Genomic DNA, 72089 nt, shown 5'->3' on the forward strand with positions numbered 1-72089 from the left:
TAGACTTGTTGGGAGGCTAGCAGTGAGACCTGTCTCCCCTGTGAGCTCTTTGTGGAACAAACAGAAGTCCAAACACCAGCCTTGAGAAAAACCCAGGCTATACTGCAGTCCTACAATTCTCTTTCTAGAAAACTGCTGTGATTAAGGATTTCACTGCCCATGTGCTTTCCCCATGAGGGCACAGTGCCCCTTTTAAGGCCCTCCTCTTCTGTGCTCAAAGTTTAGGTGCTCACCAAGGCAAATGGTGATGGCTTCTGGGAGTCATGACCCTGACATTTGAAGTCAGAGCATTTTTAGTGCCACAAAATATGCCCAACATAAAGAGGCTGTCATACTTAATCTCTTAAAAACAAAATCCAAAATCATACATTTGGAATGAGATTTAAGAAAATCAAGGAATCTACAGGGGTTCAAGCTTTGCAATACCAAATAAACACAAAATGCTACCATAGCTGGTCTGTTAATGTCTTCATCTAACCACAGCACAGTTTTTAAATTTGTGGTGTTGATAAGCAAGTGGCATGAGGTTAAGGGGATACCATATACTGGGTGCATTGTGTTGACCCCTACAAAAGCAATTTACCTGAAGCCCTACCCAGCTTAGGTCAATGGGCTCTGTTATATTCCTCAGCAAACAACCTGTTATCTGTAGGAGGAATGCAGCCCTAAAATGCTGATAAGAAGAACACAAGTTACCCTGTATGTGTGTGTAGGGAGGGGTGGTGGTGGCGCTTTTATGACCCTTACACAGAACAGATCCCCAAACTCAGGGAGATATGATAATTAGAACTGGTCAGCATGGTCCAAAGTGACCCTGAGTTGCCTTGGACCTTAATTGTGCACAGTGGAGACTTAAAAGTGTGCTGTCATCCTGCTATCAGTCAAAAGGACAAGGGGTGAATCTAGGAAAATTCCTGAGGACCCAAAAAGACTGGAGGGCAAGAGGAGTGTGTCTTTCTTCTCTCTGAGAAGAGTCACTCTCTTCTTTGAGAGAGTCCTCTTTTCCCTTTTCTTATCCCTTCTGAAAAACTCATGTCTGCTACTCTGAATGACATGTCTGAAATCTTCCTGGCATGATCACAAGAACTAGTGAGAAAGGATCCCTGTGGCTGCCTCAGAATCTATTGTAGATTCTTTTCCTCTTTAGGCAACATAACTTCAGACTGTTTTTGTTTCCTATGTTTCATTTTAGATAGCTTTCTTTTAGATGTTTTCCCCTAAATTTTGTCAAGAAAAATAAATGTAGGGAGTGACAAGGACAGGACCTAGGGAGATGACTGGATTAGAGCATAAAGCAAGAGATGCATTGTGGTTTTGGAAAGCCTGAACTGTTAAATAAAGTGGGGTTTTATGTGTCTCTCTTGTGTCTTCTTATGCTCCATCAGCAGCTGTGTGCTGTGGGGCTCTTTGGCCCAGCATCTTTTGCTCTAATGCAAAAATCTGCTACATGGGGTTTGCGGGGGCTGAGGTTTGGGTAAGAGATTCCCTTCTCATTGCAGCTGCAGGAGCATAGCTGTGTGTTGTGTGGGAGTCCTGGTGAGAGAGTGGCCTCAGGAATGCACCAGGACAACCTGTCCTCAGGTGTGACACTTTCCTGGGATGTTGCTGGCATGTCCCTGTCTGAGAAAGTGTCTTTGTTAGGCTAATTTTGTGTCTTATTTATTTTAAAAGAAAAATTAAATTATTCATAAACTTTATAAGGTTAACTAAAACCATTGGAACTCAGCTCATAACTGATCAAATCCCCAGCCTAGTCCGAAACTGGTCAGCATGGTTCAAAATGACCTTGAAGTTTCCTAGATTCACCCCTTGTCCTTTTGTTTTTTTTTTTTAATTTTTTATTGTTGGTTGTTCAAAACATTACATAGTTCTTGATATATCATATTTCACAATTTGATTCAAGTGGGTTATGAGCTCCCATTTTTACCCCATATACAGATTGCAGAATCACATCAGTTACACATCCATTGATTTACATATTGCCATACTAGTGTCTGTTGTATTCTGCTGCCTTTCCTATCCTCTACTATCCCCCCTCCCCTCCCCTCCCCTCCCCTCCCCTCTTCTCTCTCTGCTCCCTCTACTGACATTCGTTTGTCCCCCTTATATTATTTTTCCCCTTCCCCTCACTTCCTCTTGTATGTACTTTTGTATAACTCTGAGGGTCTCCTTCCATTTCCATGCATTTTCCCTTCTCTCTCCCTTTCCCTCCCACCTCTCATCCCTGTTTAATGTTAATCTTCTTCTCCTGCTCTTCGACCCTACTCTGTTCTTAGTTACTCTCCTTATATCAAAGAAGACATTTGGCATTTGTTTTTTAGGGATTGGCTAGCTTCACTTAGTATAATCTGCTCTAATGCCATCCATTTCCCTGTAAATTCTATGATTTTGTCATTTTTTAATGCAGAGTAATACTCCATTGTGTATAAATGCCACATTTTTTTTATCCATTCATCCATTGAAGGGCATCTAGGTTGGTTCCACAGTCTAGCTATTGTGAATTGTGCTGCTATGAACATCGATGTAGCAGTGTCCCTGTAGCATGCTCTTTTTAGGTCTTTAGGGAATAGACCGAGAAGGGGAATAGCTGGGTCAAATGGTGGCTCCATTCCCAGCTTTCCAAGAAATCTCCATACTGCTTTCCAAATTGGCTGCACCAATTTGCAGTCCCACCAGCAATGTACAAGTGTACCCTTTTCCCCACATCCTCGCCAGCACTTGTTGTTGTTTGACTTCATAATGGCTGCCAATCTAACTGGAGTGAGATGGTATCTTAGGGTGGTTTTGATTTGCATTTCTCTGACTGCTAGAGATGGTGAGCATTTTTTCATGTACTTGTTGATTGATTGTATGTCCTCCTCTGAGAAGTGTCTGTTCAGGTCCTTGGCCCATTTGTTGATTGGGTTGTTTGTTCTCTTATTGTCTAATTTTTTGAGTTCTTTGTATACTCTGGATATTAGGGCTCTATCTGAAGTGTGAGGAGTAAAGATTTGTTCCCAGGATGTAGGCTCTCTATTTACCTTTCTTATTGTATCTTTTGCTGAGAAAAAACTTTTTAGTTTGAGTAAGTCCCATTTGTTGATTCTAGTTATTAACTTTTGTGCTATGGGTGTCCTATTGAGGAATTTGGAGCCCGACCCCACAGTATGTAGATCGTAGCCAACTTTTTCTTCTATCAGACGGCGTGTCTCTGATTTGATATCAAGCTCCTTGATCCATTTTGAATTCACTTTTGTGCATGGCGAGAGAAAGGGATTCAGTTTCATTTTGTTGCATATGGATTTCCAGTTTTCCCAGCACCATTTGTTGAAGATGCTATCCTTCCTCCATTGCATGCTTTTAGCCCCTTTATCAAATATAAGGTAGTTGTAGTTTTGTGGATTGGTTTCTGTGTCCTCTATTCTGTACCATTGGTCCACCCGCCTGTTTTGGTACCAGTACCATGCTGTTTTTGTTACTATTGCTCTGTAGTATAGTTTGAAGTCTGGTATCGCTATACCGCCTGATTCACACTTCCTGCTTAGCATTGTTTTTGCTATTCTGGGTCTTTTGTTTCTCCATATGAATTTCATGATTGCTTTCTCTATTTCTACAAGAAATGCCGTTGGGATTTTGATTGGCATTGCATTAAACCTATAGAGAACTTTTGGTAATATCGCCATTTTGATGATGTTAGTTCTGCCTATCCATGAACAGGGTATATTTTTCCATCTTCTAAGATCTTCTTCTATTTCTCTCTTTAGGGTTCTGTAGTTTTCATTGTATAAGTCTTTCACCTCTTTTGTTAGGTTGATTCCCAAGTATTTTATTTTTTTTGAAGATATTGTGAATGGAGTGGTTGTCCTCATTTCCATTTCAGAGGATTTGTCGCTGATATACAGGAATGCCTTTGATTTATGCGTGTTGATTTTATATCCTGCCACTTTGCTGAATTCATTTATTAGCTCTAATAGTTTCTTTGTAGACCCTTTTGGGTCTGCTAGGTATAGAATCATGTCATCTGCAAATAGTGATAATTTAAGTTCTTCTTTTCCTATTTTTATGCCTTTAATTTCTTTCGTCTGTCTAATTGCTCTGGCCAGTGTTTCGAGAACTATGTTGAACAGAAGTGGTGAGAGAGGGCATCCCTGTCTTGTTCCAGATTTTAGAGGGAATGCCTTCAATTTTTCTCCATTCAGAATGATGCTAGCCTGAGGCTTAGCATAGATTGCTTTTACAATATTGAGGTATGTTCCTGTTATCCCTAGTTTTTCTAGAGTTTTGAACATAAAGGGATGCTGTACTTTGTCGAATGCTTTTTCCGCATCTATCGAGATGATCATATGATTCTTATTTTTAAGTCTATTGATGTGGTGAATAACATTTATTGATTTCCGTATATTGAACCAGCCTTGCATCCCAGGGATGAATCCTACTTGATCATGGTGCACAATTTTTTTGATAAGTTTTTGTATCCGAGTGGCCAGAATTTTATTGAGGATTTTTGCATCTAGGTTCATTAGAGATATTGGTCTGTAGTTTTCTTTCTTTGAAGTGTCTTTGTCTGGTTTAGGTATCAGGGTGATGTTGGCCTCGTAGAATGAATTTGGAAGTTCTCCCTCTTTTTCTATTTCCCGAAGTAGCTTGAAAAGTATTGGTATTAGTTCCTCTTTAAAGGTTTTGTAAAACTCTGCTGTATACCCATCTGGTCCTGGGCTTTTCTTAGTTGGTAGTCTTTTGATGGTTTCTTCTATTTCCTCAATTGATATTGGTCTGTTTAGGTTGTCTATATCCTCCTGACTCAATCTGGGCAGATCATATGACTTAAGAAATTTATCTATGCCTTCACTATCTTCTAATTTATTGGAGTATAAGGATTCAAAATAATTTTTGATTATCTTCTGTATTTCTGAAGTGTCTGTTGTGATATTGCCTCTTTCATCCCGTATGTTAGTAATTTGAGTTCTCTCTCTTCTTCTCTTCGCTAGCATGGCTAAGGGTCTGTCGATTTTGTTTATTTTTTCAAAGAACCAACTTTTAGTTTTGTCAATTTTTTCAATTGTTTCTTTTGTTTCGATTTCATTAATTTCAGCTCTGATTTTAATTATTTCTTGCCTTCTACTTCTTTTGCTGTTGTTTTGCTCTTCTTTTTCTAGGATTTTGAGATGAAGTATGAGATCATTTATTTCTTGGTTTTTTCTTTTTTTAAGGAATGAACTCCAAGCAATGAATTTTCCTCTTAGAACTGCTTTCAATGTGTCCCATAGATTCCAATATGTTGTGTCAGTGTTTTCATTAATCTCTAAGAATTTTTTAATTTCCTCCTTGATGTCTTCTATAACCCATTGATCATTCAGTAACCTATTGTTCATTCTCCAAGTGATGTATTCTTTTTCCTTCCTTCTTTTATCGTTGATTTTCAGTTCCATTCCATTATGATCAGATAGGATGCATGGTATTATCTCTACTCCTTTGTATTGTCTAAGAGTTTCCCTGTGACATAATATATGATCTATTTTTGAGAAGGATCCATGTGCTGCTGAGAAAAAAGTGTAACTGCTTGATGTTGGGTGGTATACTCTATATATGTCAATTAAGTCTAGGTTATTAATTGTGTTATTGAGTTCTATAGTTTCCTTATTCAACTTTTGTTTGGAAGATCTGTCCAGTGGTGATAGAGGTGTGTTGAAGTCTCCCATGATTATTGTATGGTGGTCTATTAGACTCTTGAACTTGAGAAGAGTTTGTTTGATGAACATAGCTGCACCATTGTTTGGGGCATATATATTTATGATTGTTATGTCTTGTTGGTGTATGGTTCCCTTGAGCAGTATGTAGTATCCCTCTTTATCCCTTTTGATTGACTTTGGCTTGAAATCTATTTTATTTGATATGAGTATGGATACTCCTGCTTGTTTCCGAAGTCCATATGAGTGATATGATTTTTCCCAACCTTTCACCTTCAGCCTATGTATGTCTTTTCCTATCAAATGCGTCTCCTGTAGGCAGCATATTGTTGGGTCTTGTTTTGTGACCCATTCTACTAGCCTGTGTCTCTTGATTGGTGAGTTTAAGCCATTAACATTTAGGGTTATTATTGAGATATGGGTTGTTCTTCCAGCCATATTTGTTTATTTATGTTACTAAACATGGTTTGTTTTCCTCTTTGATTATTTTCCCCCATTTAGTGTCCTACCTCCCACTGTTGGTTTTCATTGTTATTTTCCATTTCCTCTTCCTGTAATGTTTTGCCAAGGATGTTTTGAAGAGATGGTTTTCTAGCTGCAAATTCTTTTAACTTTTGTTTATCGTGGAAGGTTTTAATTTCATCTTCCATCCTGAAGCTTAATTTCGCTGGAAACACAATTCTTGGTTGGAACCCATTTTCTTTCAGTGTTTGAAATATGTTATTCCAGGATCTTCTAGCTTTCAGAGTCTGTGTTGAAAGATCAGCTGTTATCCTGATTGGCTTACCCCTAAATGTGATCTGCTTCCTTTCTCTTGTAGCTTTTAAAATTCTCTCCTTATTCTGTATGTTGGGCATCTTCATTATAATGTGTCTAGGTGTGGGTCTCTTATGATTTTGCACATTCGGCGTCCTGTAGGCTTCTAGGATTTGGGGTTCTGTCTCATTCTTCAAGTCTGGGAAGTTTTCTCGTATTATTTCATTGAATAGATTGCTCAATCCTTTTGTTTGAAACTCTGTCCCTTCCTGTATCCCAATGACTCTTAAATTTGGTCTCTTGATGTTATCCCATATTTCTTGGATGTTCTGCTCATGGTTTCTTAACAGTCTTGCTGAGCTGTCTATGTTCTTTTCAAGTTGAAATACTTTATCTTCATTGTCTGATGTTCTGTCTTCTAAGTGTTCTACTCTGCTGGTAGTATTCTCAATTGAGTTTTTAAGTTGGCTTATTGCTTCCTGCATTTCTAGGATTTCTGTTTGTTTGTTTTTTATAACCTCTATTTCCCTGTGTAGTTGATCTTTTGCTTCTTGGATTTGTTTATGTAATTCATTGTTGAAGTGATCTTTCATTGTCTGATTTTGCTGTCTGATGTCTTCCTTGAGACTCCAGATCATCTGAAGCATGTATATCCTGAATTCTTTATCTGACATTCCATCTGCTGCAGCTATTACCTCTTCTAACGTTGAGTTGACCTGCATTGCTTCTGGTCCTTTCTTTCCTTGTCTCTTCATACTGTTCGCGTTCCTTTCTACTTAGTGAAACTGTTGTGCTATTGAATTTTCCCCCTATATATTTATATTGGTCTTGTATAGTTGCAAAGTCTCCCTCGCAGGCGCGGGCGGCGGCTCTGTCCCTCTGCGGGCCGCTAGGCTTGTTCTGTGGGTGGTCACAGTTCTGTCTACTTTGCAGGTGCAGGCAGCGGCATTGCCCCTCTGCAGGCCTCTGGGGCTGTACTGCCAGTGGGTCGCAGGTCCGCCTACCTTGCAGGTGCGGGGGGGGGGCGGCTCTACCCTTCCTCAGGCCACTGGGCCTGTTCTGTCTCTCGGTTGCAGGTCTGGCCTGTTCTGATGGTGGTCACAGTTCCACCTACCTGGCAGGCGCGGGGGGTGGGGGGCGGCTCTGCCCCCCAGCAGGCCCCTGGGCCTGCTCTGTGTGTGGTCACAGTTCCCTCTACCTTGCCGGTGCAGGGGGAGGGGGCGGCTCTGCCTCTCAGCAGGCCGCTGCTCCTCTTCTGCAGGTGGGTCGCAGGCCCGCCTACCTTGCAGGAGTGATTGGAAGCTCTGTCCCGCCACGGGCCACTGGGCCTTTTCTGTCCGTGGTCACAGTTCCACCTACCTGGCAGGCGCGGGGGGTGGGGGGTGGCTCTGCCCCTCAGCAGGCCGCTGGGCCTTTTCTGTCCGTGGTCACAGTTCCCTCTACCTTGCCGGTGCAGGGGGAGGGGGCGGCTCTGCCTCTCAGCAGGCCGCTGCTCCTCTTCTGCCGGTGGGTCGCAGGCCCGCCTACCTTGCAGGAGTGATTGGAAGCTCTGTCCCACCGCGGGCCACTGGGCCTTTTCTGTCGGTGGTCACCTGGCAGGGGCGGGGGATGGGGGTGGCTCTGCCCCTCAGCAGGCCGCTGGGCCTGCTCCACCCCTTGTCCTTTTGACTTATAGCAGGATGACAGCATACTTTTAAGTCTCCACTGTGCACAAATGTTGCTTGAGCAATGAAGATGTAGGACACACTACACATCTTCATGCGTGTGGATGTGATTAATTTCCAGAGAATGTAAAAGTTAGGAGATTACCAATACTGAATACTTTTGCTCTCCAGATGTAGATGCTTTGCATACGTTCTTTGGTTTGATCCTTCTATCACCCTTGTGAGGTTGGACTCATTGCCCCATTCACTGATGAGGAAGCTAAGGAACCCAGGTCTCAGGGACCCAAGTTAATAAGTAATAAAAGAGAATTCAGGCTTAGTTCTACCAGATCCCACAATCTATGTTCTGTTTTATTATTATTATTATCATCCCACACCATAATCTACATTCAGTCACATAATGGATTTATGAATCAATATTTACAAATGCAGAGGAAGGAATTGGTGAAAGTGTGGGTGAATGATAATAAGCAAAGACATATCCCTGAGACATCTATGTGCCATGTACTCCAGAACTGTGCATGAGTTTAATTATACTAAGAACCCTATGAAGTATTTCTTATTATTTCAATTTAGAGATTAGTAAGCTGAGGCTCATGGAGGTTATCTAGTAGGTGATTGAATTAGGACTTGACCTTAGTGCTATTTGACCCCAGAACATGATCTCCTCTTATCAGCCTCCCTAGAGGTGGATAGCTCTGCCCCTTATGAATGACTTAGCTAGATGTTAGGCTTTCCAGGCCCTAATTTCTCAACTGTGAAATGATAGATGCTCTACCTATATCAGAGCACATGGAAAGCATCACGAGATAAAAGTATGTGAAAGGGCTTTGAAGAGTTAATAAGTTATTAAGGACACAGCAGTGATTATAAGAATATTAGCGTGAGGAATTACTAATGTTTGGCAAGACCTTAAAAGAGCCACAGACAAGCCATGTCCTGCAGCTGGTTATACGGAGTTGGAGAGAGATTATTCACTAATTCCCCAGGAAAGAAATTTCTCTAGTTTTCCCAGATTTAAGTGAAGCAATGGTATAGAAGAGGAAATTTTATAACTTGTGGCCTGTAAGCCACAGTCATTTTTTTATAATGGATTCTTGGACCCAATTTATGGTTTTATATCTTGGGCTTATATTACCTGTAAACATTGACACCAAGAATCTATAACAGATCCTTGTAAGAAAGATACCTACCAAAATCTGTAATCATTAGATTATTTGCTGTATTTAAACTATTGAAATGAAGTCCACTAATAAATTTGGGAATTAATTAAAGCAGAAAATGATTAAACCCTTTTCATTATACTCAGGATTACAGAAGAAGTTATTTCAGAGGTTAATACATGAAATTAGCGAGAGACTTAGATGCTTAGGTAATACATTATGTATGGTCATCCGAAAACATCCTACAGAGTCAGTTATGATTTGTATGTAGCTGTCAAATTAAATGACTGATATTCAGCAGGACCACAAATCATGTTATTTAATGTTCTCAGGATGAGAAGAAATTAGAATATCAGTAGAATTTTCTCTCACACCATGTAACAGCAGATGTTTGAGAATTAATAAGAGCACTTATTTTACCTGGGGATTTGAAAAGCATGGTTGAAATCATAAGGTCACAAGACAGCTACTTAAAGCAGATATTACTAATAACAGTGAAAACAACAATTTTTACTGAACGTTTATTATCTGACACACATTATACTAAGAATTTTTCACATTAATTTTATATTTTAATTTTATAATGTTCTTAAAAAATAATAGTGAGCAGATACCATTATGAGTTACTTCATATGAATGGTGAAACTGACTAAAAGATGTGAATTAATTTGCTCAAGGATACAACCAATAGCTGGGAAGTGGGTCCAGATCCCAGTGACTGGAGACTGGGAGCTACCCAGTCTTTCCTTTTTCTCCTGCCCTTCTTATTTCTAAAGAAGTAGCTATGATTTGGAGGAGGTACAGGAGACACATTTCTTCTTGTGACTGAAATGAAAGCAGTGGGAAAGCTGGTACAGAAAAATGGATTGCAACAAATTAAATGTCAGCTGAGTGAAATTCTCACTCTTAAACCAGGGTCACACTGCTCCCTCCCTTCTCTTTTTTTCCTTTTTTGGTGGTGCTGGGGATTGAACCCAGGGCTTGTGCATGCGAGGTAAGTACTCTACCAACTGAGCAATATCTCCATCCCTCCCTCAGTTTTTATTAAGGAGAAGTTTAAACAATTGGGACAATTTTCCAGGAAATTTAAGGACTAAAGAAAAGAGGTCACACCTTCTGAGAGCCCCAACTCAAAGTAAGGATCCCCATTCAGTTTGCAGAATCAGCTCAGCTTCCCTTTGTGCCCATCAGCAGTTACTTGGCTAAGAGCCCAGGAGTAAGGTCCTCTGAGGGAACGTTCCTGGCAGCTGTGCAACCCAAACACCTTGGCATGTAATACTATAGATTTTCAAAGGCTTTAAAGTGACTCACCTCTCCCAGGACATTCATAGTGCTGTTTTCCACAATCATGGGGATTTCTGGTTTAGCTTAAAAGCAAATAAAACACAGTTAGTGGCACTGAATGAAATCCTACCTGGCCACCAGTGTGTGTATGTGTGTGTTGCGAGAAAGATTTGTCATCCATGAAACAATTATTAAACACCTACTGTGTGGCTGGCAAGATACTAGTGTCTAGGAAATAGACACATTATTTACATTTTTATGAAAAATATAGAAATTAGAATACACTGAGATAAGTGCAATGATTGAGAACATGTAGAACTTGAAGAAAACTTTTAAGAAAATCTTCATTTTTTTTTTTTTTTTGGTGCTGGGAATTGAACCCAAGGCTTCGTGAATGTGAGGCAAGCATTCTACCAACTGAGTTATATCCCCAGCTCCTAAGAAAAGCTTCTAACCCAGCCTTGGTGGTTAAGAGTTTTTTGGAAGATGCACCTTGTAACTGATACTTGAGTGATGATCAGTGTTGGATCACGTGAGACTGGGAATGTGCAGGAGTGGAAGCATAGCCAGTGGGGGAGAGAGAAGAATTCTACAAGTCCAAAGGCCAAGGGGTAAAGGGTAGAATATCATTTTCAGGACCACGAAGGGAGCCAGAAAAGCACTTGATACTTGTTTTGTTGCTTGGCACTAGGACATATCTGACATTAGTTAGTGATTCTTCTGTCCTGCTAGGTTGTAAGGGGCTCAAAGCCAGAGCATTTTATCTGTCTCTTCATCTCCAGTACTTTGCACCCAGCACAGAGTAGACACTTTTTTAACATCAGGTTTAACTGAAGTGACTTCAAGTAAGTTCTTCAGTCTAGCAGACAGAGCTTTCTGTGAACCTAAGACCCTAAGACCTGCTACCTCAGATGCTGTGGGCTTGGCTTTTACCTGCACACACTTGGCTCTTGCTGGTCACACCTATGACTCTCTGCCTAAGGATTCATTGGGATTGTGAGAGCACACTCAGTACAACAAAAGGGAAAATTGGAAGGAAGGAGTGAGTGGTGATAGCAGATGGGAAGTTGGTGGATAAATACCTCAATTTTCTTGCTCTCATGTGAGATAATCATTGTATTCATGCTATTGCCCAGAGTTCCCAGTGAGACCTGGCCTACTAAATCCACAATGGTAACTGGCTGAATCATGCATCATGCACATTTTATTATTTTACTTTTCTTCCTAGATTCACTTCCTTATGCCTCCTATTTCCCAACATGACCTCTCAAATAAATTAATTTATTTCAAATCCTGTCTCCATGTTTTCTTTCATGGGAACCCACACCAAGACACACCCTTAAACTCTCTTGGAAGGGAAGATATTTCTGACCTCTTGCCAGCAGAGAAAAAACATGTAGAATGAATGGCCTGAAAAAGAACAATTACTAAAAGATGCAGGGGATTCTCTCTGAGGTGCAGGAAATGAAGTTTTCAGCTAAGAAGTGGGCAAGAGCCAACTTGTGATGATGGAAAGTGACTCTCGGCCAAGGGACTTCAAGCAAAGGGGGAAGGAAAGGAGTTGGCCAGCTTCTGGCCTTTGGTCCATTGAGAATGCAAAGTTGGAAGATGAGGCACCATTTGGGAAGAAGAAATGAGTAATTTAGGGCATGATGAATGGGTGGCGATACATTAAGTATTTATTTCAAGGTTTTCATGTTTTGTGTTTAGCTTATTCAATATGGGGAATCACCAAAGGATGTAGAGTAGGTTTTCAATAAGATTTATGATATAACTCTGGGCTTGGATTACTATAATACATATGCAAAGGATACCCACAAATAGATCAAAGGCTGGATAAGACTGTCCATACACAGCCTAGCCAGCCGACTTACTAAATGGAAATCCATTAAGCAGGAAAGATGCTCATATTTCTAAGCATCTTCTGACAGCAGTTCAAAGAAGAAGCAAGAGAAAAGTAGAGACAGAAAAAGTGGAACCAGATAGGGTGATAGAGTAAGATGTTAAGGAATGAAACTATTCAAGACCAACATGAAAGTATTTTAACGCAACAAAGAGATATAGTACACGGTTTAAATGTTGACAAGGTAATTAGAATATGTTACGGTACAAAAAAAAAAAATATTTGTTAAATGGGGACACAGCTTGCCTAACTTAAAATTGGTGTTCTTCTCACATCCTGGATGGCTGCCTTCATTGTCTTGCCAACAGTCAGGCCAGATGAGGCTGTTTCGTGTTTGTGCTAAAGCAGTCACACCCTGGTATGTGAACAAATAGTGAGAATGATAGATAAGAGAGATGAGCAGTTTGTCTCCAACTCTTCCCTGGGCACTGCTTAGGCTTCTTAAGGAGGCTGATCATGAGGTGGTAGCTGCCTTGCCCACCCAGGTGGAAACCTGGGGAGAGAGGGAAGGGAGCGGCAGGAGGAAAGAGAGGGAACTTCTTTAAGCCAGGAATTTAATCAAACTAAATAAGTCTTGGCTGCTGCTGCTCCCATCTTTGCAGACTGTTTTGTGCTTTCTTCAAAAATGCTCTTTTCTTTTTGGTATCCCATAATAATATGGTAAGATTCTAAATAAAAACAAGTGTATGCAGAGAACTGAGCAATAGTCTAATAGTCAATGCCCTTCGGTTTTATAAACTCATTTTCTCTTTGTTTACTTCATGTTTGAAAACAACTAATTGTCCATCCACATCACTGCTTTTCTTGCTGTCTTTCTTTAAGAATGACTTTTTAAACAAACACAGGATTGGGTGGGGCTGGGGTTGTAGCTCAGTGGTAGAGTGCTTGCCTAGCCTGAGTGAGGCACTGGGTTGGATTCTCAGCACCACATATAAATAAATAAATAAATAAACAAACAAACAAAGGTTATCAATGGATAACTAAAAAATATTTTTTAAAAAACCACAGGTCTTGATTACAAAACTGAAAAAATATACAGAGCCAAGTGCCTCTGTTTTTTTAATATTTCCTTGCAGCACAGGACAAATTAGAATGTTCACATTTTTCTGTTAAAACTGCACCCTGCAGAGTCTCTGCATTTTGAGTGAGGCCACAGTAGATTTCATAGCTCAGCTGTCTTCTCCTGAGAACTCAGGGTCAGAGAGCTAAGCCTGAAGGATCATTTACTGGAAGCACTGACCCTGGCAGGATGGGGTGGGGAATGCTCCTGCTGAGTTTGTCCAGAGCTTTGTTTAGTACCTTCTTTTTCTCATGGTGGCCTTATCTGCAGCAAGCAACTGGGATAATTAGACAACTAAGCAATTGGAGATGTCCAGTATCCTTAGGAAACATTAAGATGTTAAATCAGGTATTAATCAGCAGAAAACTGACCCATATATGGTTTTCTGTATTTTATTCTATTCACTGAATACTTATTTTTTAGCCTTCTTACCCTTGTTCCCACCCCCAGCAAGAATGGTAAAGATCAAGGCAAACAGAGCTTCAGAGGTCACCCCTGGAATGGCTGCAATCCAACATAAGAGGGAACTTCCTATTTAGGGGAAGAGTGATGCAGGGTGGCAGCGAGTAGTCCAGACAGCACAAACCCTTACCAAAAACCTTGACTGTGGTGGAACTCCTCAAGATTTTGCCAGGCCTGAGTCGAACTTGGCAAGAGAACTTCTGACCATCGTCATGGATTTGGACCGGGGAGAGGCAGAGTCTGTGGTCAGCACAGAGCTTCACTCTGTCTTTAAAAGACGTGGAACTGCTGATGTGGTGATCTTGGATGAGAGTTTCCTGAGCTCCATTACCTTCCTGGTGAGAAAAAAGATTACCAGTTATTGTGTTGGCTCCAAATTAGGGGTTTCACAAGAATTAATTAATTTATTTGCTGTAAAATAGATAGGAAAAAATGAAGAATTAAAAATGTCAGGTATTTAATAGGTTATAAGAGAAAATACTATTACACTTAACTTTCAATTGAAACTACTGTCGCCCTCTCCTAACATGAATTGAGACTGCTTTTCTAGTGAGAACTTCCCCTTCACAACCTTCCATAAACTGCACAGATTTGAGGAGGTAAAAAGAGGGAGCTCATAACAGATTCTAATTCTCATTTATGAAGCTTGGAAATATTAATGCAAAAATGTGCTGTGATGACTCTTATCAGTTTTGCTTATTAAGTCAAACATGAATTGGGTGATTACAATCACCCTCTCTTTCCAAAGTTCCTTTAGGAAAGGCATCATTTAACTTAGATCCAGGACTAGAACCAGAAAAAGAGAAAAAACAGGGCACAGAATTAAGGAGGAACTCACTTGCAAGACCCTGAGACCAGGACCAGTGAGGGGTACCTCCTTAAATTCATTCTTTAGCCACTCTTCACTTATTTTCCTCATCCCAGTCATGGTCCTAGTCCAGTTGCCCTTATTTCTCTACTTGTGCTAGCTTTGAAGAGGATACAGGAAGAGCGGCTATATAGATAGGAGAGGTCAGAGTCTTTTTGGAGTACTTGATTCCTCTATTCCATATCCTGTCTTGGGTCTGTGAAGAAAAACTCCCATTACGGTTTCCCTACACAGAATTTCTTTGAACAAGCTTCCAGGGGTATCACAGGTTTGGCCAATGTCAGTAAATGGGCCTACTAACTGTCCTGTCTCTTGAGGGGAACAAGGAGAGAGGAAGGATTAAGTGCTCAGACCTCATTAGTGTAATTCAGCCTCCTCAAGCAGCTTTGAAATCTCTGAAGCACAAGCTCCTTCTCCAGAGATTCTAATTCAATTTGCATGGTCTCAGGCTGGGGCATATTTTTAGGATGCTCAGGGGAGTTCGGGCTGAGAACCACTGGCCTAACTCTAAACAACACATGAATCCTAGTTAACAGGGGAAATGGAAGGAGGAAAAATGGAGAAAGGTCAATAGGAATGCATTTGATGGGGAAATGCTGCAAAGATCTCTGACTTGGAACCTCTAGTTTAAAAATGATATAGAAACTGGGTGTGGTGGTCTGTGCCTGTAGTTCCAGCTACTTGTAAGTCTGAGGCAGGAGGGTCACCTGAGCAAAAGAGGCCCTGTTCAGATTTTTAAAAAAGGAGGGAGGGAGCGAGGGAGGGAGGGAGGGAGAGAGAGAGAGAGAGAAGAAATAATGTAAGCCAAATGAGCGAGTAAATTAAAGAATGGGCAGACATCTTAGTTTTTATGTGGGTCCAGAATATATCTAGTAGAACCTCTTATATAAGATAGTTCTTTAGCTGAATTTGGCTAGGGTCTTTTATCAACCTTGCATTGCCTGCAAAGACTCACACCCTGCTAAAGCCCACCCCTAAAGCAAATGCGCATACCTTTGGATCTACATAAAGAAGGTCCTACAAGACTGTGCTGCTGTCTTTCTAATGAAGAAAGCCACCAGAAGATCAAAGGGAGCAAGAGTGTAGCCCTGCCAACAAAGGAGAACAAAGGTATTTCCTTCCGCATGACTGATCTGGAGCCAATAGTTAAGGAAGCCGGCTCCCTCTGCAGGCCTTCAGCTTGAGACACGTTTTTACAACCTATCTATGCATAGGACCAGTTTTGTAAGGATTTTAGTTTAAAATGTTCTTGGTTATTTAATATATGACTTGTCATTTGAAACATTTCTGTCTGTCACTCTGTTGGAGGAAGAAGGGTTGTGACAGGCTGAGGTTGAAGACCGGTGAGAGAAACTATTTTTGCCTTTATTATGTAGCAGGGTGTTTATTATGTTCCAGTGATTTAATTTATAGAGAAGATATGAAAAGTAAATAAAACCCAACATATCCAAAGGTTTTGTTTCCTATTGTTCCCCCCTCCCCACCCCCAACCGGGAAGCTGACTGTTGCAGAGAAAGAATTTGTTCCTTCACTGGAAAAGATGGAGTTCAGTTGCAAAGAGCATTCTGTAACCTACAACATAAGGAAATCCTGAGAGATTCTAAAATTTTTAGATATAAAGGGACCATGACAAGAACCTGCATGTGAGTGGCCACCTTCACATAGTGAATAGGAGGAGGAGTGGAAAAAAATACTGAGGCAAATAATGAAATGCATAAAGCTGGGAAACAAAGAAATAATACTACTATGCTATGACCACTGCTAAAATTTTATATTCTCATTAGTTAGAGCTTGAATTTATTTAGTACTTACTGTGTCTAGGCACCATGCAAAGCTTTTCCCTAATTTTATTTGTACTTTTTAAATAACCTGGAATAAATTGAGGTTATGTAACTTAATTAAATAACACATAGGTTACTTAAGTCATAGAATTTCAAAGCAGGGATGCTTAGAACCAGGGACAAATAAGCTTCAAAGAAACATGTATTAGTAAAATCTAAATCATAAAAATAATTTAAAAAACAACCTTTTCTATCTAGAAGGAGAAATTTTTAAAAAAAATTCCAGAAAACCAGACTCCTTTATATAAGTTGTAGATTATAGGAGTGGGGTGGTTTGCTGATTGAAAGAGGGCTTCTTTAATCACCTTTGGTGTTAGGCATCACATAGCATCCCTCAACCTCTTCCTGATAATGTTCTCAGGTAACCTGGTCTGTAGGAAACAGGCTGGTAGGGCTCCTAGTAGGGAGTCTTTACATCTACCTGTTTTTTTCTTTTCTTTTTCCATTCTTCAAGGAAAATTTTTCCCACTTAAAAAAATATTAATAAATATTTCTAAAAATTTATGGGTTTATCCCTTGGCAGATCTTTACATTTTAGGTGGTGATACAGATTTCACTCGTTAATGCACAGAATACACCTATTCTAGTCCTGCCACTTAATAGATCATAAATAATACAAGCTCACTGCTCTCTAGTTTCACCTGTGATCAATTATGATTTCATGAACATGCAGCCCAGGTCTGGCTATATGGAGGAATTTTGGAGAGTCAGTGCTATGGTTTGAATGCTCATGCCAAAAGTTAATCCCCAATGCACTAGTGTTAAGAGGTGACTCCTAATGAAAGGTAAGGAGGTCTCTGTCCTCACAAATGAGTTATTGTTGCTACATCAAGGGCTTGCAGTGGGCTGCGGGTGTAGTTCAGTAGTAGAAAGCTTACCTATCAGGCAAAAGCATTTTGGTTTGACCACCAAAACTGCAGGATGGGGAGAAGGAAAAAGAAAAGGGCTTGAGGGAGAAGGTTCTCTGTCTTCTACTCTTCTGCCATGTGAGGATGCAATTTTCTTCTTTCCAGGAGAATGCAGCCATTCAAGGTGCCATCTTGGAAACAGAGACCAGTTCCTAACCAATGGCACTTTTAGACATCCTAGTCTTCAGAACTCTGAGAGGATAAATTCTGGTTCTTTATAAATTAACCTATCTCGGGTTTTCTGTTATAATTGAAGAAAAAAATTAAGACAATCGTAAAGTCCTGCATTGCTCAATCTGTTATCCTACCACTGTCAACTCTTATACACCTGTCATTGGGGGACATGATGGCCATGAAGACCCAGATACCATAGGCAGATGGGAAAATACTATTCCTTGATCAATCTACATACAGCAAGATCTCAAAACAAATAAGCGTGACTTTAAAAATTTTTGATATTTATTCAGCATGAATTTTCCCTGATTTTTCATTTAAAAACATTACATTAAAATATTTATCTTGATTAACTAGGTTAAAATTTTAATTATTTATTTTAAAAATATACTTTTAGTGATCCCTTAAATTTTGGCATCAAAGTTGAATGCCTAAATCTAGTCCTTAGGTTATACAATGAGTAAGTGGTGAGCCAGGGCTTAAAGACAACTATTCCCCTCCAAAAGTCATGCTTTTAATGACTTTGATATATAAGGCCTCACAAAAGTGTAGAGCGAATTCTTTGCCTTTTCTGCTTGTAGTGAGAAGATGAATAAATTCACAAGAAACAGACAACAAAAATCATGACCCAAAGAAGGGGAATGAATACATGTTATGGTTTAGACATTAAGGGTCCCCCAAAAGCTCATGTGTGAGACAACAGATAGGTTTAGAGGTGAAATGATTAAGTTATAACAGCCTTAACCCAATCTGTTCATTAATCTCCTAATGGGGATTAACCAGGTGGTGACTATAGGCAGGTAGGGTGTGGCTGGAGGAGATGGATCATTGAGGGGCATTACTTGGGAGTATATATTTATGAGCTGAGCTTAGTCTCTCTCTTGGCTTCCTGGCACCATATCCCCAGCTACTTTTCTCCTCCACATCATTCTGCCATGATGTTCTGCCTCACCTAAAGCCCCAAAGAATGGAGCTGGCTATCTATGGATTGAAACCTCTGAAACTGTGAGACCCCAAATAAACTTTATTTCCTCTAATTGTTCTTGTCACAGTATTTTAGTCACAGCACCAAAAAAGCTGACTAAAACAACACATAACTAAATTATGTACAGGAATTTGAAAAAATAATTAGCACAACGAGGACGGGTAAGTGTCATATTGAGTCATGGAAAGCTGCTATTACATGTTTCTTAAAGATCTGACAAATCCTAAAATCATTCACTGAGGCTTTTCAAATTTTGTTCTAGGATCAGAATTTTTAGTCCAGAAGTGGATGTTGGTACTATTTAATTTGGTGATGCTATCTGGTCTCGGGGCTGGCCTGAGCTGCCTGGAGCCAGCTCCCTGTTGGAGCCAGCTGTGTTGACCACAGCATATGGCAGGCTCTGGGTGCTCAGAGCTCACTCCATAACTGCTGTTAAGACTCCATTGATTGCTGCTTCTTTATCTCCAATCTCTTTCCTATCTTCACATTTCCTCCATTTATTGCCCATCCTGTCAGTGCTGACAAAAGGCTGCCTGCAAAATTCTCCACGTCTATTTTCCAGAGCACCAGAAAGATATTTTTTAATCATCTTATTGGTTGTTAACACTTTGTAGTTTGGCTGCCGCACTGTATTTTGGTTGTGGCAAAGACAAACAGGGTCAGCTGCCATCAGCTAATGAGTTTTGTTTTGTTTCTGAATAGCGAAGCTTCCCATAGCATGAGAAACCATTGTCTATAATTTCATTTTGCTTTTTGTTTAATTAAAAATAACACAAATATTAAAGAGGAACATGATGAAAAGATGCATTTGCAGTTAAAATTATAAATATATGTAAGCATCTAGGATTTAGTTATGTGCCTTTATTGCTAATATTGAACTCATTGGATTTCAAACAACCTGTCTTTCTTTTCATGATTTCAAAGAAATTTCAAGATTTCAAAGAAATACACTGACTTTGGGTACACATATGCCCTCAACACCTTCCCCATGTGTACCACCAACCTGTTGGTAACAGGTCCCAGGATTTTGGGTCAGTATATGCCTATCTTTTGCCACTCAACTGTTCTTTAATTATCCAGCTCAAACATGACCTTTTCTAACAAGATTTCACAGGTTCTTCTAGGCAGAATCAAACTCTCTTCCCCCGATACAGATATGTTTTACATTTTATTAAAAGTGTGTGTCATGGTAGAGAATATGTCCAATATAATTTTGTTATCCCTGAAGGATCTAACATTCAAAGTAGGTTCACATATGTTTACTGGATTAAATTAAAATTTATACTGTGGGAAATCAGGATGACAGTTTGGAATGAAAATGGAATATTATAGTGTATTAAGAAACTCTGAGAATCAGCCTGAAGAATTTCCCTTGTGCCCAGTACAGAAAGTGGGAAAGATATCTACCAACTGCAACCCATCTAAACATGCATATTCTATATTTTCTTATAGATCACCCCACCATTCACATAGGTCCCCAGTTTCCACTGAAGCCTCACCCTTTTGGGTTTAATCAAGTAACTAAAGCATCCCATGATAGTTTAGTGTTAGATACACTATGATGCCTGTTTATTTCAGTGTAGTCACCATCCTGAAATTTTAGCTTTCCAAAATGCAAAGAAGTTGCTCCATTTAGCACAGACCTAGCAGGGGATCAGGTACATATAGCAAATAGGTTTTCTTAATGATGTTGAGAATTCGAATACTAACTTGTCCCATGAGGGTCATAATTGAGTTAATTAGATTTTATAAAATTCAATGTGCAAGAAGACACAACTCTTTTCTTCTAGTGACCTACATAATTTGAATTTGTAGAATTGTCCCAGGATTTAACAAAGCATGTGCGGACAGCTTCCCAGAGCAATACTGTGTTCAGAGCAGCAGATTTCTGCCCTCCTGACCTCATCTTCATCATTTCTACTTTTGACCCTTAATTCAAAGCCATATTCTTTTGTTTATAAGAACCATTGGCTTATCAATATGATCATTATTTCTAGTTTAGGAAGAGATCAAAGATCTAAAGTATGGATTAGAGGGACTATTTGTGCTCTCAGAAGACATACAACAGTTATGACACAAGAGCTGCAGGTTTTCCCTAATATAAGGACACTGGGTGTTTTCATATCAGACTTGCTAAATCCCACAATCATCCACAGTTGGGGCACTGATGTCAATCAGAGGAGCAAATAGATTCTGACATTTAAAAAGGGAATGCACAGTAGGAATTTAATCAGCACATTAGCCGGCCCAATGTTTTCTTTGAAAAAAAAAAAGTTTCTTTCAAAAAGCCTCTTCTAGTTGTCTATGCAGTCTTTAAAGCGACAGCGTGTTTAGGATTCACCTACTCACTATGTGACGTTCTGTGCACTTTCTCTGGCCCTCATTTATTCTAAATGTCCTGACAGGATTCAAAGATAATGTCTATATAGTCTTATCAATGATCTAGTTTTTGATACTGAATGACTTGCCACTGATTAACGAACCAAATAGCATGAATTCTATCCATTTAATATGAGGACAATGAATACAGCTGTAGGGAAAGAGGACTGATAGTTATGTCTTGTATATTTGTTAGGCACCTTTGCTCTGGGCACTAGATGTCAAGGATTTTTGAAGTGAGCCATGCAGCTTTCACCCTGGAGAAACTGAGTCACAGGAAAGTGACAGGCTGATAGAAGCCATTGTGTTTGCTTTAGGAAAACAGGCTACACATCCATGAGATATGTCCAGAACCCTACAGTTCAACTTACTGGCCAGCAAAAATCTCTATGGTACAATTTAAACAGACCCCATTGAGAGCAAATTTGTGATAATTAGGTGAGGAATGTTTTGCTGTACTGGTGGAAAATATTAATAATGTAAGCAAGGTACAAACAATGAATTTCCATTACTATCATGTTCGGTGTAGCAGGTGTCTATCCTCATGAGATCATCTCCACCTTTAATCTTTTCCTAACAACTGCATGGTGACATGTTTATAAAGAACAATTCACTGCTACTGATGATAAGGCATAAAGTCTGGGTAGCCTCACCTTTAGGAAATCAAATCCTGTAAAGTAGAAAACTTGGTTTTTGACAGATGACAAAGGTATTATAAATTTTAGGATTTTATGGGAAAATTATTTTAGAATATATTTTTATTGTCAGATTACTGACTATCCAAACTATTTGGATAGGGCAAACTATTGGTAGTTAGTACTTTGAGATCTTTGTGCTGAACAAGTTCATTAATTTGGATTTAGTAGGTCTTTAGAGAAATCTTTTTATACAGAGGGCCTTGTTTCCAAGGAAGTTCACAAAAATGTAGGTAACTTGTACTGTGAATAATCAACCATGTGAATCATAGTATTTTTCAAAAACTGTGCCAGCTTCTACTGTCATGGGAACCTATGTGTTTTATAGAATTTTTAAATTATGTTTTCATTTTGATGATGATCTAAAAAATTAATGTTAAGTCAGTAAACTTTAATAAAGCTTATCATTCTGTATCATCTAAATGAATATCTCATTATATGATTCTTTTCTTTTCTTCCTTTTTGTTTTTTTTGGTATCAGAGATTGAATCCAAGGGTGCTTAACCACTAAACCACATCGCCACCCCTTTTTTATTTTTTGAGGCAGGATCTCACTAGATTGCTTACAGCCTCACTAAGTTGCTGAGGCTGGCTTTTAACTCACCTTCCTGTTGCCTCAGCCTTCTGAGCTTCAGGGATCATAGATAGGTGTGTGCCACCTTATCCAGCATTATATGAGTCTTGATATCATGGTTTATGTCATCTTTATAAGTGTGTTTTTTCCTTGTTATTTGATTAGCAGTTGCATATTGGTTAATAACTGGCTACTAACCAAGTATTGGTTGTATTAATTTGGTTAGCTTAAAGTTAGAATGGCTGATTATTTCATATTTATTACTATCATCATGCTGATTTTGTTTACTTATTTTGAGATAAAACTATGATAATTTCCATTTGAAACTAGAATTTTAGTTTCAAAATTGCATTGTAATTTTTAAAACAAAATGTCATGGTGTTGCAGAATAATATTGCAAACTAGTGATAAAATAACAAAAGCAGACAAAATGTATAAACAGCACATTCATGGGAAGGGTCAGGACCAATTGAATTATGGATCTTTAAGGATAAATATCTGTATACAGGAATTTTATAATATTTCAAGTAGAGAAAAATAGTGGGAGAATTTAGACATCACACAGGATATAATAAGCACCCTAACAAATAACTAACCATGACTACCAATATGATAACTTGGTAAAATTTTTAATTGATGATTTCAAAATAATTTTTTAAAATATCAGTTTATGTTTTAGGATATTCTAGTAAATGGCTTCATCAAAATCACAGACTGGTACTTATTTTTACTCTACACACATTTTTTTTTAGTGTGAAGCAATTTATTAAATAATTTTTATTTGATACATACAATATTATTAAATTATTCAGGGAGTGGAATGAGAGAGTACAAGGTCACTAAATCATTGAGTATCTCTTCCCCAAAAAAATATATAGAAAAAAGGGGTGAAAGAGTAAAAATAAGTTAACTGTTCACTCATCTTCCAGTTTTGCCAGTCTACACACTATTTTTTTTAATTGGAAAAGTACTCATAAAAATAAATATTTTTTGTTTTAAATTAGAAGACTTGGTAATTAGAAGACTTGTAGGACCCTGTGACATTTATAGAGCTGACCACTAACAATTTTGGACACGTGGCCTGTTTCTCTCAGGTACACATTCTACTTACATTTTATAAGTGTTAGATTTTGTGTTCCTGATCTGAAGCAATGCTGTGTATTTTCCAGGACATGGTACTACAGGTTCTGGGGAAAGGGAGTCTATATCTCTACATATGTTATTTGTAAAATAAATATTTGTGAGAGCAGCTCCTGCTGGTTGTGGCTCCTCTCCATAACAACTCTGTTCTCTCTGTAACCATGGTCTGGTATATGGTTTAAAATAGAAATTAACATTTAGAAGTAAATTTCTAAATCCGCTGCATTCATAGACTGGGCGCTCGCCTAGTTAGAGGAAGTCTTAGCGTCCTTCCCTCCCTTTGCCAGCCCTCCCCAACCGCTGGCATAATGAATGTCTTTCATCCAGTATTTCTCTATTATTACTTGCTATTCATTTTACTTCATTAATATTTAAACATCACTGTAGTTATTCACTGAAAAGGGCAACACTTACCACCAACCAGGTAAAGGTGAACTCAGGCGAAATTTCCGAGGAGTTATTTTGAAAGCATGGTATTTCCAGAGTCTGATTTATCTCTATTTCTATTGTGTGATTGCTGCTCCATTCTTTCTGTGTAACTGCAACAAAACACAAGGTGGAAAACACGTGGATCTTTGGCATATAAAGTGCTTTTTATTGACGACACAAAAACAGTCTTAGCATTGAGATTCATCTACCTCTGGGTACACCTGTGCAGTGAAGAGGCAGCCATCGTAGTCTTCACTGCATAAAGTGGTAAGACTGAGGAATGAGAAGCACAGAGTTGCTTATCTGCCCCAAATTACTATGGATTCTGTTAGGGTAGTTTCACTGAGAAACTCCTAATTTGATGTGCTCTTCTGCCTTAGCCCCAAATTGGTGCATTAGTCTTCAGGTTACATTTCCTTAATTAGATAGAATATAAAAACTTTATAACCTAGCTTCAAATTCATATTGTAATTTGTTTTTGAAAATGTTAATAGACATTATTTTTAGAGCAGTTTCAGGTTCAGAGCAAACTTGAGCAGAAAGTACAGAGAGTTCCCATGTACATGTACATGTACCACCACAGTGGTACATATGTTATTAATGAACGTACAAGGATACATCGTTATCACTCAAAGTCCAGAGTTTACATTAGGGTTCACTCTTGGTGTTGTATATTCTATGGATTTTAACAAATATATAATGACATGTTATCTTCCATTTTAGTATCATACAGGGTGGTTTCACTATCTTAAGAATCCTTTGTGCTCTGCCTATTCATCCTTCTCTGTTCCCTAATCCCTGGAAACCACTGATATTTTTACTATCTTTATATCCAACTATCTTTTTAGAGTCTATAAATATTCCTTCAACAATCTGATGATACAGAAAAGTATATAAGAAAACTCTGAGAGGATTTGTCATGAATTATTTTCATTTTAGAAGGTATTATGAGACACATATTTATTCTATAGTCTCTCCTTTCAGGAAAGTTTTATACACAAGCATGTACCCTTATGATTAAGACAGAATCACATCAAAGAATAATTTACAAATGAGAATAAATTATTATCCTAATAACCTAAAAGTCTTACACTTTTATATCTATATAAGCCTTATTTGATGATTTAGCTGCCTAATATAAATTTTTAGAAGTATAATTGGTAGGTAAATGAGTATGAGCATACTCAAGTTCACCAAGTGTATATTTAAAAAGTGAATATTTCTCAATTTAAGAACATTATATTATAACGTTATATTATTCCATATAAAACTTCCAAGAATTATTCCATAATTCTTGGAAGTTCATCTCATTCTAGTCAGAATGGCAATTATCAAGAATACAAGTAACAACAAATGTTGGCAAGGATGTGGGAAAAATGTACATTCATACATTGCTGGTAGAACTGCTAATTGGTGCAACCATTATGAAAAGCAGTATGGAGAGTCCTCAGAAAACTTGAAATGGAATCTGCATTTGACTCAGATATCCCACTCCTTGATTTATACCCTAAGGACTTAAAATCAGCATACTATAGTGAAGCAGCCACATCAATGTTTATAGCAGCTTAATTCTTAATAGCCAAGCTATGGAACCAACCTAGGTGTCCCTCAACGGATGAAACGGATAAAGAAAATGTGGTATATGTACACAATGAAATATTACTCATCCTTAAAGAAGAATGAAATCATGACATCTGCTTGTAAATGGATGGTGCTGGAGAATATCATGCTAAGCAAAATAAGCCAATCCCCAAAACCCAAAGGCTGAATGTTCTATCTGATATGCAGATACAAATTCAGAATAAGGTGGAAGACTAGGGAAAATAGAGGTATTTTGTATTAGGCAGAGGGGAGTGAAGAGAAGGGAGGGGATGTGGGGGTAGGAAGGATAGTAGAATGAATCAGACATTGATACCTTTTGTGCATACATGATTATATGACTAGCGTGATTCTACATCATGTACAACCAGAAGAATGAGAAGTTACTCTGTTTATGTATGATGTGTCAAAAAGGAATTCTAATTAGTGTAACTAATTAGAACAAATAAAAAAATCTATGTCCTAAAAAAAGAATATTATATCTAGCCTTTAGATCTTTGTTATATTTCAATCTTTCACCAAGCCAGCTATTCTCTTTACCAATATTTCTTTCCTCTGTTAATTGAAACTAGGTCTTTGTGATAATTATGCATATCTTCCCTACAGTATTCTAAAACAGTTTTTTTTTTAATTCCTGAAGTTCAAGAGATAGGATCAGTACTCTATTCTCCATAGCTAATTCTAAATGTAATAATTCCTTGACATCTAATGGGGATTGGATTCAGTTTTGGAGTTCCCAGGGGACACCAAAACTTATGGATGCTCAAGTCCCTTATATAAAATGTGTGGGTTTTTTTTTTTTTTTTGCAAATAACCTATGTGCATCCTACCATACAATTTAAATCATCTCTAGATTACTTACAGTACCTAATACAACATAAATAATGTGTAAATAGTTGGTATAGGATACTTTTAGAGAATAATGACAAGAGGAAAGATATCTATACATAATATGGATGCAATTTTTTTTTCTGAATACTTTTTGACCAGTGGTTGGTTGAATATAAAGATGCAAAACCCATGGACTCTAATTCCATAATTTTAAAAAAAGACCCCTCTCCCTTATTGTTCAAAGAATTTATCTATGACATCGCTATTTTTGACATATTTCATACCACCATTATTACTGTTAAATTTTATCCTTGAAATTATTGTAATTGTTTTGCCTAAACTTATTTTAAACAGGAACCAATCTAGACACTGTGAAGTCCATGAGACATACTCAATATTTTAATTATTTTTAATTTAAATTTTTCAAATAACTAAGTATTACATTTTTGAACTTTGGATTCTGAAAATTGGACAATACACACAGCATAACCTTTTATATATAATTGAAAACCCCCCTAAAAACAGAAAAAGTAAACTTAAGTCACACAGAAAATATCTACAAGAAACTAAATAACAACATATCCCCCTTTAATGGGTGGGGACAAAGCACTAGACCAGAATGGTACTAGCAACTTTGCAGAAAGAAACAGGAAAATCAACTATGCCTCTGAAGGACTTTGGAACTAGATAACCATGTCCCCAATCTCCAAGTAACAGATAATCCCTGGAAAGAGAGTCAGACTGATGTGAAAATCATAGTAGAAAAGGAGAAGGGAATTTGGAGGCTCCCCATTATCAGTGTCTTCAAGGGAAACAGGAAAAGGGTTCCCAGTGATGGAGCAAATGAGGCTTCTCAGGATGCAACTTGTGCTGACAAGACATCCTTAGGAGTTGAATCAAACTTAAATCCATCAGGGCTGGGGTTGTGGGCTTAGAGGAAGAGCACTTGCCTAGCATGTGTGAGGCACTGAGTTCAATCCTCAGCACCACATAAAAGTAAAATAAAGATATTGTGTTCACCTACAACTAAAAAATAAAGTTTAACAAAAATTAAATGGATCAGATCCAATAGAAGAGATCAAAGGGGCCATTTAGATTAAAGTGTGAGGAGTATAAGCAAAGGAAGTACAGTCAGAAAGTCCAGTGGCATAGTATTTGTCTTGAAAATATCAGAAAAGGAGGCTCTAAACACACAGAAGATCCTAGAAAAGCTAGCTTGGCCTACATTTCCATGATAATAGTGAAAATGCACTTAACTTAAACATGAACAATAGAAAGGAATGAAGTAGAATCATCTATAAAGCTACTGTAAGATACCAGAAACAGTGATAATCCTAAGTGTAATCCCAGTTACTTGGGAGGCTGAGCCAGGAGGATTGCAAATTTGTAGATGGCCTGGTAATTTAGGTAGACCTTATCCCAAAATAAAAATGGCAGGTAAAGTAGCTCAGTGGTAGAGTGCCACAGTCAATCCATCAATGGATCTCCTATAAGAAATAAAAAAAAAAAAGGTAGAGAACAAAATAACATTCAGAAAACAATGAGAACATATTAGCAGACAAGATCACAAAATAAAGTTATAGCCTTGTCATTCAAAATGAACTAAAATTTAAAAACTGATATGTGCTATGCAAAATCTTTGGAAAGGTCAATCAGTGAGTCCACTGGAAAAAGAATATTTGCAACAGATGGCCGTGTTAGTCAGCTTTCCATTGCTGTGACAAAATAACTGAGAAAAACAACATAGAGGAGGGAAGAGTTATTTTGGATCACTGTTTCAGTTCATAGTCCCTTCACCCCATCTTTGTCGACTTGTGAGGAGGCAGAACTTCATGGCAGGGAAGGTGTGGTGGAGCAAAGTCACTCATCTCATAGAAGCCAGGACCAGAGAAAATAAGCAAGGAAGAGGCCAGGGACTAGATATATCCTTCCATGGTACACCTTCAGTGATCTACTTCTTCCAACTAGGCCCACCTCCTCTAGATTCCACTACCTCCTAATAGTCCATTGAGTTATGAAACTATCAACGGATTAACCCTTTGATGAGATCTGAGCTCTCATTACCCATTACTTTCCTAAAGTCCCATCTTGGAGCATTGCACTGGGGAACCAATCCTTCAAAACAAGTGTCTTTGTCGGACATTCCAGACCTAAACCACAATAATAGATGAAACAACTCAGAAAATGATTGGAAATAGTAATTTTTAAAAATCACTCCAGAAAGGAAGATAAAAGTTGAGAAAAATAAAAACCATAAACACAAAAGTTAATGAATTAGTATAAATGAAAAGATAGAATAAGGGAAATGTCTAAATTAATTAATGATAACTAATTTTTAAAGAAATGAAAAAGATTTGAAGAAAATTTTATGCAAAGATAAATCATATGTATATAGAAGGCACTGAAGGAAAAAATTAAAGCACAGAACAACAAATGATTTCAAAAAATTTTAAATAAGAAATGCCTAAAAAATACATATTAAAAGATTTTATCTCAAAAGTAAGAAACAGAATAAAAAACATTAACCATATTCTTTTGAAAGAATTGAATGAAGTCAACTATGGGGAAAAAATTGGATAGTTGTTAGTTTTTGACTAACAATTCTATGTCAGAAAATAATAAAGTAACATTTAATACACTCAAGGAAAGAAAATGTGAGTCAAAGATTTTAAATTTAGCAAAATTAACCTCTTAATGTATTGACTACAGAAAAATGTGAGGATCATACAAGACTCAGGGAAATATTGCTTCTTTGGGTACTTCCTAAGGATTCTTTAATAGAATACACTTTCCATTGAAGAGGCTTTACATAAAGGCTGGTGATAAGTGTTGATCATGCATTTATGTTTAACACTAAGAAAAAATGTTATAAGAAGGGTTGCTTTGGCTATTCTAGATCTCTTAGTTTTCCAAATGAATTTAATGACTGCTTTTTCTATTTCTATGAAGAACATTATTGGAATTTTAAATAGGAACTGCATTAAATCTGTATAGCACCTTTTGTAGTAAGGCCATTTTGACAATATTAATTCTGCCTATCCAAGAACATGGGTGATATTTCCATTTTCTTCTTCAATTTCTTTCTTTAGTGTTCTGTGGTTCTCATTGTAGAGGTCTTTCGCCTATTTTGTTAGGTTGATTTCCAAGTATTTTATTTTATTTATTTTTTTGAGGCTATTATGAATGGGGTAGTTTTCCTTATTTCTCTTTCAGATGATATGTCATTTATATAGTGGTGCCAGGAAAATGGAAATCTATATGCAGCAGAATGAATTGAACCCCTATCTCTCATCCTGCACAAAACTCAATTCAAAGTGGATCAAGGACCTAGGTATTAGAACAGAGACCCTGTGCTTACTAGAAGAAAATGTAGGCCCAACTCTCTATTATGTTGGTGTAAGAACTGACTTCCTCAATAAGACTCCTAAAGTGCAAGAAGTAAAATCAAGAATCAGTAAATGGGATGGTATAAAACTAAAATGCTTCTTCACAGCAAAGGAAACAATCAAGAATATGAACAGAGCATATGGAATGAGAGAAAATCTTTACTACCTGCACCTCAAATAAAGCATTAATCTCCAGAATATACAAAGAACTGAAAAAACTTAACACCAAAAAATAAAATAACCCAATCAATAAATGGGCAAAGGAACTGAACAGGCACTTCACAGAAGAAGACATATGAATGGCTAACAAATATGTGAAAAAATGTTCAACGTCTCTAGCAATTAGACAAACACAAATTAAAACTTTACTGCGATTCTGTCTCACTTCAGTCAGAATGGCAATTATCAAGAATACAAGCAACAAATGTTGGTGAGGATGTGGAGAAAAAGGTACACTCAGACATTACTGTGGGACTGCAAATTGGTGCAACCACTGTGGAAAGCAGTATGGAGATTCTTTTTTTTTGTTATTAGTTACACATGACAGTACAATGATCTTGACATATCATACATTTGAATCAAATGGGGTATAATTTCTCATTATTCTGAGTTCACAGGTTGCAGAATCACATTGGTTATACAGACGTGTATATACATACAGCAATACTAGTGTCTATTTTATTCTGCTGTCCTTCCTATCCCCCCTCCCTCTCCCCTCCCCTCCCATTACTTCTCTCTGCCCAATCTAATGTGACACACTTCTTTTTTTTCTTTCCTCACATCGTCATACATGTATTCTGTATAACAATGAGGGTCTCCTTCCATCTTCCGTGCAATTCCCCTTCTCCCTCCCTTTCCCTCCCACCTCTCTTCCATATTTAGTGGTAATCTTCTTCTCATGCTCTTCCTCCCTATCCCATTTTGAGTCACTCCCTTATATCAGAGAAGACATTCAGCATATGTTTTTTAGGGATTGGCTAACTTCACTTAGCATAATCTGCTGTAATGCTATCCATTTCCCTGCAAATGCCATGATCTTGTTATTTTTTAGTGCTGAATAATATTCCATTGTGTATCAATGCCATATATTTTTTTTATCCATTCATCTATTGAAGGACATCTAGGTTGGTTCCATAGTCTAGCTATTGTGAATTGTGCTGCTATAAACATTGATGTGGCTGTGTCCCTATAGTATGCTGTTTTTAGGTCTTTGGGGTATAGTCCGAGAAGGGGAATAGCTGGGTCAAATGGTTGTTCCATTCCCAGCTTTCCAAGGAAACTGCAGTATGAAGATTCTTCAGAAAACTTGGAATGGAACCATCACTTGACACAGCTATCCCACTCCTAGGTCTATAGCCGAAGGACTAAAAATCATCATACTCCAGTGACATGGCCACATCAATATTACAGCAGTTTAATTCACAATAGCCAAGCTATGGAACCAACTTAGTTTTTCTTCAACAGATGAATGGATAAAGAAAATGTGGGATATATACACATGTAATATTACTTGGCCATAAAGAAGAATGAAATTATGGCATTTGCTGGTAAATGGATAGAAGTAGAGAACATCATGATAAGTGAAAAAAGCCAATATCAAAAAACCAAAGGCCAAATGTTCTCTCTGATATGTGAATACTAACCCATAACAAGGAAGGGCAGGGAAGGGAAGAATAGAAGCCCTTTGGATTGGACAAAGGGGAATGAAGGGAAAGGAAGGGGAGGGCAATAAGAAGGAAAGAAGAATTAATCAGACATAACTTTCATATCCTTATATTTGGATTCATGACTGGGGTAACTCTGCATCATGTACAACCACCAGAACAGGATCTTAATTAGAATAAATTATACTTTATGTATGTATAAATGTCAAAATACATTCTACTGTCAAGTACATCTAAAAAGAATAAAAATATTATATGGAGGGGAATAGTAATTAACACGTTTTAAAATAAAGATATGATGTAAGTATCAAAATGAAGAGGGCATTTTTGGTAATGGGGGAATAAAGAGGTTAGTGAGAATAAGTACAAAACTGGGCAAAGGTGTTGAAGCAATCTTTTCACAGTTCTGAAATTGACCAAAGACAACATCAAATTCAGATGAATTTCTTCTTGAAAAAATTGTAGGGATTTGATAAAAACAGTAGGACTCTTCAGTCTTCTAGTCAATGGCTCCTTTATTTACTTCCACAGATTGGTCATTGAGAAATACAGTTTGACCAGCGTGGAACTGTGTGGAAATCCAGGTTTTCTTCCAAAAGGGGCAGATTCCTCTCCAGAGGTACAACCAAAGAGCCCTGGCCAGATGCCGGTGACTCTTTCTGGGCTTCACAGCCTCCAGAACTGTGAGATGATAGATTTCTGTTCTTTATAAACCACTCAGTCCCTGCACAAAATGAACTATGCAGTAGCAAACCAGGTAGCTATTTAGCAGGGAGACCCTGTAAATTAGATAGTGATAGGTTGGCTGAAATAAGTTCTTCGCACATTCTGAAAGACTGGAAAAACACCTACCTGAGTAGGGAAGACCTGAGAGAGCCTAGCAAAACGGAGAAGTCAGAGGAGAAGGGATAAATGAGTGCAAATTTAAAGTACCCTGCAACGCCCCCCCACCCCCCACCTCCCCAATCTATGTGCAGAGGATAGAAGCCTAATGGGCTTAAAATGTTGGAGAACAAATTTTGCCAAAATCATTAGTGGATAACAAAGGTGCTTTGGCAATGAAGGGAGAACTCCTCAGAGCCCAAAGTAAAAAAATTAGAATTAGTATAAAAAGCTAAGCAGAGATGTCAGTGGCCACACACTGAAAAGGAGACTGATACACAGTTCAATGCACGTAAGTTACTAAAATTGAAAAAACAAAACAAAAACTAGTATCTCTCTCTCTCTCTCTCTCTCTCTCTCTCTCTCTCTCTAATATTGTAAATATATTGTATGCATACTCAACATGTATTATATAATACATATATTGTATGTATTGTGTATATAGTATATATAAATATGTTATTATATATAATTCTATATTATATGTATTATATATTACATATAATTTTATTTATATATGTGTGTTATTATATAGCTCTGTCTGTGTGTATATGTATGTATATATATACCCACAATTTCCAGTTTTCAACCAAAAATTTATTAGACATGAAATAAATAGGAAATTATGACCCATACTCAGGAAAAAAGCAGCAAATTACAACTGAATCAGTGTTCCCAGACATTGGATTTAACAGACTTCAAAACACTTATTCTAAGTATGTTCAAAGAATTAAAGAAGGACTAAAGAAAAATATAATGACTATGACTCAATAAATAGGTCATCTTAGGGAAGAAACAGAAAGCTATAAAATGAACCAAATATTCTAGAGTTGGAAAAGTCAATAACAAAAATGAAAAATTCCCTAGAGGTGCTCAACAGCAAATCTGAAGAAGAATCAGTGTATGTGAAAACTGAGTGATATAAATGATCTAGTATGAAGAATAGGGAGGAAAAAATGACTGAAGGAAAACGAATAGTTTCAAAGTAATATAGGACATTACCAATTAGACTAATATATATATATAACAGGAATCATAGAAAAAAGAGGTGAAAGAGTGAGGGAAAAGAACAAATTCTTGAGGAAACAAAAACCAAAAGTTTCACACATTTTATTACTTTAAAAAAGCTTCCCCACTGTTAATCTTCACAATCAAAATCTCATCAAACCTGAATAGGATATACACAAAGAGACACCCACCTAGACACATCACAATCATACTGTGGAAAGCCAAAGACAAAAAAAAAATTATTAAAGCAGCAATTAAGCAAGTAAAACAAGGTGAAATAAAAATAAACAGAAACTAGCAACTCATCCCATGTAGGAGACCAATAATATAATTAATGTCCTACACCTAATCAGAAACAATAGAGATCAGAAGACATTCAAAATACTAAAAGAAGGTCTGGGGATATAGCTCAGTTGGTAGAGTGCTTGCCTCTCATGCACAAAGCCCCAACACCACAAACACCCCCCCCCCCCAATACTAAAAGAAAACACAGCCCACCAAGAATTCTACACTCAGTGAAATTATTCATCAAATTAAAAAAAACTGAGATAATCCATTTTAAGCAGATATGCTCTACATGAATACCATGGTTTGAATATCCCTTCTGAAACTCATGTTGAAACTTAATTCCCCAATTCATATGTTGATGGTACGTGGATGTGTGGTCTTTTAGAGGCAACTGAAATTAGATTCGATCATCAGAGTGTGATCCTAATGATAGGTTTTGGTGGCTTTGTAAAAAGAGGAAGAGAAACCTGAGCTGACATGTGTTTGCTCTGTCTCACCATGTGTTACCCTCTGCCATGTTATGATGCAACAAGAAGGCCTTCACCAGATCCCAGAGACTGGTGCAATGATCTTGAACTTCTCAGCCTCTAGAACCATGAGCCAAATAACCCCCTTTAAAAAAAAATAAATTGTCTAGTCTGAGGTATCCAGTTATAGCAACAGAACACAGACTAAGACAACAAATACTCAACTAAGTTGTTCAGGCTGAAAGGAAATGATACCGAATAGTGACTCCAGTTTATGAGATGAAATGGAGAGAATAGGAAGTGGGAAATATGTGAGTAAATATAAAAGACTATTCACAAATACATTTCTTTTTTCTTAATTTGTTTAAAGTTCATGAAATTCTATTTGTAACACTCTACTATTTGGATTATTATACATAATATAATATGTAAGTGCAGTTTACTGTTACATGTTATATGTAATATGCTTTGAAAAAATTACATAATTCCTCTATCCCCCAATTTATCCTCCAATCCAAAAGTTCTAAAACTATGGCCTGTGGGATAAATCTGACTTTTTGCCTGGTTTTGTAAATAAAGGTTTATTGTAACCATCAGGCCCACTCATTTCCATATTGTCTAGAGATGCTTTCATAAGACAATGGTAGACCTGAGTAGTTGTGGAAGAGACTGTATGGACCCAAAGCCTAAGACACTTAACATGGGGTTTTTCAGAGAAAAAGATTATTGACTCTAACTCTAATCTCCCAATCATCCTCCATTATTCTTTGAAAATGTTGTCATCACAACTGCAATATTTTTTTTTAGCTCAAACCCTGATACAGTCCTGGATGATTTCAGTTGTATCTTGATGACTTACCCATACCTGACTTCTTAGTTGTCCCATCATAATCTCCATAATGGTCTCCATCCCATTTCAGCCACCTATTCTTATAATCACATCTTGGATTATGTCACCACACATAACTGCTCTCTCTTCCTACAAAATCACGCATTCGAACCTACAAACATTTCCTCCCACTCTACCTCCAATTTGTGCAACTAGAGTTATCTCCACTGTTCTCTGACCTCCTGGGATCTTTTAATAAGTTGATCTCTCTACTGTCTCCCAATCATCAACTATATTTTTTCTTTGCTCTCCTCACTATCCAGCTAAGATTCATAGTTCATCACTTCAGTGATATTCTTGTTAATATCCCAGATCTCATGCCTCTTTTTGTTAGTAATCTAAAAAGGCTGACCAAAATATGCAATTTTTTTTTGTGTGTGTGTGTGTGTGCTGGGGATTGAACTCAGGACCTCACACACACACTGGGTAAGTACTGTGTCCAGTGTACAATTAGCTACACCCCAGCCCCCATCTATGCACCTTTTTTTTGTTCTTGTTGTTACTGGGGATTAAGCCCCAGGACGCTGAACCATTGAACCACATCCCTGGCCCTTTTTGTATTTCATTTTAAGACAGGGTCTCACTAAGTTGCTGAGGCTGGCTTTGAACTCTTGATCCTTGGCCTTCCAAGTTGCTGGGATTATAGACCAGAGCCCCTTTGCCTGGCCAACTATGTACTTTTAAATGCCCAGTTCCAAGAAGCCAGGTACTGCTGGAGAAAGTCACAGTGCAAATTGTTCCACTGAAGTTTCAATACCATACTCCAATTGTTTTTTCACTGTTGTGACTAAAAGATCCGACCAGAACAATTGCAGAGGAGGAAAAGATTATTTGAGGGCTCACAGTTTCAGAGGTCTTAGTCCATAGAAGGCTGGGTCCATTCCTTGGGGCTTGAGGTGAGGCAGAACATCATGGCAGAGGAGTGTGGCAGAGGGAAGCAGCTCACACAATAATCAGAAATCAGTGGGGGGGGGGGAGGAGGACTCCCCTTGCCAGATACAAAATATATACCCCATAGCCACACCCTCAATGAACCACTTCCTCCAGCCATACCCCACGTGCCTCCAGTCACCTCTCAATTAATTACTCAGGGATTAATTCACTGATTAGGCTAAGGCTATAACCCAATCATTTCTCCTCCAAACCTTCATGCATTGTCTCACACATGAACTTTTGGGGGACACCTCACAACCACACCACAACACCAATGAATTGTTCAATATTGACTGAAAAATGCAAATATAGTTACCAAGTGAACTCATTTTCCCTCTATTCATATTAACTATCTCAAACTCTCTCCAATTTCTTTTTGTGAAATCCCTTCCTCTCTCTAACTGAAGATTCTTGTTTCCTATATTAGAGAAAATAAGACAACACCTCCCTCGTCATTTGCACAATTCTTATTTTCCTTTCCTTCGTTATAATTTTTAAAGACTAGTTTTTTTTTCTGTTTCAGAATAGTCCTACTACCTATGCTGTAGGTCTCATTGCCTCCCTCTTCTCAGACACCTCAGGTTTTTTACTTTATCTTCTCTATGGTGTAAACTTCTTTTCAATTGGATCCTGCCCACTGGCTTTGACATAGTATCAAGTGTCTTGCATTAATTCAAACCATCACATCACAGCACTAACAAGGTCCCTTATTTGAACATGCATACTCCTTCTATCACTGCTGACCAGTTTCTTAAAAGTCATGTCAATATTTGCTTTCCATATTTTCTTGTCTCTTACTCACTTCTCTTCTCCCTCCAGTCTGAATTCTTTCTGTTCCATAATGCCACCCATCACAGTTCCTATTAGGTGATTAATACCTTTCATGATCCTAAATACAGTCTAATGTCTATTTATCTTCTCAGAAACACTAGAGACGATAGCTACTGCTTTTGTGCAATTACCTTCCTAGGTTTCTGAGACCCGATTCTCTGATTTTATTCCTTCTTCCTAGTTATTCTTCTCCAGCATTTGAAGACTCACCTTTTTCCACTTATTACCATGGACTGTTGAAATCCCACATTGCTTTTTTTACTTGAGTTTTCTCTTCCCAGATGATTTCTTTCTCTGTCAGAACATTAGTTAACATTCATACTCAGATGACTCACCACTTGTGCCTTCAACCTAAGCCTCTCTGCCAGATCACAAGATGTATATCCAGCTGCTTACCTGCCATCACCTGTACCTCAACTTCACACCTAGTTCAACATGTACAAATTTAAACTCAAAATTAATCTTGACACAATCTGAGTATATATATATATATATATATATATATATATATATATATATAAGCATTCCCTAATGCAATGACCAATTCGCTCATTGTGAATCCTTGCCTCTTCTTTTTATTTCTCATTCCATATATGCAATTCACCACCAAATCCTGTAGGGTGAATCTTCTAAACATATTCTTAGTAAGGATATTCCTCTCCATCTATCTCATTGCCACTGTACTCAATGTTAGCAGCATTCTTCCTGGAGATTTCTGCTATTGTTTTTTCATTTGGTCCTAAATACACTCTTTTGTGTATTTGACTACAAATACACATTATCAAACTGCAAGGAAAAAAAGAAATTAAATAAAACAATAGCCTTTCAATTAGTTCCCACTTTTCTTGGAATAAAGACAAATATCCTCACCTGGACCAATCAGGCTCTCCAGTTTCATGTTCAGTTGCCTCCCCCACCATTCCCTTTGCTCCAGCCATAATTTTTTAAAAAATCCCCCACAGCTGACATAACCCCTTACTACCACAGTCTTTGCACAGACTATTCTGTTTACTACCATAAAGTTCTGTGTTCTCCACCTTCACCTGGTTAGCCATTTTCTCCAGGAAATCTTCCTGATCTCCTGTTATACCCTCTCATACACCGCCTGCATCCTCACTATGAGAATACTCCTCACTGTTGCAACTTGACATTTGTTCACTTATTTGATTGATGTCTTTCTTTTCCTATTGGACTTTGTGATTCTTAAAGACAGGGTCATCCTAGTTCTTTTGCTAATGCTACTGCTTCCAATAACAGCATTAACAATCCCTAAAATATTTCATCATAATTATGTAAATTAGAGTCGCTTTTTATTCTTATAATTCACCTAATTACTACACATTTTCAAATATTTCTGTGTTAGATTTTTGCAACTGTGACCAAAATACTGACAGGAACAACTTTGAGGGGGAAAGATTTATGTGGGCTCATAGTTTCAGGGGATTTAACCAAGGTCGGCCAGTTCTGAGGCGGAAATATTATGGTAGAAGAAGGCGGCTCAACTCATGGCATCCTGGAAGGGGAGAGAGAAGGAGAGAGAGAGAGAGAGAGAGAGAGAGAGAGAGAGAGAGAGAGAGAGAGAGAGAGAAAAGAAGAAGAAGAAGAAGAAGAAGAAGGAGGAGGAGGAGGAGGAGGAGGAGGAGGAGGAGGAGGAGGATGAGGAGGAGGAGGAGGAGGAGACAATGACGAAGATGACTATGACCAGAGGACTACGCAGCAGAGAGGAGGAGGGAGGAAGGGGGGAGGGGAAAGGGGAAGGTGCTGGGTGAAGAAAAATCCTTTAAGAGTTCACCCCCAGTAACCTATTTCCTCTAACTAGATCCAACCACCTAGTAGTCCATCCAGCTATCAATTGCTTAATCCATCAACTGGATTAATCCACTGGTGAGGTCAGAGTCCTGGTGATCCATCATTGCCTAAAAGCCCCATGTCTGGATTTTGCTGCATTGGGAACCATGATTTCAACACATAAACTTCTGTGGACATTCCACATCCAAACCACAAAAGCATCAAAATCTTACATTCTGTAGTACTCTAGGATCCAATAGCATTCAAATTCAGGAAATGGCGATTACAACTATCCAAGACTTAACTCAGAGTACTGTGTCTCTTGGAATAACTCAAAACTTCTAACCTAGGAAGAAACCCTGTCAAATGAAAATGAAAAAAAAAAAAAAAAAACAAAGGCCACACTGTTTATTTCCATACCCATTTGTAGTCTCAGCCAACTGAGGCACACATAGGGAAAAAATATTGTGAAAAGAGAAGGGAAGCCCTTCCCAGCTAACCCTTCAGGGGACATGAGAACTGGATGTAGGTGCACACAGCTTTGTGAGCAGACAAGGAAGGATGACTCAGATGAGGGGAGGAAGGAAACAGGAAGAGGTAATTAATCCAATCACCTCTGGTGCCTCAACATTTTCATATCTAGATTCTTCTACACCACTTCAATTTGCATTTGTTTATGCACTTCAAAAGAGTTTGCACTTCATGAGCACTCTGCTTTCCCAAATAGCTTATAGACATGCATAGCTCAGAGGAGATTAGGAAGAAAATGGTACAAGTGAGAGGAGGAGAGGAAAGAGAACATAAAAGAATAAAGGGGGAGGATGATGGCAAATGGGTGGCGACTACCGCCTGTGTTAGGTGCCTTTTTAAGGATAGCTCCATATGAAGCTTGTCACTCTATGGTGAAAGTTTTTTTTTTTCCCCTTATAGTTTGATTTTTTTTCTATTTTTAATTTTTGGTACCCAAATACACCATATCAGAATCATTTCTGCAACACTGAGGCCACTGCTTTTCATTTAATCCAGTGGATCAACAGCAAAGTTACAGTAAGATTGGAAATTTTCCAATCACAGAGTATGTAGATACAGCTCTGACTCTCCAATGACTTGCAATCTTTGGTAGCTCTAAGTTTAACTCTCTGGGTTGCCCTTTATATTTAAAAATATGCTTTCCTTAAAGGCAATACCTCCTTCCTTTCTGGATACTACCTTTTCCTCATTGCTGTCTTCACTTAGGTTATCCCATATCCTATTTTATATAGAGTACACCTATCCTTGTTACTATTTCTCAAAGGAGTACAGATCAGGAACTCAAATATGCAATAGTATAGTCTACTGGGATAGGCAAAAGATGCACAGTCCAAGTCCGAAGCCAAGGTCAATGTGTACTCTTGCTAATGTGTGATGAATGTCCTATTGGAATCCAAGTAGACCAGTATAAAATGAGAAGGAGAAGGCTCCATTCTAATTAGAATTAAGAAAAAAATTTCACTCAGAATTATTATTTCTCTTAATAAAATCTACCATTTACCAAACTCTCACTTCTAGGCAGCAACTGTGATAAAATCTTTTCATAGATTATTTTACTTAATCTTAAAACAATGGTATCCATGAATGAGGAACTATAATTGCCTGTACTTGTGATGTAAGAAAACAAAAAACTGAGAGACATGAAATAACTTGGCAATGATGATCTGAATAGTAAGTGACACAGCCAATGTTCAAATATAGTCTCCTGACTTCAATGTGTGTGTAGATAAATGTTGATCTGTACAGGACTTCTGTTTTTCTCTATTTCAACCCCACTCAACCACCCACCTGGGTCCTAAGTAAACTGAGGTTTTGCTTTGTTTTTTTTTTTTCTCTCAGAAAACAGCAAGAGAACAGGGCATTGTAAGGCAGTAGTTAGTGGAAGCCTGGCCTACAGGTGATCTCTTTCAATATCATGGTCTTGGAGCAGCTAAGAGACAAGGGACAGAGAGGAGATGATAGAGCCTTAACAGTTACTTGTCCTGGCTGGAAAGCCCCATGCCTCCTTCAGCATGGTCTTCATGAGTTAATTTTATAGATATTTTTTCTTATATTACCAGGTTATTTTATTCCCGAGTTTAAAGCCTTACATTTCCAGGACATTTTCCATTTGTTGGCTTTTATTTTCATTCTTTTCCATTAGTAGAAATGGAAATCATTTATTTTAGGACTAGGTAATTTAGGGCAGGTGTTATCATAATTTTCCAAATAGGCTCAGAAAATCTACATGACAGACCCTCAGTCAAATTCATTTCTAGCCAGAAAGGAGGTAGAACTTAAACCTAGGATTTCCATTTCCAAATGCAGACCCCTGAAGCATGTATGATGTGAATGAATGCTTTAGGTCCAGTAGCATCCTTAGGCCCTATGCCTGCCCGATAGTAAATATATCGAAAGTCATTTTTACAAATTCTCTTCTAAACTGAGTCTACTTTCTTTGTCTTCCATCCCAGTGACTGGCCCCACCGTGTGGGTATGCATGCTACTCATGTTGCCTTTGTCTTTTATCCACTCTATGACCTAGTCATATCTGTTCTATGCCCAATACATAAAATGTGTAATTTTATTTATATCTACCAACCACCACTATCTGAGACTAGGACGGTCTCCTAACTTGTTCCCATTTTTTCACTTTTGTCCCCTTTTATATCATTCTCATACCGAAGCTAGCATCATCTTTTGATAATACAAATACAATCAACCCATAAATTCATACCACCCTTTCATTAATACTTCAATGTACTTCCATGAACAAAACCTTGAACATGGCTAACAAAGTCCAACATGATCTGGTATTTACATTATCTTCAGCCTCATCCATTAATCTCTGCACTGTAGTCTCTCTGGCATTGTACCATGTCCTCCAACAATACTAAGCCCTTCACACAGTTGTTTCCTTTCTCAGGATCACTCATAACTCTTGCCCTTCTTAAACTGTTAATGCCTACTCCTTCTTCAGACTTCAGCTCAGGGGCAAATTCCCTGGCCTCTATCACAGACTCTTCCAAAGAACTGTTGCAGCTCTTATTATTAACACATCGCTGTTGCAATTTTACCTTCATTTATGGAATTATTTGATCCATTTCTGTCTTCCTTGCCAGCCAGTACCTCTTTCTGCTCAACGTTTGCACACTCAGCACTATGCCTAGCATGTGGTCGGGTACACAATGCCTGTTTGTTGAATGAACGCGAGCTGAATATAAGCATAAGCTTCCTTCCCTCTACCAGTTACACTTACCAGGTGCCTGAATGAGAAGGTTATAGGTTTTAGTCCAAATGCCTTCTGGAAAGAGAGTAAAGCTACACTCATACTTTCCACTGAGTGAGGAAGATACATTTCTTAAGAGCAGAGTCCATATCGTTATGTTCTCCGGAATTTGTCTGAAATCCACTACTGACTTGCAGGAATGCTTGTGGGGATAGTGGATGCCATATTGGGGATGATGAAGGGCAATGAGGTCCATCTGATCGCTGACCTTTGACCACTGTGTCTGTACCAACAAGCCTTTCAGCTGTATTTGGCAAGTCATGTTGACATCAGAGCCAGGAACAGCATAAACATCTTCTCCTGCATTAAGTCCCTTTTCCCATACTCCTGAAAAGAAGACATGGGCCATCAGTTTGCATGATTCACATGGAGTGACTCTTAATTAAAACCCCAGCAACTTCAGTAAGGTTGGGCAATAATTCAGGAATTTTCTCCCTGGCTAACTGTGTGTGTTAGTTTTTCATCAATGTGATCAAAATTCTGGACAAGAGTAACCTAGAGGAGTTAAAGTTTATTTTGGCTCATGGTTTCAGAGCATCTGTCCATGGTCAACTGACTCCATTGCTTTGGGCTCTAGGCGAAGCCAAAGTCGTGGCAGAAGCACATGAAGGAAAGCTCATGGCAGCCAGAAAGCAGAGAGGGAGAGAGAAGCTAGGGTCAAAATATAATTCCCAAGGGCACTCCCCCAGAGACCCACCCCGTCAAGCCATGCCATGTCAATACTCAGTAACAACATTCAAATTATTAATTCATCAAATGGGTGAATCCACTGATTATCTTACAGCTCTCATAATCTAATCATTTCACCTCTGAACATTTCTGCATCGCCAGCTTTTTAGGGGACATCTCATATCTAAACCATAATACTGTCTTAGAGACAGAAAACAGCTAGAGAGAGAGAAGCATAGAACTCAATGCGAATTAAGAGTCATTTACTTAAGAAACCATTGATTTATGACTATTTCTTTGTTAGTTTGTCCCAAAACGAATTTAAGTCCTCTGATGACTTGTCGATAAAATTAAGCCTATCTAAAAACTAAAGTGCATCAGCAAATTTAGTGTACAAGTATTCTTACATTTATTAAAATTGACCTTTTGTGGTTATAGACACATATAACACAGAGGTGAAGCTCCACAAAACTGCAAAAATAACTAATATATGTATAGCATTTAAAAATATGAATCTACAACAGACATTTACGGACTAAATCTGTTTAATGCTTTCACATTATAAGGGTGATATGATTAACCCCTTTTTTAAGGAGGAAATGGAAGCACTGAGAGATTAAGTGGTTTTCTCAAAGCCACACACACTAGAAAAAGAACATGAATTCGGTTGGTCTTCTTATAACCTTCATAACCCCCAAACTGCTTCCCAAATTCAATCTGACTGGGTAGGCTAAGAAATTTGATTTTCCATATATGAGGATGGAAAAGACCTTCATCTTCATGTAGTTAGGTCTCCTGAAGAGAGATGGGGAGGAGACACCTCAGACTCCACACAGCATAATGTCTAATCAATTCCCTGAAATGCTAGTCATGAAAGAAGATTTTCTCTCCCATCAGTAAACTGACCAAATGGTACAGGGTACTTAAAATTGATTAATATTGGGTCTTTGATTTGACTTGTCTTCAGAAACGTTTGCCTCAGTTTTAAAATTAGCTTGGTATATTGTCACAGAAATAATATATTATTATGACAAGTCCCACTGAAGCTCACAAAGGAAATGATAAAACGATGACAAGCAGCTGAGAAGAAACAAGACTCTCAAAGATAATTGACAAACAGGAATTATTACACTTTTGTGGATACAAAAATTTGGGTAGACAGAGATTAGTACTGTTCAATGTAACTCCTTATGAATAGCATTTAATAGGAGTATGCATCCATCCAATCTGCAGCATTATATTCCAAAGCATCCTTTGATTTAGAAACTCTTAAAATATTCATAGCTATACCTAAAAAGCACAGTTAATTTGTAAGACACTCAGAGTAACTATAATACCCTCACATTGTGGAATGCAAAACCAATCTTCCTTTCCTCCACTTTTGAATTGGCTTGTTTGTTTCTGGCTGTCACTGTCCTAAGGACTCTGCTTTGTTTCCCAGGGCCATATCTATATGACTCAGTAAAATTCAACATGTGTCCATGTCCAACTCCAAAGACCTTAGTCTTATACCTAAAAGAAAAGAGGTACTTGAGAGATTAAAAAGTAATTGAGCTAAGGTCTCTGAGCATGGATCAGTTCGTGACTTGTCTCTTTTCTTCTTTTTTAGCTTTCTGGCATTGTTCTATCACTTAGAGAGCATTTCGTTTCCAAGAAGCACAATTTCCCAATTACTCCAGCAATCCTCTTAAGAGGGAAATGGGAGAAATTGAGCCACAGCAGTGGCACCACAAACCACCCGTTCCCTTCATGTTTTCAGTGTTCATGAGGAATCCTTTCTAGACTCTGCATCTCCCTGATAACTGCCACTTAAATACATAACTGAAAACTTCAGTAACGATTTGCCCTTTGATGATCAATTTCAGCAACAGTCACAAGGCATTTTAAATGAACAGAAGCCCCTAAAGCAGCCGATCTGACAAGAAAGGACAAGCAGAAGTCTTACCCCTGACAAACTGTATCTGGATGATGGAGTAGACAGCACAGTATGTCCATTTCTTCTCCATTGTCTCCTGAAGAGCTTACACCAGCATTTCCTTAACGATCACAGAATCAATTGATGTCTTTAACTAAGCACACTCCAGCCACCCTGTTCGTGCTCATAAACCCCAAATCTACCACAGGCCTGAGTCTGTTTATCACTTGGCAAAACTCCAGGAAATGAAACGTAGACAGGAAAGTAGTGTGGTTCAGGGCCAGGTTTAACCTTCAACAGAACAATGCTGAAATTGTTCTCTGAAATCACCTTCTTCAGAAGACTTTTCATATCCAAAGATTGTCTCCTTTAGGATCCCTGTCAGTCAAGCTGCTTCTAAAATCCAAACAAAGGAAACCATGCAGAGCAGTTCCCAATGCTCTTTTTATACATTTCTTTTCAAGAACACAAAGCCATTTAAAAAAAATGTGAGCTTGGTGTCTTTCATGATAGGTTTTCTGCCTTATCTTAAGGTATATTTTCTTTCTAGAATTGCTCCAGGGTGAAAGTGCAAAGAATTAACATGTTTAATTTTAATAAAATCTGAAAAGTAACAGGGTTTTGTGTCAGCTATAAAAATTTTACTTTTCCTCTTTTTGCAGGGGAATCCACATTTCCTGGGAGGAGAGAAGTGAGGCCTCCTTTTCCACCCCTTTTCTGGAATATGCTGCAGGTGCCATAGGGAAGCTAACCACTATGGTTGGAAGCCTTTATTGTTGATGGCAGAAGAGCTTATTTGTGCCTAAACTAGAATCCACACAGAGCAAGACTGTTACAATCAGAATCCACAGGCAGAGACTCTATCACTTCAACCAGCTACCAGGCCTGTTCCATCCCCCCAATTACTTCCATTTACAAAGGATCCCAGTGGGGTTGTAGGGAAGTGACCCCTTGGTAAAATTCTTTGCTTATTCACGAAAGAACATGAAGGCTAGTCCTTGCCAGATACTGTTGTATTTGTTTAATATCTTGGGATCAAATTGGCTGTCTTCACTTTCCAACATTAAGCCCAAGGAGTGGGCTGACATGGACAGTGTAAGTTTAATGAACAGAGAAAAATAGTACAAATTATGCATCTCTGTCTAGCCATATGATTGGTGCAATGTTTGGTGACCCCAATCTCATTACTGGAATATAGGCACCACCTAGCAAGACTTAAAACAGATTAGATGGCTTATTATGTTTCTCAAATAGAGGTCAAATGGAGATAGTTTTGGCCAGACTGTCACCGTGTATATATAATCTTTGACAAAGGCTTGTGGGGAATATGGATGATGCTGACATGAAGAATCACCCTGATCATTCAGATGTTAGACTTTAGGTAGGAGAAGAGAATTTGCATGTCAAAAATCAATGGCGGCAATCTTCTTGGATGTCCCAGCTGTCAATGTTGCCACTGCCAATACTTGCCCCGACAAATGTCCTACTCATTATTACTCAGCTAATATTACCCACAAAAACCAGGAGACAGAATTATTTATTTTTAGGGATACCCTAACCTGTGTTCTCAATACCTCCCATCTTCCTACAAGATTCTGATCAATGGGGATATTGGGTTAGGCTGTGCTCACAGTGATTTTTTCCAAGGAGGGTTAGAGAGTTCAGAGTCTTTGAATGAAGAGCAAGAAAAAAACATAACTCCTCTGGGTGCCATAATCTCTTCCTTTTTTTCCTCTGGAAAAAAACAGGAACTCAAAGTGAACATAGCAGCAAAAACAGGCCAGGAGGTGCACTAGAAGATCCTAATCTTTAAATTGGTATTTCTATTAGATTAGAACACGTGAAGACCTGGAGAAGGGATTCTGTTACCTCACTCAATTTGCAACAGTAAGCGGGAGTTTACCTAACTAGAAACCCAATAAAAATCCAAATTTAATGAATTCTCTCAGGACACCTTCTTTGCAGTATTTAAAAGTTTTCTATCTCTTATTGCATTACAGTGAAGCACCTCTTCAAAAGAAAAAAGACCAAAAATTTTTTTTAAATACGCATAAAAGGGAAATTGTCATTTATTTTCCATAGCTACAGACTCCCTTTTAATAGAATCCTGGCCTCTCATTAATGTAGGGTTACTGGACATACTCTTTCAGAAGCTACTGAGCAAATCTGCTCTCTCTAACTGTTTTCAATCTCCTGATTCTGGTTGTTATGTCTAGAAATTTTTCTAGCCTGAATACATCAGATTTGGCTAATTTTCCTTTGGGATCCACCTAGCCTCTGAAAGAAGAACTATTTCAGATGCCCACAGAATCTTAATTGACTGGTATTTTACAGCTGCAAGACCCATGTGGCGGCCCCTCCATAGCTGTTCACATGCAGCAGGTGGCAGCAATGCCCTGCAGACTAGCCCCACTACCCCAGGTGAAGGAAAGCGCCCCCACTGCTTTTTAATCCTGGCAAAACTTCCTAAGGGCCCTTTCAGCATGGGACAGGCATTCTCTATACTTAAAAATAACTCTTTTATGGAAGTCATGTCAATCTTTTCTATTATCCTCCCTACTCACCAAATCCCAATTGTACAGCATTTCTTCTGCCTTATATTATAGTCTACTGCATATAAAAAGAAAACAGAGCAGCCAGTTTCATACACAAAAAGAAATCTTGAACTTCAGAGGCAAATTCAATTATTTACAAAGGAAAGCGAGAACACACATCATTTCTGCTAGAGGCAAGACATGATTGTGTGTTTTGGACAAACTTTTTAAATGTTCTATTTAAACACACTCAATGAGAAAAGGACATTTTCAGAAATAAGAAGTTGAATGATAGTTAAACTTATTTTTGCGGTTTCCATAGTGGTTAACTTAGATATTACTGACGTGGCTTGGATTTTATTCTTTAACTACTTACATAAAAAAATGAAAATATGGAATGTTATACATGTTTTCCAGAATGCTTAGAAAGCACAATACTTGAGGTTTCAGATGTTTTAAAAATATTTTTGAGTGTCAGCTTTTAAGGGATTATTGAAAAGGCAGAGCTCTAGGTGATTCGAACATACAAATGATAAAAGATGGCCGGCCCTTGCTCCTAAGGCACTTGTCATTGAGCTGGGGGGAGAGTATCTATGTGCTGAAGTCAAGTAGCAAAAAGCACCACCCAAGTGAATAGATGGCACAAGACTTTAGAAGAGGAGATATCATAAGGATGGAGTGGGCCAAGAACATCTGAAGTTTCAAATCTGAATTTGACCTTATTATATAAGTCAGCCTGGTAGAAACCACAAGCTAAGTCATTACAGGCAGAGGAAACTGGAAGAGCCAACACTCGGGAGGGTTAAAGTTCAAGACTGATTCAGTGTGTAGGTTATTCTGGTGGAGTGGAAGCTGTATATAAAAAGTCCAAGAGGCAAACTTAGATTATGGAGGTTTTTTGTTTCTTGTTGGAGAGTTACTATAGAGTTTTCAGCATCAGAGTAACTAACGTAACATTGCTTTAGCACAAAGAAACATTTTAAAAGGATGAACTGGGTAAACATGTGTAAGTTGAATGAAAGAAAAGAATAGAGGAAGGCAGAAGATCTGTTAGGAGTTTTATGTTTCCCTAGGCAGTTGAGAAAGAAAGCCCATTGATTGGCAGTCATTATGGTAAAGTGTCATGGCAGGATGGGAACAAGGATGTAGGGCATTGTTTTAGTTAGCTTCTTCACTGTGACCAAGAGACCTAACAAGAACAATTTTAGAGGAGCAAAAGTTTATTTGGTGCTTAAAAGTTTCAGGCCGTAGACAGGTAGCTAGCTCCTTTGCTCTGTGACCAAGATGAAGCAGAACCCTCCTGGCAGAAGGGTGTGGAGGAGGAAAGCAGCTCATAACAAGGAACCAAAGGGGGGAGAGAGAGAGAGAGAGAAAGAGAGAGAGAGAGAGAGAGAGAGATGGATGCAGACAAAATATGTATCCCAAAGGTTCACCCCCTAATAACCCATCTGTTCCAGCCACACTCTACCTGCCTACCCAATTAATCCTTATCAGGGGATCAATGCAACGATTAGGCTAAGGTTATCATAACCCAATCATTCCTTTTGAACACTTTCTTGCATTGTTTCCCACATGAGCTTTTGTGGGACACTTCATATGTAAATCATCACAGGTATGGTGTACACCTTGATATGGAATGGAAATCTGCTTTCCAGTTCACACCTCAGAATTAGACGAAGAAAAACCAACAAGTTGGACTCCTGCTGGAAGAATCGTCCTTCTTGGGTAGCAATTGTCAATTGACTTTGGATGGAAGTGAAAGATAATCTATTATAATCAACCTAGAGTTTTGATTTTCCTTTTGATGTTCACTCAATTTTTATAAGTTCTGTGAATTGCAATGTAATGAAAAAATAATAATTTTGTGAGACTTAGCAGAGTAATCTGTTTTATTACTACTATTTCTGCCAGGCTTAATTCCATCCACAAAAGACTAATTTTAGTTTAATGAATGTTTTCAGTTACTTCAATATCTGCTCATTACAAGAAAACATTTTAAAGGGACAACAAAGAAAATAAAAATCAGTCAGAATTCTAACTACTTAAAGACTATCACAACTTATATGAGGTATATTTTTCTAGACTTTTATGTCATCATGTATATATGTAGAAAACTGATTTTTACCGCATGTACATTAACCTGAACTTTGTTCCTTTATAGCATATTATAGACACTTTACATGTTATAAAATAAAGATTTACTTCTTCCTTTAAAATAATCACATGATATTTTATTGTATGGATATATAGAAACTATTTATAAGTAAGATAAATATAAAATTTCATCCTGTTCTACTTTGAGAAATAGAATTGTAAAATCCAGTTGAACAATCTCTGAATTTTTCTTGAGGAAAAAGAGCTATAGATAGTGCTAGAGAGTGCCCAAGAGAGCAAAGGGGAGGAGAGAAAGAGATTTTGATTTAGTCAAAGTCCTGGTAATCTAATGCTTACTTAACACTAACTTAATAATGTTGAATTTTTCAGAAATATACTTAAGAAAACATTAATATTTCCAGATTAAGATAATACAGCCAGGATTAAAAGAAACATTAAAAATTGTATATTCTACCTGGTTTCCAAGCACTGATATTTATTTAGAATGTCTCTTCATATCCAATGGAGAAAGAACACTTTGGAAAACTGAGACATGTTTCAGTTTATTTTATGGGTTACATAGTATGAAGCAAAATCACACACTGTGGTCCTTTCGTAGACTGCTACAACAATATTCTTAACTACATTACATATTCACAACTTTAATCCACATAGACTATGATTCTATACTATATATATAAGAAATGTAAGCTTTTTGAGATTTGCCTCTTTTGTGAAAGAGTCAAAAACAGGCATGAACATGTTTGCAGAGAGATTGTCTATTTCCTGCCATGACCTATAGCATACTGAAGTGAGAAGTGTATCATTGAGAATAGACAGAACCTGTCATTTTCCAGATGAAGAAACTAAGACCCTGAAAGGTAAGAGCGTCTTGCTCATGATGGCAGAGTTCCTTATGAAGAATTCTGTACTACTGCTCAGTCTCCTCTTACAGGATGAGGCAATTTATTGAGCTACATAACATTCAACAATCACAACCAACCATTCTCCAAATTAAATGCAAATGGCCTCTAGTATCTTTTTTTACACCTTTATTTTATTTACTTATTTTTATGTGGTGCTGAGGATCGAACCCAGTGTCTCACATGTGCTAAGTAAGCACTACACCACTAAGCCAAAACCCCAGCGCCCCCTCTGCCCCCCACCGACCTCCAGTATCTTGATAAGTAAGAAACAATCTAGAAAGCATATGTGCTTTGTATTTCTATGACATTTGTCTCAACTAGTCTGAACTTCTGTTTCACTAAGGAAACAATAGTAACTTACACATACATTTATATATGTTAACATATATAATATATATTTATTATATGTATAAACATATATACAATAAATATGCTATATATTTTGGGAAATCCCTGTTTGTCTATTTGTCTGATCTCTTGCTTCCTTTTAAATTTTGTTGCCTGGAGGAATTATGACCAACTTTTAGTGGAACCAGGCATGCTATTTTTTTTTAATTAAAAGTATTGAATTAGCCCTATCTCATGTTATATAACTTGGCACCAATTTTATTTTTATTTTCCCTGTTATTTGTTATGTATTATTTCCTTCAGTTTTTCTCAGAAAAGACAAGGTAGGAATCCAACTTATTCTTATGAATGGTTCTCTTCTCTTCTTGACTCTTCTCTATTCCCATTTACCACCACTGCTGGCTTAATGGAAAGTTGCTGTATTTACCCGGCACCTTGTTGGAATTCTAGAGGAGCTAGGCAATGATGGAAATCCGGGTACAGAGGCCTCTTAAGCAAGCCGAAGATTCTCAAAGTTGTGTTTTACTTTTTTTAAAAAAACAAAATCATGCCTGTTGCTTCTGAGAGAGTAGAATCTACATGGCATTAGGAATACCTGTATCAGTTTCATGCTTTAACCAAATTATAGAACCAGGGAACTTTAGGAGAATCAATTCCCTTATTTTATCAATGAGAAATCTATTGCTCAGTGAAGGGAAATGATCCTGAGGGCAGAGTTATTTATACCAAAAAAATAATAAGAAGAAGAAGAAAAAAGAAAAAGAACCTGAGGTGTTTGGCCATTAACCAATCTCCCTCCCCAGTGGAGCCATTCACTGGTATTCACAATTCAAATTTGTAACTTGGTGAAATAAAATGTCAAAGAACATGTATCAGGACCCTGAAAGTTACATGTTGGATGTGCAAACCTCAAATGTCAACTCTGCAAAATTTCAAGATGTGCCTCCTTTGTCACATTTTTAAAGCATATCCAGTTAAGGAGGACCTGGCTGCCTAATGGACCCTGGCCACCTCTCCTTGCTCTCCGTGGACCTGCACCCTCTTTGCTCTCTGTCAGTTGTCCCTGTTCATCCAATCCCAGGACCTTTGCACTTTCTCTACTTGGAATGCTCATTTACAGACTTATGTGTTCTGGGGTCTTTCAAATGTCATCATTTCCTGATTGCTGACTGTCTAAAGGAGCCCTGTCATGAGTCTTGGTGACACCAACAACTCCATTTTCTTCCCGGTGCTTATCATTAAAAGAAGGTAAGTTTCTTGTGTTCTTATTGCTACAGTGTCACTTTCCTTTAGGATGTAAGCTTGTAAAGAATAGAAGCTTTGTGTAAAATTCACCTCTTTTGCCTTTTTATTCTTACTCTCAACCCACAAAGACAGGGAAAAAAAACCCCACGTTTTACTCTTGCACATTCAACATTTCACACATTTCCCCACACACCAAGCAATTCTTCAGTTCCTCAGTGGACAATCACTGGGTGTCTTGTAATTTAATGCAGTTCTACACTGTTCTCCTGGAGATAGCATCAGATCCCACAATACTGCACCTCCCCTTCAGAAGCCATTCATAAGCCCCAGGTTGTGACCTGTGTTTCTAAGCAACTGGCTTTAAATTGGAGTTCCCGTGAACATCTTTTCATGCAAGAGTGGCTCATAGAATTCAGGTAATTAGTTTACTTGTATTTACTCATTTATTATAAAGGATAATAACATGGATACAGATGAAGAGCCAGATGGAGGAGATGCATAGGGCAACATAACTGGGAAGGAGCTCAGAGCTTTCATACCCTCTCTAGGAATGTTACCCTCTAGGAACCTGGAGGTTAGCAATCCAGAATTTCCATGAACCCGGCCCTTTGGGGTTTTAATGGAGACTTTTATTAAATATACACAATTGATTGAATCATTGGCTTCATTTCACTCCTTCAGTTCTACACATGCACTCAAGAGCTAATACCCTGTTGTGCAATCTTTGACCCATGGGGAGCAGGATTTTCCGTTTCTGTGACCCAGATGGAGATTCTAGGGTGCATTCTACATGGCTCCTTAAGGAAGTGCCCAGAGGATCAAGACACAGTTGGCCCTAGTGTAAGCTGCTTGATGTGCCCTAGCATAAGCTGCTTTGCTCCCCCTCCTTCCCTGTTTTGCTCTTTTCAGTCCCTTACACCTGTTTCTAGGGACTGTATCTCAAAGTAACCATAGGAAAGCCCTGATCTCGGCTGTGCTGTTACAGGGAATGCATGCTAGAGCTGTTTTCTTACTGCTTTATCTCCAATTCCCAGAATGGTATTAGGCACATAATAGGTATTATCTGAATAATTGGTGGTGAAACTCTAACATTGTTTCCCATTAATTGAATCATACTGATTGTACAAGGTTTGTAAAATTGAAATAAAACAGAAAGAGTTCTAAAAATAAGACAAGTCCTTCATTCCACTGCTCATATGAATGAATACAGGTACCCTTCTACATGTCAGTCTTTAGGATTGCATAGAGGAGAGACAAAGATAAAGAACCTCTCTTCTCCTGATATTATTTTAGCATTATCAAGAAGAAAACTGCCCATGGTAAATATGAGCAGTTTAAGGACCCTCATTGGATCTGCCACTAATTATGACCTTCAGTTCTCCTGTAGATATATAAGACTAAGGGAATTAGCAGCTCATGGAAGAGCAGATAATATGTACCTGTACACAGTGAATATAAATTTTAAGGTATTTTATAACTGGTTTTCCAAATACTAAAGTCAACTGCAGAAAATAAGAACCCCTGTTGCATGAGCCATGGAATTCAATACCAATTAAAATAGAAATAAGGACAACAAACCTATCTCTACCAATAACAAGATACTTTTCTCAGAAAACAGAGTTTGAGGGCCTAATGATATACTATCGGAAAATGCCCATTGTAAAATCTAGATCTCTTACATCTAGGCACATGATATTAACATAAGACTAAACAGAATATGAATTTTGTGATCATTAGTGGCTTAGAATTTACTGAAGTTATCACTTCTTGGAAGCCAAATTATCCCAGGATTGACATGCCAATCTAGTCCTAGAAGGAAACAGAAGGCATACTCAAAAGGGATAATTGTGTTGAGTTTAATGTGAGCTTATTGATAAAGATGTTGGGTTTAGGAGAAACAACCAGGGATGGCATAGTTCTTAAGGGGTATCCACCCTGAGAAGCTGTCTCCTCCCTAGGACTTAGGGACCTGGGAGAGGGCCGCCAGAGACAATAGCTGCAAGGAGAAAGCCCCCTGTCAGGAGATATAGAAGTAACTGACAAGCCCTGAAAACCCCTCAGAGAGGCAGTCGGGGTCATAAATATCTTGATGTCACTCTCCTTTTTACTAAGGTTTTAAAATTCCTTATGTAAAGATTAAATGGTTGTATGAGCTTTCTAGGGTTCCATTATAACTACCACCAAATTTGGTGACTTTACATGGAGATTTACTTTCCCACAATTATGGACATAAGAAGTCCCAAATCAATGTGTTGGCAGGACAATTCTGTCTTGCACTCTCTCTCTCTCTCTCTCTCTCTCTCTCTCTGAACACTCCAGAAGTCAATCTGTTCCCAGGCTCTAAGGGTTTCTGGGTACAATCAGTATGACTCCAGTCTCTACTTCAGCCTTCAATGGCCTCCTCCTCTCCCTGTGTCCTCTCTTCTGTCTCTAATCAGGATATTAGTTATTGGATTTGGGGCCCTCCTTGTTTTTCTAGGGTGATCCCATCTGAATATTCTTTACTTATTTATACTTTCAAACATCCTTTTTCCAAATTAGATTCGATTTCCAGGTATTGGGACTTGCGTATATCTTTGAAGGACCACCATTCAACCCACTAAAAATATGAAGAAAGGTCATTTTAATAAACAAGGCATGCTTTCAGCCTGAGAAAACTGAAGCCTTGTAGTGGATTCTGTGGGGTGTTGCCCAGCCCCCTGCATCAGGCCCAGCTCCCTGCCTCAGGCCGGAAGTGTTCATTTCTGTGGCTCTTCTGCAGCTGCAGCAGCCTTGAGTTGCCCTTTGATGTCCCATAGCTGAGTCATTCTTCAAGAATTTCCTTCATCTGAAGAGAACTGCCTTCCAAAATTTGATTCCTCCCTGCAAGCAGCCTGCAAGTAGTAGGTGCATGAGGACAGGAGAACAAGGGCCTGATTCTTTGCCTCAATTTTGGATAATTTTGCAGGACTTTCCTAGTTCCTAAGTTACTTTGTGGGGATGGGACTAGTTCTTTGTTACAACCTCATGACAATTAAATTTTTCCTTCTGTGCCATCCTACACTCCCTTGAAAGAATGCTTCCCAAGAACAGCCTCTAGGATGCCCCCCTTGTCTCACCCCAAGACCTGCCTTGGCCTGAGACAAATGGAGATATTCTGAGTAACTCAAGGGGAGGCTTTAGGAGAACTGCTCTCTCAGTGGACTGGGAGAAAAGTAAAAGAAGTCCTTAACCTTTATTGTAGGGGTCCTCTGCCCTATTATTGCCCTTGTCATTAGGAACATGAGATGAAAAACAGAAATATGAGAAGGATGAAAAACTTTTCAAAATAGAGTTAATATTTTTCAAAAGTTGGACAGAAGTTAAGTAGATGATGAGAAGATACTATTAGTCAGAGTTTTAAACCCAAATCTTATCTTATAAAATATTAATATGTTTTTAAATATAGTTTTAAATGACATATAGTACCCGTATGTATTTATGGTGTTCAGTGGGACATTTACGTATATGTATACAATGTATAGGGATCAAGTTAGGTCATTGCCATAGCTATCACCATAGGCATATATCATTTCTTTGTGTTGGGAACATTCAAAATCTCCTCTGCAAGCTCTTTTGAAATATTCAACTAGTTACTCTCATCCATAGTTGTCCTAATGTGCTTTAGAACACGGGCAGTTATTTTCCTTAATCCAAATTCACCCCTGTTCCGGTTAACCATCCTCTCTCCACCCACATCAGGAATATATTTTTAAATAGAAAATGAAAGTAAAAGTCCCTGGATATTGAAGGCAGAACATAAGAAAAACAAAACCAAGCCAGCAACAGCAACAAAAGTAAATGCGGATAAAGAAAAAGGAGAAAGGGCTAAAAGCAAAGAAGTAATGAGTTCATAACGACCTTGAGATGAACCTCGTTTCCCAGTCCTGTGTTGTGACAGTGAAGACCTGCAGGGTGGGGTCCTGCTCCTCTCTGTTGACACCATCCACAGTCAGCCTTTCACAATGGCTGGTTTCCCAGTGCTGACCACTGAGGAGGGGAGGCCAAGCTACGTCCTGCTCTCAAGAGAAGTATTTGGCAGAATTGCATCAGAAAATTTTCAACCAGAGATCATTTTAAATGTTAAACTCTTAAGCTATTTATGAAAACTACACATACCCCTGTGTATAGATATCAAGAAAAAGACTTGTACTGTATTCATTTGGCTGTTAATGTAGAGTGGAACAATGTGGTGTAGAACACAGGCTCTAAGCTGAATCAGAGCTGCTTCAGTCAATTCTTGGCTCTGCTGTTTTATGATCTAACCTTAAACAAGATGCTTAACCTCTCTGAGCCACTGTGCTCTTCCTTCTGTACATTGAGGCACATGAGAATATTGAAGACACAGAAAGTACCAGGTACTAACCTAAGTCAGTTGCAAAACCCACTACTACCAACATGAAATACATGGGACTTTTTATTGTTTTCCTAATGTGTGTGTGTGTGTGTTTGCAGAAGATGTTAGTTCATAATTATTGCTTGATTCTTTCTTCAATGAAAGCAAATAAGCATCTACTGTTGTCGCCTATGTCAACTGTATATATATATATATATATATATATATGTATATATATATATATATATATATATATATATATATAGAGAGAGAGAGAGAGAGAGAGAGAGATGGTTGGTGCCATCCATTATTTACTAAAGTTCTCAGCTCTGTTTTGGATCCCTAAACACAGACAGTGATATATGGAGCAAAAAGTAGTCAAAGAGACTGATTTTCAGAAAAGGGTTTGAGTTTGGGACATGAACAATTTAGGAAATCACTATCTGCCCTAAGAAAGACATTGAGGAAATGGGAAAAGTGAGAGACAACATTTCAAAGGCATCTTTCTAAGCAATGTTTTGCCTAAGGCACGGTGTGGAGCCTAGAGTTTGAAGTGAAACAAGCTAGTTCAAAATCCGGGCCACACCGAGCTATTAGTTGAATGACCTTGGTCCAGTAACTTGTTTGAGATTTAATTTTCTTACATATGTTGCTGACAACATTCAATGAGATCACCTGTGGAGAGCAATAAGTGCAGAGCCTGGCCTGTGGTGTAGCTAATGATACCACAAGGATGCTCATAAAAGTAAGAAGCAAAGAGCAGGAGCAAAGAGAAGGAAGAGGACTTCTCGACATACCTCTTTCCCAGATCAGTGCTATCAGACAGAGAGCTCATTTAACTTTTCTGGGCTTGCACTTCCTCATTAATAAAATAGTAAACTGCTAAAGATGACATAAATGAAAATAGCTTTCTAGTTCATTGATTCAAGACAGGTTTCATGGTCATCACTAAATAACTTGGCCTGCCATGAAGATCTAAAATATAAGATTTCCATGAAATATACAGAAGATGATAGGCTATGTAAATCATAGGAAATTACAATAAATTATATGGGTGAGTATCTTAGTTCTGGCAGATGCAGCCTGTAATCCCTGACTGTGTTTTTTCCTCCTGAATGAAGACCTTTTCTCTGATCCTTAAAAATCAATGCTACAGTACATTAATCATAGCCTGCTGTAGTGATTGGATTAAAGAAAAGATCTTGCTAGGGCTTACATAAAAACCTGAAGTAAACAGTCACCCAATGTACAGACCTACTGGTTTGGACACGGGGACACTATAAAGACATTTAAAATTGAATTAATAAATCCATCTGCTTTAAAAGAACCTGTCTTACATAAAAGAAACTTGAAATGCCAGATTCTCTCTCTCTCTCTCTCTCTCTCTCTCTCTCTCTCTCTCTCTCTCTATTTTTTTGTCCTCTTAGCCATTTTGCTCAATCAAATTTGTCTTATCAAAACTGTAGATTCCTTGGGAGTTATAGGCAAGTTAGCCAATATACCTGTCCTAATGGCTGCCTGGAATGGGATTGGTTTGGGATTCTAATGTGGATCATAAGAATGTGTATGTTTCCATCAACTTCACTTCCTCACTTGTGAATCTAAATTAGCCCCAGATCTTTCTTCAACAATCAAATCATTTTGGCTAAACTCAAGAAAGTCTTTGAAGCTTCCACTGTGATAGAAAGCAGGTATAACTAAGAACTGAGTTTTTCTAATTTAGAATGTTTGGCATAAACGTTCATGGAGTGATGAGTCAATATGTACACAGAGGTTGCCAGAATGTTCTGATTGATCATGTTTCACTTTCCTCACAAAGAAGGTGACAAAATAGGAATAAACCAAAATGAATCTATTCTTATTAGATTGGGCCCACAGTCTCATATTGGGTTTAGATATTGGATTTCCTGCCAGCTTCCTGTATTGTCTGCTTATTGCTTTCAAGGGGAGCCAGCAGTGGCCTGGGATAACTGTGTCTGTGGCATGAGACATCGTAAATGGATGACACAATTTCCCTGGGCTTTGCTGCCAGTGGAGTTCCCTAAGCAAGTTAGTGTTTATGTGGCAGTGATGCTTGAGGGCTTGAGGGAGACCAGACAGGAATGGTCCTTACCTAGAATGATGATAACATAAAAGAAAGTGGGAACACCAAGATGAATATTCTTATGGGTGATATTTACTCAGGGACAGTATTGTCCTTCTGAGTGAAGAACTGTTTCCTTTTGGCTGAGAGAAAAACTCAAGGATTCATTTTGCAGTGATTTCATCTCTCATTTCCTCTTAGATTGTTACTGAGTACAGTTGCCTTTTACATTTCCCTTATTCTCAATTGTGGGATATTCCTCTTTCCCACATCAAATTTGATATATAACCCCCCCTACCACCACCACCACTACACACACACAAGTCTAAATGTTGTAGAGTGGTCTTTTAATATTTTCTGACATAAACTTGCACTGTTTGCAGTGTGAAACAATAAAGCAACTTTCTCTCATTTGAATTATCCTTAAGGCTTAGTCTGGCTTTTCTTCTTATAACTGTAAGTTTAATGAGAGGTCTTGAAGTTTGCTGATGGAGTGAAGATTAAGAATATTCTCTGTTACTTGAAACAAAAAATGCAATGTCTGACACAGGTACTGAGAGAAGTTCAGAGAGTCTCAAAAAAAAAAAAAAAAAAAGAACAAAAGCTTGAAATCAGGCAAGATTTATTAAAACCAAAGTTCCCGGGACTAGAAGATTGGGTGGGGGAAAGGTAACAGGGCAACCCGCCACTTAACCATTCAGTGAAGAGGAAGAGGCACATCATTCCAGAAAGAAAGCAAAGTTCACAGGAAAGTAACTGGAAGATTCAGAGTGTTGAGAGCCAGAGCACAGATGGAATGATCAGACTAGACACAAGACAAGTGTTTCCTCGATGACAGGGAGGTTATAAGACAAATTATAGTAAAATTGGAATGTGGAGAGTGAGAAATTTTAAAAAAGAGTTCTGACATGAGCCCCCAATCTGGTCTGTGAGTAGAAAAGAAGATGGATTATTTAGGGACATGGGTGAAGGAGGAGACCTGAGGAAAGTGTTAAGAGGGAGCTTTGGGTTAGTAACTGACAGGATGCTGATAAGAGGTCCAAATATATAAAAGACAGACAAGGTGCCCGAGCATCAGTGAGAATGTGGGCATAGTGGTGGGAAGGCTCCAGAGAGGAATCAACCGTTCTTGGTGTCAGGATGCAGGAGAAGAGAACGCTTTCTGGAGGTGGCGAGCGAACCTGTAGGCTGAGGGATGGAGGGAAACAGATTTCCTGACTGTGGAGTATACAGGGAGAAGGAAAACTGAAAAATTGGCTAAAGACTGGGAAGAATAGGAGGACCAGAGCAGGCAAGAGAGTTAAGCAAAGGGTGGGTAGCAGTTCTTCCTTGATGCTTGGGTATTGTTTCCCATACCCTTAATTAAAAATTTCAGCTTCAACTTCACTAGTAGGTTAAATATATGTGAGTAGCATTCAATTTAAAATTCAGCTACTTCTCATCCCAACAGGACATCATTGTCCTAACTAACCCCAACATATATGAGAAATGAACTTATAAAAGGGGAAATGTACATGCTACAGTCTTCCTAAGTGGAGTGAACAGGAGGAAAAAGAGCAGTCCTGAAAGCCTAAAACAGTAAACTAGAAACCACAGGTCTTATATTCAGGGTCCAGAGAACAAGGGAGCAGAATACCAAAGAATAACTTGGTCTGAGCTATTTCTTTGCCATGTTGTGTTTTACAAAGTTATCTGACATTTCAGGTAAAGAAATGATCAGGAAATTCTGTCTCACCCCTGACCCAGGATCATGCCAGAGTTCAATTAGGAACTAAGAACCTGTGGGAGGGAAATCAACTACTTAGAGTAAGACAATCCTCCTCACCCAAGTAAAAATGGTGCCAGCTCTCAATTGCCTCTTTGTCTTTGGACAGCTGCCAAGTTTCATCTCAGGAGGTCTTTATTTTCTTTCAAGAGACCGAAAATCAATCACTTAATTCTTGGTGAGGTTAAGGTAGAAGATTAGAATGGATTAGAGTTGATTATAAACACAATCTCTCTTGTCATGCTTCCTGGGGACCCACAGAGCCTGTCAGACCCCTCATTAAAACAATTACTCTCACAACCAGTGATATGATACCTGCTTTATTGACCAGACCTGAGTCCACACTGAAACCAAACCAGAGAAACTAAGAGAACAAATCTAGGTATTAATATTAGATCCATACATTCCAAACTAGAAGAAATGAAAACAATGATGGTGGTGGATGGTGAAAGGGAACTGAAAGTTAAGGAAATGGCCAAGGACAGACCCAAGGCTAGAAAACACTGCTGGTGCCTCTGCACACCACAAGAAAAGGCTTGGCCTTGGCCTTGACCTTGACCTTTGCACACTGCCTGACTGCCTCCTCTGCCACAGATTTCACGAGGCATTTCTATTACCCAAAAGGATGGCTTAAGTGGTTCACAGATTTGCTGTTGAAGTATTGGCCAGATGCCAAGTGTGAGTTACACAAAGAAAACTTGACAAACTGAAGTCCCTACTGTGTGACCTCACTGTCATTTTCAGGTGTTTTCACATCTTTTATGAATGTTAAATTGAGCCAATAAAAACGTGATGTAATTCTTTTTAACATTTTAAGTTTTTGTATTGATGCTTCCTTTTTAAAGAACTTTTTATAAAATAGGAGTGAAATGGTTGAAATTCGTGTAGTGTCAAAGTTGGTATTTTAATCACACTGAAAAGAAGAAAACGTAAAGTCATGACTCCCTGTGTTATGACAATCTAATGTCCTAGAAAATATTTAAAATTTTCATTGGCATGTGTAGTATTAATTCCTTCTCTGCTGGTACAGTGAGTTCTGCTGTTTGCCTTGGGATTTTAAACTTGGGATTTCTCCTGACATTTACATGATTAAAAACATGGCATAAATTTTGCCTTACTATTTAGCTGTGCTTTATTTTTGTTTTTTTGTATTTAAGAAACAGGAGTTCATGAGAACAGAAAGGGGACAGGGACATTCATTTGGTAACTCACAAGAGACTGAGCTGTTGATGTAAGACTTGCAGTCCCTGAAGGGAAGTATGAAATTAAGAACAAAAAAATGTTCTTCTGTGTTTACCACAGTCATTCTCCACTGAAGTGAACCAACCAACCTGATAATTTTCAGAGAAGTCCCCACCCCACAGAACTATAACTGAATTTGAGCTGGCAAGAATACTGGTTTGAGAGTCACAAAACCTAACATGAGCCCTAACTCTACCAGTTAGTTCTGTGAACTTCAGGCAAGTTATTTTACTCTTCAAGTCTTCTGTCTTATCAAATTTCCAGGGTCTTTTTAACTGGAACAAGAACTTTCTTGTTTTTTTTTTTAATATATAATTTTATTTTTTGTATGTAGGGGCACTTAACTACTAAGACACATTCCCAGTCATTTTATTTTTTTATTTTGAGACAAGGTCTTGATAAGTTGTTTTGGGCCTCACTAAGTTGTTGAGGCTGGCTTTGAATTTGCAACCCTCCTGCCTCAGCCTCCTAGACTGCTGGGATTACAGGCATGTGCCACCATTCCCAGGTTGCCTAGCTTTTTTACGAATTAAATTGACTCACAAAAGTAGACACACTCAACACAATGCTTGGTACTGTGGGCACCAAATAAATATTTGACTATTTTCTCCTTCCCCATTTTAATTCATGAAGAATGACTTGTAAAAGCTGTCTGGAAGTCACATTTCTAACACTCCAGACATAGGCAGAGACACCTGTGTAAATCATTTTATAACAATTGTATGATCAGTCATACAGTATTCTAGTGAAAAGAGAGCTGACTTTGAAAATCTTCTTGCTCACTTCCTTCATTTTGTAGATAAGGAAATTGAATTACAGAGGTTAAATGAAACACCCAAGGTCACACAGATGCATTGTGGCCCTGTCAGGACTTGAAAGTAGCTCTCTTGCCTTGAGTCCAGAGATCCCCTCCCTTATCATGAGGGTGCCATTGCTGCTGTACCTATTAAGGGCATCTGGAAAGTCTGAAAGCCTGGGGACTTTTGTGAGTTTACAGTGAGCCCATTGGTTTGAGAAAGTGGCTGAACCTGACATGTACTCAAAATCACAACAAAGAAAAGAACACTCAATGCGATTGACAGATAAATGCTTCCAGGAATGTATGGAGGAGCAGAAAGCTTAGCTAACCCAGTTCCGGCCTCACACGCTTACCCACATGGCCCATAGTGGTCTGACTGACTGTCCTAAATAGCTCTCCCGGATGGTGGCAAATGAGAGTCTAGACATAATGGATGGGATCAAAATAGACTTGGGGAACTTCCAAGTATCACATACGCCACCTTTGTTGCAGGCATTTCTTCTTCAGATTGGGCTCACAGCCCAAATCTTTAAAATAGATAATGTCATATGGTGCACTCAGGGAATACTTGCCCAGACCCATTGATGGGGTTTTGTTTGAGGTCATGTGGAGCAATGGTTCCCAGAGGCCAGTCTGAAAGATCTTGCTATGCTGGCTTACTGTACATCTAGGAAGTTCTCTGTGTTTTAAGAGAGTGCTTTAGAGACTCCCTGATGGGCTCTGAAGATCCTCTTTCAATCAGCCTGTGGTGAGGCTTAAACATCTCTATATTTCCAAAATACCTCAAATGCTTTGATTCCCAACCAACACACTATCTCAAGGAGGGAAGGGTCAGGGGAGGATAGAAGGGACTGGTACAAAATGGTGTCAACCCTCCATATGGCATGGATGTTGGGATGTGGAAGAGAGTGGTTAAGTGTCCTCACCTGTTTTTCTCTTCCACAATCTATTCCTCCCTCCACAGTCAAACTGAATTGCCCTTCCATCAGAATCCAAGCATATACCTTGAGTACATCTCTCTTTAGTTTTTTTATTCTGCCTGGTATGGGTACCTGTCTATCCTCTTTACTAGGAGTGGGCATCTTGAGTCAAGAACAGGAGACTGCACATATTGTTCAGTGACCCTTGTGTCTAGTACTGTGCCTGCTGTGGTAGGAATACAACGAACACTAGAAACACAAACATAGGTTCCTTATTGTCAAACTGGCAGCATCTCTGCTTTGGCGTTAAGAGGATGTTGACGTGCCTGGGGAGAAAGAAGCCCATGTCACAGAGAACTCAGATTTTGTTTTGTTTTTTGAAAGAACTGCTAGACTCAATCCTTGAGCTCAATTTCCATGAGATAAAAATCCTAACCTGAAGAGCAATATAAACACTCACAGTGTCACTTCAGGAGATGAGCCATGTGGCCCCTGGGCCTTCTAAATGGCTTTGGTGAATCTCAGAGTGATTCAGCCAGTGGCTGTTAAACAAACACAGATGCTAATCTGGGAAGCAAAAATGAGGGTAAAAGCTGTGAGCCCATAAGTCTTCAATAAATCAGCCCCTAAATCAATTGGGATACTTTGGGAAGCATGTAATCTTTTGAAGCAGATTCATCTTCAACTGCTTTAAATTAATTTTGGGACTTATAACACTGGGGTGTGGGAATGAGGGGGCAATGAAAGTGTCAACTTATCCTGGCACCCAAAGAACTCAATGCATGAGTAGGAGTTACAGACCATGACACATGAGATGATCCCAATTTTTGTTGAAAATGAGGAAAGAGAGGGTCTCAGTCAAGGATAAATTCTGTTCCCTCTTAGTTGTTGCTCAACAAGACTGCACAACTCTAGCATACCTAGGAGTGGGTCTACTAGAAGATTATGGGGCTAAGAAGTAGTCTTGGGGAAAATTCATCCTGGGGAAAGAGAGAGAAAAATCAGGCTTGAATTTGTAGTGAAGCCTCAGCTGTAGGAGGCCGTGGAGATTCTCTACATCTTGTTGTCTCTCCATCATATTTTTCTCCTGACCTAGTCCTTACAAACTCCCGTCTTGGCCTGTGGGAGTGGGGGAGATGAATATGGTAGGGATAGGGTGCTGTTCAGAATATAACTCGTGAAATATGTAAGTAGCGCATATGAAGTTGTACCTAGTCCAGACCAAAATATAAGATTTGACTTCTTTTATCTCTCAAGCATTATGCAAGTAGAGAGACTTGTAGTTCATAGCTACTCTAATGAAAACCTTCTGTTCTCTCCAAATTTTTAACATTCTCATATTCTCATAAGTCCTTCATTCTTTCATAATAACAGAATTATCCCATCTGTTTCAGTCTGCTTTTTCACTGCTGGGACAGAAAGACCCGACCAGAACAAATGTAGAGAAGGAAAGGTTTATTAAGGGGCTCAGGTTTCAGAGCCTTCCATAAGAGGATAGCTCCACTCCTCGGGGCTCAAGGAAAGACAGGACATCATGGCAGAAGAGTATGGCAGAGGGAAGTGGCTTACATGACAATTAGTCAACACAGAGATACTCCACTTGCCAGATGCAAATATATATCCCAAAGCCATGCCCTCAATGAACTACTTCCTCCAGCCACACCAAGCCTTCAGTTACCACTCAGTTAATCCCTATCAGGTGATTAATTCACTGATTGGGGTAAGGCTCTCGTAACCCAATCATTTCTTCTCTGAACCTTCTTGCATTTTCTCACACATGAGCTTTTGGGGAATACCTCACATCCAAACCATAACACCATCTATGTAGTTTTGTCTTCACCATTCTGTTCTTTCAGGTCCCCTCTGCTCCACTCAGAATAGACATAACATACATTATGCATGCATAGTCTGCTTTACCCTGGAAGACCCCATGCCTCCTTCTCCTTCATTCAGAAAAGTGAGTCTTTTTCCTTAATTGCTTTACTCAAGTGAATCCATCCACTTAAACTTTGTCCACTAGCTCTTTTTATGAGAGGGTAACAAAGAAGCTAAATGGTGGTGGTGGGGAGGAACAAAGGAACAAAGCTATGAACACTATATGTTAATAATTTTATCACAGCCGTTTCAATAAGAACTCTATACAGCATGGGACCCAAACATCCTTTTCAGATATCTCAGTAAAGAGAAGAACACAAGACCGAGAAAAGGGATATTTACAGTTTTCACAGAGCCTCATACAACTTTGGAAAAGGTTTCTTTACTAAAACAGCCCCGATGCAAGTGACAATAGTGAACGTATGTGGCAGGGGAACATTGAGATGAGAGTGGTATATTTTTGCAGAGGCACCTGACAGCGGTCTCTGAGAGAAGCAATGCCAGAGAGAAGCAGAGGTCATGCTGAGGGGCAGCATCAGTGCCTTGTGGAGGTCATGGTGATATACATGAAAACGTGACAGAGAGAATCTCTGTGGGCTCTGCCAGCTGAAGCAGGACTCCTTCATATGGTCCACACGTGCTGGAGGCCTGGGAAAGTGACATATGGGAATGGATGTAGAACAGAAATACAAGAAAATGGCTTGCTCTCTGTGACCAATAAAAGAGTTACTTGAAATATATAAGGTTGAGATTCCCTAAAGAGCTAGGTGATCAGTGTGGGAGCTGGTGATACTCTAAAGTGAACCGCAGGAAGAGCCCATATATAGCATTTTATTAAAAGTCACTATGTGTAACCCAGTCAATAAATGGACTAAGGAAATGAACAGACACTTCTCAGAAGAAGATATACAATCGATCAATAAATCTATGAAAAAATGTTCAACTTCACTAGTAATTAGAGGAATGCTAATCAAAACTACTCAAAGATTCCATCTCACTCCAATCAGAATGGCAATTATCAAGAATACAAGCACCAATTGTTGGTGAGGATGTGGAAAAAAGTTACATTCATAACATTGCTGGTGGTACTGCAAATCGGTACAGCCAATATAGAAAGAAGTATGGAGATTCCTTAGAAAACTTGAAATGGAACCACCATTTGACCCAGCTATCCCACTCCTCAGTCTATACCCAAAGGACTTAAAATTGGCATACTGTAGTGATGATGCCACATGAATGTTTATAGTAGTTCAATTCACAATAGCTAAGTTGTGGAAACACCCTAGATGCCCTTTAATAAAAGAATGGAAACAGTGATACACACACACACACACAGTGGAATATTATTTAGTCTTAAAGAAGAATGAAATTATAGCTTTTAAAGGTAAATGGACAGAGTTGGAGAATATCATGCTAAAGCAGAGTAAGCCAATATCCAAAAAACCAAAGGCCAAATGTTTTTTTCTGGTAAGTGGATGCTGATTCATAATTGGGGGATGGAGGGCAAGGGAAGAATGGAGGACCTTTGGATTGAGCAGTGGGGAGGGAGAGGAGAGGAGGGTGTGTATGTGGGGGGAAGGAAGGTGGACATTATTACCTATGTATGGGTATGATTGTATGAATAGTGTGACTCTACATCATGTACAACAGAGAAATGAAAAGTTGTGCTCCATTTGTGTAAAAAATTAAATTAAATTAATTAAATAAAAACTATATAATCACAAATAGGCATCTAGCATTAGCCAATACTTCTTTGGCTAAAGATGGATGAACATACGGAGTAATGAATGTATACTTGTATATTCTAATACTCTATAACATCTATAAATTACCTAATAACCTAGACTTAGCTTTTGGAAAGATAGTTTCTCAGTCTTCATTCTTTGAGTATTGTTGACATCGTAGAACAAAAAGGAAGCATATTGTAACATAAATCACTAAGTCTTTATTTGCAATTCATCATGTGCCCTCAGATGTGTCTCTTCATTTCTCCCCAGCTCAATTTTCTTCTCCATATAACCAGAGAATTGGATTATATTGTTCCTTAAATCTATTTTAGCTCTAAATTTTAGTGTTTCTGCTTTTGTTCTGTTACTCTAAACAGGGTAGAGCAATGGGTTTCCAATTTCTCCAGGCCGTGGTGTTATTAATTCTTAACCTATGGACTAACCCTAACATATAAACAAAACAAAGGCAGAAATTCTGTTGATGAAATTTTGGTGTCAGTTGGATTTTACAATTCCTCCGTACTCTCCTGAACATTTCTGGCCCTGTGAATCTTCCACGCCAAATCTTGAATGCAGCCTGAGACCGGGGTGCCAGTGAGTCTGGTTAGGGTAGGAGTCGACTCAGAAGAACATCAGAGTTTCAGAGAAGTACCTGATAGGAGAGAGGAGAGGACCAAATCCACACACACACACACACACACACACACACACAAACCCAATTTTATTTTCTCTATGATTTCAGGAACAAATTGTGTAAAACATTTATGTCAACTTCACACTCCTTAAAAGATGAGGACTCCAGGCAGAGCATCCCTGGAGGAGTTTTGGACAGACAACCTTAAATCAGACTCAGGGAAACAAAACAGCATTTTAAATCACATCATGTAGCTTGGTGCAATGTCACATCAATAACAAGTGCCTGTGGCCACGTTTTTAAGTGGTGGCTTGGAGTTTATCCCTTGTGCCCTCTTCTGTCCCTTTCAAAATAATTGGCAAATAAGGTTGAGTGAGAAGTGTCTTCTATGTTTTTTTCCCACTCTTCTTCCATTCAATTCAGACATTGAAATGATGATGTTTTGTTTTGGTCACCTTTTGTTAGGATCCTAACTGCAATCTGTCATGTCCTCTAAAAATATTAACAATTCCTTTTGACCTAGTAGAAGACAGTGAGTTTTCCATTGACTCCCTGATGGGGGTAAGTGATAGTCCATATCACTTTTCAGCTATTTTAGGTAAAACCTGTTCTTGACATAACTCTGATGGATGGTAGCAAAAGACACAATGGACACAAGGAAAGAGGAGTCAATGAGAAAAAGTAGTCATGATAGTTCTCCCACCTCCCTCTCCACATACCTCCCCACAAGAGAGGTATGTCAGAGAGACCTTCACCATGAAATTTATAATTATTCTTTTATTTAGCACAGCTCAAGGCTGTTTTATCAAGGGCTGTTCAGGGAAACTTGTTGAAACAGACATTGAAAGCAAAAGACAAAGAACATTTAAAAAGCTCCACATATCTAGGGTGATTTCATTTCCTGCAAATGAGTTACCATCCATTTATTCCTTAATTATCTTTAGTTTATCCCATCTTCTCTCTAATACACTATAAGGCTGTATTAATTATATTTCAAATAAAATTTGAAATAAAATAAGAATTTCTCCTTATTGAAAAATAAAAACTCAAAAGATTTCTGTGAATAACATTTTTGTTTGTTCATCCCAAATCAATTCTTCTGATTTATTAAGAATTTATGAGTTTCCTCTTTCCTAAGTACTGTTAAATGCTAGACAGAAAACATGAGTAAGACATTAAAATCACAGCATGAGTATAGATAGAGAAGTTTCTAAATCAACTTGTTCTTAACAGGAAACTAAAAGTCAAATTGAGATTTTTAGTTAGGGACTTATAAGCAGGAAATACAGGGAGAAAAAAAATCAGCTAATTCTTAGTTTCCTATTTTAGCTCAGATACTTATCTTCATGCTCCCCCATTCACTCCTAGCTCATCTGAATTGGAGATGAAATGCTATTGTAGCAGAACAGAGTTTCTCTTGTCATAATAATAGCAGACACAAATAGCAATTTGAATACAAACAGCTCACCAGTCTTTTTTCTCTTGACCTAAAGTTGTATAAGATCTCAACCTGCAATTTGAAATAAAACAAATTATGTAATATTGGAATTAGGAGGAAAGATGGCAGAAGAGAGGCCTTTTCCAGCCACCCTATGGCATGGGATTTGGGAGGTAAGAGTACAGCCTTCCAGTCACAGGGGGGAACAGAGGAAATTCAAGAAGTTCATTATTGGACAATAAAACAATCGTAGAGCAAAGAAAGTGAGGTATTTGAACACTGGACAAGAAAGAGGACTTTAGAGCCAGGCTGGTGGCATAGGCAGCTTCATTTTACCAGAGAGGGGTGGGTGACACAGACAGAAAGAGAAACACAGCAAATGCATATGGTACAGGAGAACCTGTGGAACAGAGAGGTAGTCTGATCCTAACTGAGCCAGAGGTTATGCTGTGAGCTGGTGTTTGAATCCTGCATGTTTCCCGACTGGTGAATAGACAGCTGAGGCAGGAAGTCATTTTGAAGTGGCCACATTGCAGCTTTCTGCTGTAGGAGACTGGGGTGTCTTGAAAGTAGTGCCAGACTGCCTGAAAACACTTGCCCTGGGGCCTAGAGAGTCCCTGGTGGGGCATGATGGTAATGGTGCAGAAGATAGTGCCCAGGAGAATTCACCTTGGGGATACACAGGGGAACATGGGGTGCCAGTGAAGGAGTGAAGCTCATGGGACCTGTGTGTGTGTGTGTGTGTGTGTGTGTGTGGTGGTGGTGGTTGTGTTCTTGTTGAGCTGATTCATTCATGAATGTCTATGTAACTATCCACATAGAGAGAAAGACACATTTTAATTTTCACCTGTTTGTTATTTTGCCTTGTTTTGTCTTTAGAGAGTTAGGGTTATTTGTTTGGGTTGGATATTTTGTCTGTTTTTTCTTTTAATTCTGTTTATCTTTTTTCCCCTTCCCCCCCTCTATAATAGCCAAATTCTCTTGTTCTCTCTTTATTAAATTTTCCTCTTTCAGTTATTTTTTTCCTCCTCACTTGCTGCTTTCTTCTGCTTTCTGCCTGTCCACATTTTGAATACCTTTTATTTTCTTTTATCATCCTGCCCTGTTTTCTTTTTCCTTAATGAACTGTAAGTGTATTATCTTTTGGGATTATATTGTTATAAATTTCTTCCTACTCCATTCATGTTATTAATGATGGTTATTAGTACTGTGGATGGCATTGTTGACCCCTGCTCTTGACTTTGATGCCAGATCTAGTCTGAAGCAGTTTATTGTTGCTGTTGGTAATTTCTGACCCTGAAACTTCTCTTTTTGTGGCCATTAGTGTTGTAGATGTCATAGTAGGCAGTGGCATTTTTTTTTTACTTGGGAATCAACTTAACAAAAGAGATGAAAGATCTATACAATGAAAACTACAGAACCCTAAAGAAAGAAATCAAAGAAGACCTTATAATATGGAAAGATCTACCTTGCTCTGGGATAGGCAAAATTAATATTATAAAAATGATCATACTACCAAAAGCACTATACAGATTTAATACAATTCCAATAAAACCCCCAATGGCATTCCTCATAAAAATAAAAAAAGCAATCATGAAATTCATCTGGAAAAAGAAAAGACACAGAATAGCTAAAGCAATCCTTAGCAGGAAGAGTGAAGCAGGTGGCATCACTATACCAGACCTTAAACTATACTACAGAGCAATAGTAACAAAAATAGCATGATATTGGCACCAAAACAGACTGGTAGACCAATGGTACAGAATAGAGGACACAGAGACTAACCCACAAAACTACAATTATATTAGACAAAGGTGCCAAAAACATGCACTGTAGAAAGATAGCCTCAACAAATGGTTCTGGGAAAACTGGAAATCCATATGCAACAAAATGAAATTAAACCCCTATCTCTCACCATTCACAAAACTCAACTCAAAGTGGATCAAGGACCCAGGAATTAAACCAGAGACCCTGCGTCTAATAGAAGAAAAAGTAAGCCCTAATCTTCATCATGTAGGATTAGGCCCCAACTTTCTTAATATGACTCCTATAGCACAAGAATTAAAACTAAGAATCAATAAATGGGATGGACTCAAACTAAAAACTTTCTTCTCAGCAAAAGAAACAATCTGTGAGGTGAATAGAGAACTTACATCTTGGGAGCAAATTTTTACTCCTCACATATCGGATAGAGCACTAATCTCTAGGGTATATAAAGAACTCAAAAAGCTAAACACCAAAAAAAAATAATAACCCAATCAATAAATGGGCCAAGGACATGAATAGAAACTTCTCAGAAGAGGATATTCAATCAATCAACAAATAAATGAAAAAAAATTCATCATCTCTAGAAATTAGACAAATGCAAATAAAAACTTCTCTAAGATGCCATCTCACTCCAGTCAGAATGGCAGCTATTATAATGACAAATAATAATAAGTGTTGACGAGGATGTGGGGGAAAATGTACACTCATACATTGCTGGTGGGACTGCAAATTGCTGCAGCCAGTACGGAAAGCAGTATGGAGATTCCTTGGAAAACTTAGAATGGAACCACCATTTGACCCAGCTATTCCTCTCCTTGGACTATATTCAAAGGACTTAAAAACAGCATACTACAGGGACACAGCCACATCTATGTTTATAGCTGCACAATTCACAATAGCTAAACTGTGGGGCCAACCTAGATGCCCTTCAGTAGATAAATGGATTAAAACAATGTGGCATATATACATAATGGAATATTACTCAGCAATAAAAGAGAATAAAATCATGACATTTGAAGGTAAATGGATGCAGTTGGAGAAGATAATGCTAAGTGAAGTTAGCCAATCCCACAAAAACAAATGGCGAATGTTTTCTCTGATATAAGGAGGCTGACTCATAGCTGGGTAGGGAGAGGAAGCATGGGAGGAATTGACGAACTCTAGATAGGGCAAAGGGGTGAGAGAAGAAGGGAGAAGGCAGGGCGTTAGCAATGATGTTGGAATGTGATGGTCATCATTATCCAAAGTACATATATGAAGACACAAATTGGTGTGAACATACTTTATATACAGATATGAAAAATTGTGCTCTATATGTGTAGTAAGAATTGTGATGCATTCCACTGTCCTGTATTTAAAAAATAAAGGCAATTTAAAAAAAAAGAAACCAGTATCAGTCTAATGCTAAACCTTTTGAAAAAGACACATCAATAAAATTACAGACCAATATCCGTGATGAACACAGACACAAAACATATTTTATAAAATAGTAGAAAGCCACATTCAAAAAAAAACATTAAGAAGATAGTGTATCATGTTTAAATGTGTTTCATCACAGGGACCCAAGATTGTTTCAACATATGCAAATCAATAAATTCACCATATAGAATTCAGAACATAAAACATATGATCATTTAAATAGATGAACAAAAATGCTTTTGACAAAATACGACACCTTTTCATATTAAAAATGCTGGAAACTAGAGATTAAAGAAATTTACCTTGACATTGTAAAGGCTATTGATGACAAACTCAAAGCCAACATCATATTGAATGGAGAAAAACTGAAAGCATTTCCTCAATCATCAGAAAGAAGACCAGAATGTCCACTCTTATTACTCTATTGTTTTTAGAGCCATACACTATTATTATTATTTTAATTAGATATATATGACAGCAGAATGGACTCCTAAAGAGGATGCAATAAAATAAAGAATTA

The 72089-nt window shown here is 38.3% G+C and overlaps 1 protein-coding gene across 1 annotated transcript; it reads right to left on the bottom strand.

The window, feature by feature from the left end:
- Positions 1-10354: 10354 nt before the first annotated feature.
- LOC124106435 (T-cell surface protein tactile) lies at positions 10355-44586 on the bottom strand. Its single transcript, XM_046464049.2, has 5 exons — positions 44430-44586; positions 41786-42142; positions 23937-24061; positions 14089-14293; positions 10355-10616 (listed from the first exon to the last, which is right to left on the bottom strand). The coding sequence occupies exons 1-5, from the start codon at positions 44488-44490 to the stop codon at positions 10528-10530; spliced, it is 837 nt and encodes a 278-aa protein (XP_046320005.2). The 5' UTR covers positions 44491-44586; the 3' UTR covers positions 10355-10527.
- Between the last annotated feature and the right edge of the window lie 27503 nt (positions 44587-72089).

The sequence above is a fragment of the Marmota monax genome, unplaced genomic scaffold, assembly GCF_021218885.2.
Source record: "Marmota monax isolate L192 unplaced genomic scaffold, Marmota_monax_Labrador192_F-V1.1 WCK01_AAM20220418_F8-fsc00156, whole genome shotgun sequence".
Taxonomy (NCBI): Eukaryota; Metazoa; Chordata; class Mammalia; order Rodentia; family Sciuridae; genus Marmota; species Marmota monax.

What these genes read in the sequence shown, in the direction of transcription:
- LOC124106435 (XM_046464049.2), bottom strand. Translation starts at nt 44,490, where the DNA reads ATGGAGAAGAAATGGACATACTGTGCTGTCTACTCCATCATCCAGATA. An exon ending in CCTTCTCATTCAGGCACCTG is followed by an intron (nt 24,062 to 41,785) that starts GTAAGTGTAACT and finishes GTTTTGTTGCAG; the next exon opens with TTACACAGAAAGAATGGAGC. An exon ending in TCACCTTTACCTGGTTGGTG is followed by an intron (nt 14,294 to 23,936) that starts GTAAGTGTTGCC and finishes TTTTCTCACCAG; the next exon opens with GAAGGTAATGGAGCTCAGGA.